Consider the following 72,089-nt stretch of genomic DNA (forward strand, 5'->3'; position numbering starts at 1 on the left):
TTCACACTTCGGAATTTGTGAAGCGGAATTTGTGAACGGAAAATCTGCTTGAAAATTTCCACCTGAAGAATGACGTTGCTCAAATACTCGTGGAACACATTTCTATTGGAGACTGCAATGTCCATTCGGTCCTAGCGCCGACTGATTCAGTTGATGCTGGCCACACTCGGAATCTCCTGGCGGAAATTTTCTGCCCGGAGATTCCGTAGTGTGAACCTAGCCTTAAGGAGGTCACTTTCAACAGCCAATTTCAGCCTGTACTGTCGTCCAGTATCTGGCGCAAGCAGGTCTGTATTTACCATTAGGCACTGGTGATCCGGTGTCTAGCGTGGTTTCAAAATCTTCTTCCTGCCTGTAAGAAAGAAGAAAAAAATACAGCAATGTGTCCTGTGGCTCTGCAGCTGATGCAAAACTAGAACTCCCATCATGCCAGTAAACTAAGTGCATGATGGGGGGTTCTAGTCATTTAGCAGCTGCAGAGCCACAGGTTGGAGACCCAGTGGTCAGCCTGTAACTCTGCAAAACGACATTTTCAAAAAGCTGTCTGAGCCAAAAACCTTGTGACCAAAACGTCATCGACTTGGAACGGCTGCTGCTTATGGGAACTGCTACTGCTATTGCAATCACAGCTGGTGTTCGATAAAATGGTAGCCAGCTCCCCCACTTCCTCCTGTAGGCTTTGTTCTGCTTATGACAGAGTGCATACATAGTACACAGCCTATAAGTCAGTGTTAGTTTTGCAACAGCTGGAGGCACCCTGGTTGGGAAACATTGCTATAAGTGAATGAGCCATCTTCATTCTCTTATGCCGGTATATGCTCTATAACATCTATGTGAAGTGACACACTACACAGATACTATACTAATGGCAGCCCCCTATACAAGTGATACTAATTAAAGGGGTAGTCCAGTGGTGAAAAACGTATCCCCTACCCTAAGGATAGGGGATAAGTTTGAGATCGCGGGGGGTATGACCGCTGGGGCCCCCTGAGATCTCTCTGTACGAGGGCCAGGCTCTCCGGCCAGATAGCGGGTGTCGACCTCCGCATGAAGCGGCGACCGACACGCCCCCTCAATACATCTCTATGGCAGAGCCGGAGATTGCCGAAGGCAGTGCTTCGGCTCTGCCATAGAGTTGTATTGAGGGGGCGTGTCGGCCGCCGCTTCTTGCGGAGGTCAACACGCCCCCTTCCCACGGGCTGTCGGGGCTCCGTACAGGAGATCGTAGGGGGCCCCAGCGGTCGGACCCCCCGCGATCTGCAACTTATCCCCTATCCTTAGGATAGGGGATAAGTTGTTCACCGCTGGGTTCACCACTGGACTACTCCTTTAAAAAAGAAAATAAAGTGAACAAAAATTAGTTACAGAAATTTGTCTACCCTTGTTACACAATTTTAACGAATAACAAAAAAAAAATGGTGACACATTCCCTTTTAAAAATATCCTAAGAATGACAAACAGGAGGAGATTTATCAAAACCTGTGTAGAGGAAAACTTGCCAAGTTGCCAATAGCAACCAATCAGATCACTACTTTCATTTTGCAGAGGCCTTGTGAAAAATGAAAGAAGTGATCTGATTGGTTGCTATGGGCAACTGGTCAACTTTTCCTCTGCACAGGTTTTGATAAATCTCCCCCTCTGTGTAGGTAGAAATTGTCAAAGCTTCGTTTAACATAAAACCCATTACCAGTGACCATCATAAAACAACGACACGGTGATGGCTTGGATATTTACGCTAGTTTACTGTGGGAATTATATTTAGTGTAGCAGAATAGCTTGGTTTGAAACTCAAAGCGAATCTTAGATGCTATCAGTTTACACTTCTATTTCTCAAGGTTTCTTTCTCATTGGATGCAGTTCACTTACATGTACTACAGCAAAGATTCTGTATATACCTTAGAAAATAGGGGGTGACCGTAAATATCATTACCTGCTTGCATTTGCATATACTGGAGACTCAGGGGACCACTTTACCAGATTTTGAACATTTTAAACCATTTTTTACCATCAATGACGTTTTGTGACATGAACAAACATGACAAATGACAACTGAAGGCAGGTACTTGTTGAAAAGTTGACCCGCCCCGCTGTATTTTTTCAGTAACTGTAGTTGGAAATGTATTCATATAAGTAATAATATAGTTATTATTATTATTATTCTTTTCCTCTGCAGGGCCAGCATATTCCACAGCACTTAGTAATTCCATATGACAGCTCTGCATGCTAGCAGTGAGATGCCTGACTAAGCCATGCATCAGCAAAGATCAACCAGTGGTCTGTTTTATCTTCAACAACAGCTTTTACGAAACAATTTAAAGGGGTACTCAGGTGGAAAACGTTTTTTTTTTTTTTTTTAAATCAACTGGTGCCAGAAAGTTAAACAGATTTGTAAATGAAATACATAAAGAAGCACGTACGTGCACTCACCACATAGCAGAGACAGTCAGGTGCGAAGATACGGTGACGGGGTGAAGGATCTCGGCATCGGCGCTGGCGTGTGGCGCTCGGAGGCTACAATGGCAGTTTCGCACGTAAGTGCGTGCTTTTATATATATATATATATATATATATATATATATATATAAGTTTTTTCCTGGATAACCCCTTTAAGCCCAGTTTCAAAGAATGAGTCACAAACATGAGTCCAAATGCCGATATAAGTCTCTTAGAAGCCAAACAAAATCTTGAATTTCTGTAGGCTTCCCTGTTGGTTGCAATATTGCCAGATCCCAGAAAAGTTACAGTGGACTTGAACTTATTGCACTCCTATGAAATAGAGAATAATACAAAGCATGATGGAAATCCCCATCAACCCAATTCTAAATCTGTATATTCATTTATTTACTATGTGGAAAAAAATATTGCGAGATCCACTCATTATTCTTACAGGAGCTTTGAGAACATCCCATTCTACATCCATTGGCATATTTGTGTATACCTGTGGCACTGGGACTAAATGAAACATCTGAATTTAATGATTAACCCCTTCCCACAAATGGACGTAAATGTACGTCCTGCACCGCTCCCGCTGTATGTAACTGGTGGGTCTACCAGCCAATCAGGTCGATGTCCAGCATTAACCTTTAGACACAGCAATCAAAGTTGGTTGTGGCATATAAATGTAGTAATTTTGGTTCCTGGCTAGCACAGCAGGCTGATTGGGACCACCATGACCACCAAATCAAGTGGACAGCGGGAGGGCCCTTACATCCCTTCATGCTGTTCAATTGGTGCTCCTATGCTTCAGGAAGCCATGGCAGCCGGGAGCAATGGAGCACCGATAACACTGATCAATCCTGTGCTATGGCACAGCATTGTTCAATTTGTGCAATCTAAAGAATGCATGTAATAGTCCCTTATGGGGACTAATATAAAGTGTAAATAATGTAAAAAAAAAACATGTTAATAAACGTGAATTAACCCTTCCATAATAAAAGTTTGGATCACCCTCCTTTTCCCACTTTTTTAAAGAAAGTAATATTAACAAAAATAAACATAAGTGGTGTCGTCGCCTTTGTAAATGTAAAATATAATGTTCATTAATCCACACGTTCAATACCTACACGTAAAAAAATACCAGTGTGTATTTTTGGTCACTTCATATACTAGAAAGAAATTAGTAAAATATGATCAAAAGTTCCCAGACCACATGGGCCTTTTTTGTTAAGAAATATTTTTTAAAAAAGTGTTGCAGCAGCACTCTTGGTCAAAAATTGGAGGCTCTTAATGCATTTTTTTATCCAAACGTGTCCCCCATCCACCACGCAGAGGTGGCCTCACTTCGGATGGGACCCTAACATGCTCATTCCACTCACCTCTGCTGGGCATATGGCCTCTGACTGGGCGACATGCTGGATCCACTATCTCCTGTAAACAGGGAGGGGTTTCCACAAAAAAATCTCCTGTAAACAGGGAGGGGTGCATGGCTTTATGCAGGGCAATTTTAGTTTGTTTTTTTTTTTGCTATTTAAATGGGCACTCTCATTCAAAAAATTTTTGTTATTGCACTCCTTATGGTAAATAAAATATCTTTCTAATGTTCTTTGTTTAAAAAAAAAAAAAAGACGTTTTCTATGTTTTATTTGTGTTTAAAAAAAATGCCACTAAGTGTCTCCCTACTTGTCCAGAGCAGATTTTTCCCCATTTTTTGCACAGACTTTGGACTCCTGCTTGCCTGGCAGAAGTCCAAAAGCAGGAAATGCTGATGGTGGTGTGTGAAGCCTTATCCAATCAGAGCTCATCTCACACACTGAACTGCTCTGGGCTGTGTGTAGCAGAGTGAGGGAGGAAGTTCTCTCCTATATGGCTTCAGATGATGTCACGCCTGCTGGGTAACACCCCTTCCCAGTATGTGAGACTGAGCAGAAAATACAGAGCAATATCCGAGGAGAAAACCAACAAGTAAAAATAAATATAGGGGATGGTTTATCATGATGGGGGCAATGAACTGGGAGAATTATAAATTACAAGATAATGAGAGGTACTCTTTAAGTTTGGAGGAGTGGCACCCTCTTTAGCCATGCACCCCTCCCTGTTCATAGGAGATTTTTTTAATTGACAGTGGATCCTGCATGTCATCCAGTCAGAAGCCATATGCCCAGCAGAGGTGAGTGGAATGAGCGTTTTAGGGTCCAATCCAAAGTGAGGCCACCTCTGCGTGGTGGATGGGGGACAGACGTTTTGATCAAAAAGTTCGCTAAGAGCCTCCATTTTTTACCAAGAGTGCTGCTGTATATTTCTTAATAAAAATGTCTCCAACCTAGTCATTAAGGACCACCAATATTCCAGGTTTTTCAGTTACTTCATTGGTTTAGAACTAGGAAAAAGTCCTGGACTAATTGTGGGCCTTAATGACTGAGTTGGGGGACCTCTTTATTAAGGAATAGTTGTTTTTTTCAATTTCTTATATATTATTGTCGGCCCTTGTACAGTGAAACTGCTGTGTATCATCGTCAGCCGTAATGAAAGACTGGGTAGGAAATATGATGGAAGATTTGAAAATACTGCTACACATGTATCTTGTAAAAAAGGAAGAAAGATGTTCGCAGACACAGATAACAGGATATATAAAGCTGTGACAGAAATGTCAAGGATCTTCTTGATTATTGCACTTTGTCATCATTCATGATAGTGTTCCTTCATTGTTGTATGAAACTTCTTCTTTAAACCATAATCTGTAATATTGGATACCTACATTACATGCTTATAGAAAAAATAACTTTTCAGTTGTACCATGCACACTCTTATTCTAATCTAAACAAATAAGTGTTACTTTTTAACCCCTTCCCAGCCCCAAAATCTTAATTTTCCACTTACATTTTCTACCTTCTCACTTTTGAGACTCATGGCATTTATATTTTCCCACCAACGGAGTCTTTTTGAGGCTTGTCTTTGCCAGAAAAAGTTGTACTTTTTAGTGGCACCCTTCAATGTATTTCAAAGCCAAAGTTATCTGTGCAGGAAAAAAATACAATTACCCAATGTTGTGGAAGCAGAATAAAGCAGGTGTTCTTTCTAGATAACCTTGTACTTGGTTTGATTCATGTGTCCTTCAAAAAGACTGGAATCTGAATCAAACCTAAAAAAGGTCAAGGCCTCTCAAAGTCATCACTTATTTTGATAATGGGGTACTTATAAAAGAACCCCATAAAATATCTGTGGCATAGATAAGAATTAGCATGGAAGGTACAGACATGGTTGTTGCCCTCAGCCGGCTGTTTCCACCACTGCCCATAGATGTAAATCGAGAATGCCACGTACGTGTCTACCATAGGTGGTATTGTTCTCTTCTTACTTTTACATGACTTCAGAACAGTAACAGGGCACATTTAACCCCATTCTGCCAATTGGTAGACAACAGCAGTAGGACCCCTACAGATCAAATAATTATGGCTTATCTTATTTATAGGTAACATAAGAATCAAAGAAAACTCACCACTGCTGCACAACGGACTTGACTTTAATCCAAGACATAAGTCATAACACACATCATGGCTGGGGGAGGAAAGGATGGAGGCAGGGGGTACTTGTGGAACGGCGCAGTTTCATGCCTTCTTGGCACTTCTTCAAGCCACGCAGACGTGTCTGCGTGGCTTGAAAAAGGGCCAAGAAGGCATGAAACTGTGCTGTTCATGGAGTCTCTTTGCTCTGAGGACCGCAAGGCTGTCAGTCTAAGACCCGGATTGCATGCTTCCTGGACTCATATGACAGTATACGAGGGTCAGTTGTGCCACTCTAGACTCAATTCTCCACTAGCTTATCTTATTTATAATGTTTCTAGCAGGAATACCACTTTACTATCTATAAATGCTTATTTAAATTTATTTTGAGACCAATCAAGCAAAAGCAGAAATAAACAAATAAAGAAAGAAATATAAATATACCACCCATGTATGTCTACTAATGGAAACTAGTTGTATGTTAGCTTTTATGCATTCCCTCATTAAAGTTGTCACACGTAACTACAAGTCTAGTTAGGTTCAGAGTTCTAAATGATCATAAATCCCTTTCAACTGGAAAGGATAACGGTTTTGTTACGGCTTACGAGAAACTCTCAAGGCCACAAGTTGAAAGCTATTCTTAACCTTTGTTACCTTAGCAAGGTAATCATTTTATAGACTCGTTCTCGTAAGATAAATTGGACAAAGCTGAAACGTTGAACTATAGTTACAATAGGAAAGTAATAGAATAAGTAATTTATATATATGTATATATATATATATATATATATATATATATATATATATATATATATTTATAACATGCTGACCATCCAAGTGAAAAGCCAACCATGTAATGCATAGAGAGATGGGTCTGCCAAGGTGAGCCTGGGCTACAATACCAGTAAAGGACAAGAGTTGTGCTGTTTTTTGTTCTTTTTTCCTAAACTCCTACAATTCATATTTAATGATAAAGTTCTGGTTGTTCTTGAACTCAATGAAAGCTATAAAAGATCTGTATGCAGTGAACTTCTCGTTGGCAGACGTTTGTCATTGATAATTATGATAGTTAAGCCATGTTCACGCATCTGGAATTTCCGTGTGGAATTCATTCTTTCTGCGGACTCTGCACGGAATGCATAGCTGTCTATAATATGTCGCATTTCCGTGCGGTCCTAGTGCTGGCATGTTATGCCAACTCCTGCAGTCTCTGGAATGCCCGCACAGAAATTTACCATGCGGACATTCCGCAAGTGCGAACATAGCCTTAGAAAGGGAATTGGGTCTCTGTACATGACCCCTTTAGATGTTGTATATGTTGTTTTATGCAGTTTGTGGAACTCACATAGATATTTGTGGGAGTTGTGGAAATTGTGGACACATTACAGCACCATTGAGCTATATTTTTTCTGTAACTTCTACTTACAACTTTTACTTACACAGACATGGGATCTGCAGCTAAAGCATTTATGGTATATCCTATGAAAATAACTCTTTAGGGTAGGGTCACATGTACCATAATTTGCTGCTGCATATTTTGCTACTATTGAAGTCAATGGGCAGCAAAATCAGCTACACATTTTGCTACCCATTGACTTTAATGAGGAGGAAAATATGCAGCAGCAAATATGCAGCATAACGCAGCACGTGTGACTCTACCCTTTGACATAATAGATCAACTCGATTTTTTACTGCTTAGTTCTTAGTTTTTGCACATTTTTTATTGGGACAACCACACAGTGAAAGCTTCAGTTGTGCTCTGTTAACAGCATTTAGAAAAATGCTTTACAGCTACATGGACATGATAACAATACTCTAACTCTATGGTAATGTTTTCTAGACAAGCTCTGTAATCTGCGCAGAAGTCAGTGTGCAGGGAAGGGACTTTAATCCTGTCTGTAAAGCTGCTGAAAAGTGATCTGTACAGAAGATTATTTTATAATATATATATATCTGAAAATGAAAATTTTGGAAAAAAAAACATAACCCAAAATATGCTTAACGTAAATGTAAAAAAACTTAATTTAAACAATAGGCCATTTTCTTTTGGATCTCTTGGAATACATTGCACACAGGATTATAGAATATAATTACCGGTAAACTTATTGGGTGAGTAACAGGTTTGCATTAAAAAAGTGGCAAACCAATGACAAAGATAAAAACCAACTTTACTAACTTTAAAAAACCTCCCGCTCAAGTATACCTGGGTATTGAATATAATGGAAGGATATAAGTAACATGTCAAAGTAAGTGGAACTAGTGTCACAGTTCTTGGATCAGTTATTGAGCAACAGTGTTATTACTATGTAGAATTGGTCTTGGTTTTAGCACTGAGACCCCCTCCAATCTCTGGATATAGTTGGGTATGCAAATGGCGGTACACCTCACTCCCTGGCACAATGCTCAGGCCATGTGATTCCAGCAGATGGGCTTCATTATTACTTATAGTGTTACTGTCATTAAAAACATTGATCAGACATGTCAAAAGTTGCTGAGATCCGTTCACTTCAGAGAAGTCTATGCAGAGAAATTTACGAATCTCTTGGCTGGCAAGGGAGTGGAGGGCAATGCTGTCTGCTACAGGGCCCCATGTGGCATTTATAATAATGGTCTCTTATGGGTCAGGTGTGCCCCCTTAGTCATCAGGGCCCGGTGCAACTGCTACGTCTGCACCCCTGATGCCTGATGTCTTTTCTATGCTTCCATTGCCCCATTCTAATTTTTTGCACAAATTGCAAATACAATAGTAAATCTATGTTCTGTATAGGTGTAGTTTAACCCTGCATTAATAAATGAATGTTTTTTGTTTTTTTCTTTCAGAATGTGTATCCATACATCCCACTTAAATATACTGCGCAAAGATATAATACTCTGAAGCAGCCAATTGTGAGTCACTGTTTGAACACAGATGTATTGGTGGATCTACACTTTAACAGATAAGCAATTATTATTAATATGTGTTACGCTATGCACTCCGGCCACACACGCTGGCCGTGAGCGCATGGTCCTTGTCACGATGCCGGCTGGCAGGAGGTGGATCCTCTGTGCCAGAGAGGGATTGGCGTGGACCGTGCTAGTGGACCGGTTCTAAGTCACTACTGGTGTTCACCAGAGCCCGCCGCAAAGCGGGATGGTCTTGCTGCGGCGGTAGTGACCAGGTCGTATCCACTAGCAACGGCTCAACCTCTCTGACTGCTGAAGATAGGCGCGGTACAAGGGAGTAGACAAAGCAAGGTCGGACGTAGCAGAAGGTCGGGGCAGGCAGCAAGAATCGTAGTCAATAAGGAAAAGCAGGAGGTCAAATACACAGTATGGATAAACACAGTAACGCTTTCACTAGGCTCTAAGGCAACAAGATCCGGCAGGGGAGTGCAGGGACAGAGAACAGATATAGTCTGGGAGCAGGTGGAAGCCAATTAAGCTAATTGGGCCAGGCACCAATCATTGGTGCACTGGCCCTTTAACCCCTTAAGGACCGGAGGTTTTTCCGTTTTTGCATTTTCGTTTTTTGCTCCTTGCCTTTAAAAAATCATAACTCTTTCAAATTTACACCTAAAAATCCATATGATGGCTTATTTTTTGCGCCACCAATTCTACTTTGTAATGACGTCAGTCATTTTGCCCAAAAATCTATGGTGAAGCGGGAAAAAAAATCATTGTGCGACAAAATTGAAAAAAAAACGCTGTTTTGTAACTTTTGGGGGCTTCCGTTTCTACGTAGTACATTTTTCGGTAAAAATGACACCTGATATGTATTCTGTAGGTCCATACGATTAAAATGATACCCTACTTATATAGGTTTGATTTTGTCGGACTTCTGGAAAAAATCATAACTACATGCAGGAAAATTAATACGTTTAAAATTGTCATCTTCTGACCCCTATAACTTTTTTATTTTTCCGTGTATGGGGTGGTATGAGGGCTCATTTTTTGCCCCGTGATCTGAAGTACCATTTTTGCATTGATAGGACTTATTGATCACTTTTTATTCATTTTTAAATGATATAAAAAGTGACCAAAAATGCACTATTTTGGACTTTGGAATTTTTTTGCGCGCACGCCATTGACCGAGCGGTTTAATTAATGATATATTTTTATAATTCGGACATTTCCGCACGCGGTGATACCACATATGTTTATTTTTATTTTTATTTACACTGTGTTTTTTTTTTTATTGGAAAAGGGGGGTGATTCAAACTTTTAATAGGGGAGGAGTTAAATGATCTTTATTCACTTTTTTTTTTCACTTTTTTTTTGCAGTGTTATAGGTCCCATAGGGACCTATAACACTGCACACACTGATCTTCTATGTTGATCACTGGTTTCTCATAAGAAACCAGTGATCAACGATTCTGCCGGATGACTGCTCATGCCTGGATCTCAGGCACTGAGCAGTCATTCGGCGATCGGACAGCGAGGAGGCAGGAAGGGGCCCTCCCGCTGTCCTGTCAGCTGTTCGGGATGCCGCGATTAGCCGCGGCTATCCCGAACAGCTCGACTGAGCTAGCCGGGAACTTTCACTTTCACTTTTAGCCGCGCGGCTCAGCTTTGAGCGCGCGGCTAAAGGGTTAATAGCGCGCGGCGCCGCGATCGGCGCTGCGCGCTATTAGAGGCGGGTCCCGGCTTCACTATGACGCCGGGCCCGCCATGATATGACGCGGGGTTACTGTGTAACCCCGCGTTATATCGGAAGAGCAGGACCAAGGACGTACCGGTACGTCCTTGGTCCTTAAGGGGTTAAGTCTCAGGGAGCTGGCGCGCGCGCGCCCTAGAGAGCGGAGCCGCGCGCGCCAGCACATGACAGCAGGGGACCGGGACGGGTAAGTGACCTGGGATGCGATTCGCGAGCGGGCGCGTCCCGCTGTGCGAATCGCATCCCCGACGGCCATGACAGTGCAGCGCTCCCGGTCAGCGGGACCGACCGGGGCGCTGCGGAGAGAGAGACGCCGTAAGCGCTCCGGGGAGGAGCGGGGACCCGGAGCGCTAGGCGTAACAGTCCTCTTACCTTCTGCTGCCGACGGGGCTGGGACTCGTATTACGGGACGCGCCCGCATGCGAGCCCCAGTCCGTCACTCTCCGGGTGTTTCTCCTGCCTCTGCCTCCGCCTCTTTGCTCCGACACGCGTGTCCCCATCCCTTAGAGGACGCACCGGAGCTTTAAGATTTAAAGGGCTAGTATGCTCTTTAGTATAATCCACCTGTGGCTTGTTTACAAATTCCTCCACCCTCCTCAGTTCTCTGCCGGATGTTTGTTGCCTTGTGCCCTAGAGAAAGCATTCCTCTGTATTGCCTTGCCGTGTACCAAATCTCCTGCTTTTGTGACGTGACCTTACTCCTCCGTCACCTGCCAACTGAACTCCTGCTATGTCCTGACTACGATACTGTGCCACCTGCCCTGACCTTCTGCTATCCAGACTACAAGTTGCCTCATCCATCCTGTGCCTTGCATTTACTCCGCCGCCTGTGTGGTCGAGCCGTGCCGTGGGTAGCGACTTGGGTGTCGTCTGCGGCTGCAAGCCCATCCCGCTTGTGGTGAAAACCAGTGGCACCTTAGACTCCCCTCCCTGGTACGGTCCGAGTCATCTGCCACACAGGTCCAGCGGACCCAGATACACCGGAGTTCCTGTCTTCAGAAACGTGAGTGTTACAATAAGTCTGGTACGGTATTGCCCTCGCTATTGGTTTTGCCCTAAAACCCCCTGGCTGTAATGATTCCTAGACATACTTTGATACTGTTGTATTACTATGATATTTATTTTATAAAAAAAAAAAAAAAAAAAAAATGAAAATCATCTCTGCTTATACCGATGCCATTCATAAAGACTTTTTGCATTTGTTTTGTAAATACTTAACTCTAATAAAAGCTATTAAATATTTGATGTTGTGGTCTACTGAAAATGGTAAACACTGGTAGGCATATGTCATACATCAATGATGAGATCATTTTTCTGTTGTACAGTACAATGCCATGATATATGAAATATTACTGGTCTCGTATCAAAGTAATTTGGGCGTGGGCCTTTAACCTGTACAAAACCATCCATTGCTATGAATGAAGGTGATTTATAGCTACATCGCCATACCTTACAAAAAAAAAGAATGTTTTGTGTACCAAATTTCTAATTATACATTGCTTATTGGGTTGTAGCATTTTTTTTTACCTCTGCCTTGACAGACAATAGGCAGCACATTAACTTAATAATAAACGTAAATGTGTTAATATTGTATCTGACAACCTTTGAGGGGTTACCCCCTCGCGGGGATTAAACCCTTCACTAGAACCCCCCTTAAAAACAATCTTTATTCTTAGCTTGTTAAAATATTACCCCTTCACACTATTGTTAAAATTGTCAGTGGAGAGTATGGTGTTAGGGAGCTATAATTACTCCTCTCTTTGTATATGGAGCTTGTAATATATAATTCTCCGTGCCAATCTTCTATGGCTTTGGCGCAGAGTATACCTATGCTCTAAACTATTATTATCCCTCCACTGTTTAAAACTTACTACCAGCCCACCCGACGTTTCGGTGATAAAATGTGAAGTACGATGAATTCACACACATTTGGGCCTGTGAAAGTATTTGCCCCCTTCCAGGGGTCTCATAATATTGCATATTTTTCACTCTGTAACAGTGTTTGGATTATTACTGCATATGCCAAGGTGGTATACAGTGTCAGACTGGAGTGACAAGGGCCCATCAGTGGATTTGATTCTATGATGTAAAAGTAAGTTGTTACGCCTAGCGCTCCGGGTCCCCGCTCCTCCCCGGAGCGCTCACGGCGTCTTTCTCCCTGCAGCGCCCCGGTCAGTCCCGCTGACCGGGAGCGCTGCACTGTCTTGGCCGTTGGGGATGCGATTCGCACAGCGGGACGCGCCCGCTCGCGAGTCGCATCCCAGGTCACTTACCCGTCCCGGTCCCCTGCTGTCATGTGCTGGCGCGCGCGGCTCCGCTCTCTAGGGCGCGCGCACGCCAGCTCTCTGAGACTTAAAGGGCCAGTGCACCAATGATTGGTGCCTGGCCCAATTAGCTTAATTGGTTCCCACCTGTTCCCTGGCTATATCTAGTCTCCTCCCTTGCACTCCCTTGCCGGATCTTGTTGCCTTGTGCCAGTGAAAGCGTTTAGTATTGTCCAAAGCCTGTGTACCTGAACTTCTGCTACCCTTCCTGACTACGAACCTTGCCGCCTGCCCCCGACCTTCTGCTACGTCTGACCTTGCCTCTGCCTAGTCCTTCTGTCCCACGCCTTCTCAGCAGTCAGCGAGGTAGAGCCGTTGCTAGTGGATACGACCTGGTTGCTACTGCCGCAGCAAGACCATCCCGCTTTGCGGCGGGCTCTGGTGAAAACCAGTAGCCTCTTAGAACCGGTCCACTAGCACGGTCCACGCCAATCCCTCGCTGACACAGAGGATCCACTACCTGGAAGCCGAATCGTGACAGTAGATCCGGCCATGGATCCCGCTGAGGTGCCGCTGCCAAGTCTCGCTGACCTTACCACGGTGGTCGCTCAGCAATCGCAGCAGATTGCCCAACAAGGACAGCAGCTGTCGCAGTTGACCGCCACGTTACAGCAACTTCTGCCTCTGCTACAGCAGCAACCATCTCCTCCGCCAGCTCCTGCACCTCCTCCGCAGCGAGTGGCCGCTCCTAGCCTCCGCTTGTCCCTGCCGGACAAATTTGATGGGGACTCCAGACTCTGCCGTGGATTTTTGTCTCAGTGTTCCCTGCATATGGAGATGATGTCGGACTTGTTTCCTTCAGAACGGTCTAAGGTGGCGTTCGTAGTAAGCCTTCTCTCAGGAAAGGCCTTGTCTTGGGCCACACCGCTCTGGGACCGCAATGATCCTGCCACAGCCACAGTCCAGGCCTTCTTCACTGAACTCCGGAGTGTCTTCGAGGAGCCAGCCCGAGCTTCTTCTGCCGAGACTGCCCTGTTGAACCTGGTCCAGGGTAATTCTTCCGTTGGCGAGTATGCCGTACAATTCCGTACTCTTGCTTCAGAATTATCCTGGAATAACGAGGCTCTCTGCGCGACCTTTAAAAAAGGCCTATCCAGTCGCATCAAGGATGTGCTGGCCGCACGAGAGATTCCTGCCAATCTGCAAGAACTCATCCATCTAGCTACCCGCATTGACATGCGTTTTTCTGAGCGACACCAAGAGCTCCGCCAGGAAAAAGACTTAGATCTCTGGGCACCTCTCCCACAGTATCCGTTGCAATCTACGCCTGGGCCTCCCGCCGAGGAGGCCATGCAAGTGGATAAGTCTCGCCTGACCCAGGAAGAGAGGAATCGCCGTAGGGAAGAAAATCTCTGTCTTTACTGTGCCAGTACCGAGCATTTCTTGGTGGATTGCCCTATCCGTCCTCCACGCCTGGGAAACGCACGCACGCACCCAGCTCACGTGGGTGTGGCGTCTCTTGGTTCCAAGTCTGCTCATCCACGTCTCACGGTACCCGTGCGGATTTCTTCTTCAGCCAACTCCTCCCTCTCAGCCGTGGCCTGCTTGGACTCCGGTGCCTCTGGAAATTTTATTTTGGAGTCGTTTGTTAATAAATTCAGCATCCCGGTGACCCGTCTCGTCAAGCCGCTCTACATTTCCGCGGTCAATGGAGCCAGATTGGACTGCACCGTGCGTTACCGCACAGAGCCCCTCCTCATGTCTGTTGGACCCCACCTTGAGAGGATTGAGTTCTTCATTCTCCCCAACTGTACCTCTGAGGTCCTCCTCGGTCTGCCTTGGCTCCGGCTTCATTCCCCCACCATTGATTGGACCACCGGGGAGATCAGGAACTGGGACTCTGCCTGCCACAGGAAGTGCCTCTCCCCCCCTCCCAGTCCCGTCAGGCAAGCCTCTGTGCCTCCCCATGGTCCCCGTCCTGGTGTCACACTGCTCCGTGCCAGGCCTCGCCCTCTGCCCTCCCTCCCCATTCCCACTCCTGCTGTACTGCCTGCCGTTGAGGAAACCCTCCATTCTTTCCAGGTGTCCTCATCCCAGGGGAGGCAGTTACCGGACAAAGAGAAGGGGAGACCTAAGGGGGGGGGTACTGTTACGCCTAGCGCTCCGGGTCCCCGCTCCTCCCCGGAGCGCTCACGGCGTCTTTCTCCCTGCAGCGCCCCGGTCAGTCCCGCTGACCGGGAGCGCTGCACTGTCTTGGCCGTTGGGGATGCGATTCGCACAGCGGGACGCGCCCGCTCGCGAGTCGCATCCCAGGTCACTTACCCGTCCCGGTCCCCTGCTGTCATGTGCTGGCGCGCGCGGCTCCGCTCTCTAGGGCGCGCGCGCGCCAGCTCTCTGAGACTTAAAGGGCCAGTGCACCAATGATTGGTGCCTGGCCCAATTAGCTTAATTGGTTCCCACCTGTTCCCTGGCTATATCTAGTCTCCTCCCTTGCACTCCCTTGCCGGATCTTGTTGCCTTGTGCCAGTGAAAGCGTTTAGTATTGTCCAAAGCCTGTGTACCTGAACTTCTGCTACCCTTCCTGACTACGAACCTTGCCGCCTGCCCCCGACCTTCTGCTACGTCTGACCTTGCCTCTGCCTAGTCCTTCTGTCCCACGCCTTCTCAGCAGTCAGCGAGGTAGAGCCGTTGCTAGTGGATACGACCTGGTTGCTACTGCCGCAGCAAGACCATCCCGCTTTGCGGCGGGCTCTGGTGAAAACCAGTAGCCTCTTAGAACCGGTCCACTAGCACGGTCCACGCCAATCCCTCGCTGACACAGAGGATCCACTACCTGGAAGCCGAATCGTGACATAAGTCATGTTGTGCTTACTATCTAAGGCCCTTATGGTAATGTTATGTCAAGGTATAGTAAAGGACTAACCCCTCATTTGCAGCCAATATTATTTTATCCGAATGAGGGTAAGTATAAAGAACCAAGCACTGCCTACTGGAAGCGTGATATCCCCTATTGCATTGAGTCCGATAGCTGTACTATAAGTAGCCTTGGTGCAAGATACTGCAGGGTACCCTCATTCTCTTGATGCAATGCCTCGGTAATTGGTATCACTGCTACAAATAGTATAGCGTTTGCTACTACAAACAAACTGGCATTAGAGGTAAACATTAAAATGGTTGCAGCACTTGCATAAATACCATGGCCCCTTTAAATAGTTGATTGGCAGACGTGCCAAGTCTGACCCCCACCAATCTAATTTTATGGCCTTCACTGAGGATAGGCCATAATTTTTTTAAGTCCAGATAACTTAAATACTAAATAATTTAAAAACTGTTACATGTGTGCTCTGGCTCTCATTGTCTAATATTAGATTTACTGATTTACTTGATGGTGAATTTACACACTGTACTTTCTAGATAGCATTCCCTGATTCCAGGCTGAAAATACCCACAGACTTCCGCTCCCATTCTGGGTCAGCTAGAAGTTGTCTATCAACATTTCCTGACACACAAAATTCATTGTAAATCTCTCTGTGTGACATTTTTTATTCCATCTTAAAATAATGCAACTTTGTAACAAGCATTGGTGTAAAATTTCCTATTGCAAATAATTCCTGTAGTTTAGTATCTACTGTTTCTATGCAGACCTTTGTGTTTTCAAAGTAACAGACAAGAAAACCTATGCAGTCTGATCCTGCAGCGATACCTACTTGCACGGGTATCTTTTTGCCAATCTACTACTGCCCAGTGGAGTGCCAATGGCCTTTGAAGCTCCACACACCAGTAATGGTGATCTCCTCAAGGAGAACTCTTTACCTAGTCGACAGACCTCTCACCTACCAAGCAAGAACACCCTACTCTGTACTAAGGAGGGATAACAAACCCAGAAACAGTGCTGTCTGCAGATGGGTACTCTCTAGCTTGGCATTGAATCCTGCAGTTGGAGTGAAAAAACTGATGTTTAGAGAAAACTAACTGAAAGGTGGTGTCGTGAGCTGCTGTACATATTCTCTCTACTAGCTAGTAGGAGAAAGATAGAATTAAAAAGGACTTCAAGATCAGACAACACAGAGTTTGTATGTTGTCTGTTACCTTGGAAACATACTGGTCTGTACATGAACTGTAGACACAAAACAATAGGAATAATTAGCAAAGTTGTGTTATTTTTAATTTTATATGCACCTGAGAAATAAATATAGAATAGCAACATCAGCAACAGAGTACACTCGGCACTGCTAAAGTATGGCCATGTATGGCTGAGAACTGGATGATCCACACATGTACTCCCAATCCTGGATAAGGCAGCCTAGGGTGCACAACTGATACAGCCAATTCAGAAATATCTATAGATACAGTTCATAAGAAAGAACGATCAGGGCACTCACCACTGCTGCAGAAGTATATTTTATTCACGATCCAGGTGACACAAAAATAGGAGCGGGACAAACGAACAAGCAGGGGTGCTTCTGGGGCGATAGTGCCGTTTCACACAATCTTGCGATTCGACTGGCCCACACCTCATCACGTCTTACAGGTAGGTATAAATAACCCCTGACCCAGTTGCCAAGGTAACAGTTAACAATCAAGCTCCAAAACAAAGCAACTGAAGAACACATTAAAACATACCTTAAAAACATTAGAGCAGTTCTTGCTGTATTGTATCTACGTTTCGTGGATGATTTCTTTGTCATTTGGGACATACCGAGGCTGAGTTTGGCAAGTTCTTAAATAATGACAATCAGGTGAACATGCGGTTTACGTCCCAGTGGAAGGAGATCATCTAGAATTTCTTGATGTCCAGATTGATGTATTTGACAATAAGATTATTACATCAGGCTTTAGAAAAAAATATAACAAAGAATGATCTCTGTCATTGAGTCGTCCCATCCTGCACAAGTTAAACAAAGTATTCCCTATAGTCAATTGTTAAGAATAAAAAGAATCAACAATGATGTCCTAAGGTATGAGACATGATGACGTGTGGGCCAGTCAAAGCGCAGGATTGCGGGAAACGGCACTGTTGCCCCAGAAGCACCCCTGCATGTACGTTTGTCTGTCCCGCTCCTGTTTTTTGTGTCACCTGGATCGTGAATAAAATATACTTCTGCAGCAGTGGTGAGTGCCCTGATCGTTCTTTCTTATGAACTGTATCTATAAATAAGGAATAACATTTCAAACTTTAAAGGGTACCTCTCATCAAAAAAACTTTTGATATATTATAGATTAATGTATGCAGAATAACTTTACAATTGCATGTTATTAAAAAAATATGCTTCTTTCTATTTAATTTTCCACTTTGAAGAAATGACCACTAGGGGTCTCCCTACCAGTCCTGGCAGCAAGCATTTCAGACTCATGCTGGAGTCCTAAACACTACAAGCTGCCAGTCTGCTTTGTTCACAAAGGAGAACACTCAGAGCTGCCAGCCTGCTTTGTTCACAGCCTGTTTGGCTGTGAACAAAGCAGACTGGCAGCTCTGAGTGTTTAGGACTCCATCATGAGTCAGAAATGCTTGCTGACAGGACTGATCGGGAAAAATACAATAGAAAGAAGCATATTTTTCATTAACATGCTATTGGAAAGTTATTCAACATTCATTAATCTAAAATATATCAAAAGTTTATTTGATGAGAGGTACCCTTTAAAACCACTATGGGGACGTGAAAAAGAGGGAAGTGAAAAATATTCTTCACAGTGTAAAAGTCATTTGCGGTCCAAAGACAACAATGAAGGCTTTATAAAACTCTAGATAAACCCTAGAAAAAAATATATGTAACAAAATATAGATTTATAGTGTAAATAAACATTTATTACATCAAACATTTTGACAAAATACATATTTACATATACACAGCTGCTTTATTTACAAAGCTACATGGTCTTCAGTGGTAGACTCTCCTACTTTGCTTAGCATAAGGAAATAAAGGAGCATATCCACCCATGATAAATTCATACTGGTAACATTACCAAAAGTGTTGAATATAATCCAAGAATAAATTCTAGAACATTAACATTGCCTTTTTGGAATAAAACAATTTTTAGTCAATAGATAATATATACAGAATAAAACAATCCACTTTACATAAACAAACAGCCGAGTTTCGGCACAACTGTTTCCTGTTCACTACTACATGGGAAATGTCCAGAATTCACTGACACAGAGATCCTATTTTATAGGACCTGCACATTAGGGCACAACACTTTAAATAATAATTCTTAATCATTTTTTTATGAATTTAAAAAAAATGCCTGTCTCTAATTCTAAACTGAATTTCCCCATTTTCTTTAGCAGCATGTGACAATGTCGGCTCAATGGTTTCACAGCATTTATAAGTAATGCATAGGCCAGCATGCTTTCAATGTCAACTCAATGGGAATCCTGGAACTAGATGTGTACACAGTGTGGCTTTAGTTTATCTCTATACAGTGTATTCATAAATTGTGATATTATAATAAACTTTTTACGTTATATTTCAGCTTATGATTTAGGAAGTCTTACTACGTAACTTCTATCTAGCAGAAATAATGCTGTTTAGCTATGATTGTACTGTGTAACAGAGTTCCGCCTATAGGAATCCCCTCAATCATAATCCATTCTTTCATCTTCACCGGATTCTGTACATTTCCCCCTGAGAGACAATAACACAAGGAATCCTTTGCCTACTACATGGCTAAGTGCTGGAAAGTGAGCAATCCCTCTCAGGACAAGTTGTGACTACAATCTTTGATGGCAGATATGAATTTAGATACATAGCAGTTTTCATGCTGGCTATGAAGTGAACATTTCATTCATAAAATAGTGACATTGTAGTTGCTACTTCAGTTCACAGTATTGTCTACCGCAAAGACACAAAGCCAGGACAAATGTAGTGAAATGCTGCTTTCTAGCAATGAATATTTGAGTCAAGTGCAACTTCAATTCCATTCTTGACGACATTCTCCAAACAAAAGTCTGCGTCCATTGGCACTTCTAGGCTTCTGCAGCCGCAGTTGTGGCTCGTATTCCGCCCTGATTCAATCTTCCTGATGACAGAACGATGTCTAATGTTCATTTGTGTAGGCAAAATACACCTAAACATCTGGATTGCATTGCAGTTTCTGTTGGCGCCTTATAATGCTCATGATCAGCAAGTGATGGCCGACGTCAATTCATGTAAACTAAAATCACATCTAGGCTTCATTTCTGTAGTGACCCGGACACTGTTGGTGACAATCTCTAAAAAAAAATTGGAAAAGAGAAAGAAATAATGTTACGCTCATAAAAACTAAAATGAACACATTTTTATATTGCTAGTCCAATCCTTCATGCATGCCTCCTCGCTCCCCCACACCTCTTAGCCCTAAATAATTGATGTATAGGGTTTGGCTTCTAGCAATAAGCCTTGTACGTAAGTCATGCATTTAGGCTTAGAAGGAAAACATGATTTAATAACTATGCAAACAGCCATCAGCTAAACGACAGAAATTTCTGCTATATATCTGTCATAGTCAAATATAGCAATTGTCTGATTTGGTCATTCCTTCTCTTGTTGCAGGCTACCTAAGGGACAATTTGATTTTAGGAGTGCACACCCATATACAATAAAGCTATAAAATAGTGAGACATCTTCAAAACATGTGGTCTAGGTACTCTAAGGGGCTATTCACACGGCAGAATTTCCGCTTGCGAAATTCTGCCTCAAATTAAAGCCCATAGACTTCTATGGGATTCCGCACTCCCATTCATACTTCTAAATTTCTGCTAGCGCATCACTCTGTATGTTTTCTACAGTATGCAGCAGGATGCATATCCTGTTGCATCATGCTGCCATTGACTTCTATGTTACAAGAAAAAAAAAAAAAAAAAACATTTTTAGTACTCTTGTTCAAAAAAACAAACAAGAAAGCACTTTGAATGCAGTAATACATAATATAATAAGGAGAACATACCTGACAATCTATAGCTGTCATATAATGAGCACTCTTGTAGTAAAGAATTCTGCGTTCCGAATTCATTGGTGTAATATCCTTTGCCATCTACGTTTGTCTGTTGCCAAACTATAGGTTCTAAAAGCTGTCAGAAAACAGTAACACATAAATCAATGGCAGGGAATATAAAAACATTAAAAACAAAAACGTTCTGACATTTGCAGCGTGTGAACTGCCTGTATAATAAACATCTCTTACCTTGTAAAGCTCTTCAGCGGTGGTTTCTTCATCATCAGCTGCAGAAAAAAAAGCAAAAGCCACCATATTAATACTTCAGAATACTACTTTACTGCTGTTCTAACTCATAAGCAGGTAAAATATAGATATAAATTGGGTTTAAACTTTAAAGGGGTACTCCGCCCCCAGTCATCTTATCCCCTATCCAAAAGATAGGGGATAAGATGTCTGATGGCTAGGGTCCCGCAACTGGGGACCCCTGCGATCTCAGCTGCGGCACCCCAGACATCCGGTGCACAGAGCGAGCTTTGCTTTGTGCCAGATGACTGGTGATGCCGGCGGAGGCTTGTGACGTCACATTCACGCCTCGCTTGTGACGTCATGGTCACACCCCCTCAATGCAAGTCTATGGGAGGGGGCGTGACGGCCGTCACGCCCCCTCCCATAGACTTGCATTGAGGGGGCGTGGCTGTGACTTTAAAAGTGGGATGTGGCTTCACAAGCCTCCGGCGCTGCCCTCGATGCTGGGGTGCAGTAGGACCCCCGCTATCAGACATCTTATCCTCCATCCTTTGCCTAGGGGATAAGATGTCTAGGGCGGCGTACCCCTTTAAGAGCCACAATCAATCTAATCACTAGAGGAAAACTAGCTTATGAATTACCTTCAGAGCCCATGGGGGACACCTGCAGAGGGTACATATCATTTGTGCTGTCAGGCAAGGGAACATCGACTGGGTCTTCCCATTCAGACATACTACTTGACACTTCACATTCGTTCATGGCTGCACAAAACATCAAAATGAATTATATTGCATCTAGAAATGTACACAAATTATCTACAGATATAACAATTCTATTTACTATTCTATTCAGGCTTAATAATATCGGTTTCCAGGAAAGTTAGGCTACTACTATTACAAAATCCCACCCAGCTTTTCCAGGCTCTTTAATGGCAGACATTAAAATGGGCACTGTCACATAAAAAATTAAAACATTTGACATTGGGTTTAAAGGGGTACTTTGGTGAAAACATTTTTTTTTTTTTTATCAATTGGTGCCAGAAAGTTAAACAGATTTGTAAATTACTTCTATAAAAAAAAAAAATCTTAATCCTTCCAGTACATATCAGCTGCTGTATGCTCCACAGGAAGTTGAGTAGTTCTTTTGAGTCTGATCACAGTGCTCTCTGCTGACACCTCTGTCCAAGTCCGGAACTGTCCAGAGTAGGAACAAATCACCATAGCAAACCTCTCCTGCACTGGACAGTTCCTGACATGGACAGAGATGTCAGCAGAGAGCACTGTGGTCAGACAGAAAAGAACTTTACAATCTACAAATCTGTTTAACTTTCTGGAGCCAGTTGATTGTTTTCTACCGGAATACCCCTTTAAGATCACTGGATAAGTAGTACCTTTTATACATGCTTTAATAGACTGTTATGAATGTACATTAAACTGTATTAATGAATGCTGGTGGTATGTATTTATCATAGGTAAGAACAAACAAGTGACTTCAAAGCTACCTAAGATTTCTGTGTTTGTGATGTCGATTTCCGGTGCTGAATAATAATTTGCCGTGTAGCTGTTGTGGTCGTCTGGGAGTTGACAGTTCTTCACAGCTTCTTCCAACTCTGAATCTATAGATGAGCTGTCCGTCTGCAAAAGAACAAGTAAGTCTATTTTACTTACAAGTTTTTTTTTGTTTTGTTTTTTTGTGTATTGTGCAAGCATTTATGCAGGCTGCAGGTTTTTTTTTTTTTTTTCAATTGATTTTTATTGAAAATTTAACAGGTTAGGGTGCTTTCACACTACGATTGTAGTGTATGGTTGCTGGATCCGGTTGGGAGGGGCGAAAACCGTCCGCTCCCGTATCCCAGCCGGAACCAACCCGAACCCCATTCATTTCAACGAGCAACGAGCCGACCGGCGTCAAACGCTGACTCCGGTTGTCTCATTTTTCCCTGTATACAGTTTCTGACCGGACCTAAAACAGTGGTATACCACGGTTCTAGGTCAGGTCAGAAAACCGTATTCGGGGAAAAATGAGACAACCGGAGTCAGCGTTTGACTCCGGTCGGCTCATTGAAATGAATGGGGTTCGGGCCGGATGCGGCTGGGATACGGGAGCGGACGGTCTTCGCTCCTCCCAACCGGATCCAGCAACCGTACACTACAATGGTAGTGTGAAAGCACCCTAAGTCAGGCTATCTTTTAGCATAATGTAGGGTTTGTACCTGTTTCTTTGGTCTGTTCTTGGAATCCTTCAAGGACTTTGTTTTGCGTTCTGCAAAGAAAACACAACGCGTATAGTTCCCAAAGATAGAGTAGAAGACATCGTATAAAATACCAGTGCTGGCAAAAAGTGGAGCAGTTGCCCATAGCAACCAACCAAATAACTTCCATCATTTTCTAAACTGTGCTACTATGAAAGCAGGTTACTTTAGATATTGGTTGTTATGGGAAAACCATATAAACTACATAATAAACAAATTTATGAAAATAACTAATTACCCTCCCCAAATTGCATTACTTTTTTTTTGCATAAGACTAATATTTAGAAAAACAACTCATAACGGTAGGTACACTATAACATTTTCTATTTGACAGTATTACCTTTTTTATCTGTCTTTACTTGAGCGGGCAGCATCCTGTAGACTCTAATGGCACTTGAGCCTTTATGTATACTTTTATCCTTCACTTCTTTTATATCAGGAAGAGAATTCATGGCACAGCGGAAGTTTGCTTTCCAAGTTTTTGGATCGGGTTCCTTCTCGCCAACTTTGAACTTTCCTGCAGGAATGAATAACAAATACTTCAAATGGCTGAATAAATACTTTTAAAGCAAGTATAGTCTACTTTTACATATTTTTTTGACTTGGCAATGGGCATGCCCACTGCATTGATAATTGTGTCTATTGGGCACCGGGGGGGGGCACTAAATGTCCCAATAAGTCGCTGTCTTCATACTTTTCCAGATGGTAATTTATAACATGCCTCGGTGACACCTTAGACTATATGTAAGTAGAAGTATCCGTCCACAAGGTAGTGACACCAGTCCAAATGCTAGATTTAAAGGAGTTATCCCAATATCCAAAGAATAGGGGATAAGATGTCTGATCGCGGAGGACCCCAGCGATCTCCGTGCCGGCAGCGCCTGGAACATAGAAGCTTGGAGCTTTCCTGTTCGTGACGCCACACCACGCCCCCTCCATTCATGTCTATGGGAGGAGGCGTGACGGCTACTACGTAGCCGTCATGTCTCCTCCCATAGACATGAATGGAGGGGCCTTGGCGGCTGTAGTTGCCAGTCATCCGCCACGGAGTGGAGTTCGCTCTGTGCACGGATGACCGGGGTACCGCACCGGAGATCAGCGGCGGGACCCCCCACGATCAGACATCTTATCCCCTGTCCTTTGGATAAGATGTTTTTTGCCAGAGTACCCCTTTAATTTGGATAAGGGAAGCAAGCACTGCATTCATTCTCTACGGAGCCTCCAAAGACAGTGGCTCTATAAGTTTGGATGACAACTTATCACTGGTATTGGGATCAATAGGAGTCCTAGCCGTTGGCCACTATCCTCTGGATAGGGGATAACTTTGGATCTTGAGATAACTCCTTTGTCATCTGGTCACTGATAGCCAGCTCTCACCACATGAAAGAACAAATATACGACTGACCAAATAAGATAACATCAAAGATGATCATAATCCTACGCAACGCTGAAAGAATTACTTATTAGAACCCTGGGGTACTCCAGTGGAAAAAACTATTTTTTTTTTTTTCACTTCAACTGGCTCCAGAAAGTTAAACAGATTTGTAAATTACTTCTATTAAAAAAATCTCAATCCTTCCAGTACTTATCATCTGTTGTATACTACAGAGGAAGCTGAGTTGTTCTTTTCTGTCTGACCATAGTGGCACTCTGCTGACACCTCTGTCCATGTCAGGAACTGTCCAGAGTAGGAGCAAATCCCCATAGCAAATCTCTCCTGCTCTGGACAGCTCCTGACATGTACAGAGGAACTGTGGTCAGACTGGAAAGAAATTCAAACAGAAAAGAACTTCCTATGTAGTTTACAGCAGCTGATAAGTAGTGGAAGGATTAAGATTTTTTAACAGAAGTAATTTACAAATCTGTATAATTTAATGGCAACAGTTCATTTAAAAAAAAAAAAATAGTTTTCCACTGGAGTACCCCTTTAAGAAGCTTTCCTAAAATAATATCCAATCCATCTAGTCATATAAGATGTTAAAAAGTCATTGCGATCTGAATGGATTTTTTTCACTGTTTAAGACCAAGTATCGAGCCTTGTTTCTGTAACTTAACATGACCTCTGTTCTACTGCCAGATCAATCATCTAACAAAATAGTGAGTCTAGTCTGTTTACATAGAGATTCAAAGTATTGCGTAACAGCAATAAAATCGGGACTTCATCCAGGCGCTTCCCCTCAGATGTAAAGATCACGGAACCACCGGTTGGTTATAACGTGGTTCATTTATTGGGTGCAACATAAAAAGTTTCGAGTCCTTAGATGAACTCTTCATCAGGCATCATGCCTGATGAAGAGTTCATCCAAGGACTCGAAACTTTTTATGTTGCACCCAATAAATAAACCATGTTATAACCAACCGGTGGTTCCGTGATCTTTACATCTGAGGGGAAGCGCCTGGATGAAGTCCCGATTTTATTGCTGTTACGCAATACTTTAAATCTCTACTACTATTTTTGGGTCCGACATCTGTCACCCAAAAGGGACTCTGGAGCAGCTGACCTCTTCGACTAAGCGAGTCTACATGCCTGCAGAGGTGTTGTGCTCTTAGCACAACCCTTTCTGGTAAGCCTGAATTTACCTTTTTGGGGCCAATTTAAGGTTAACAATACTGCACTAGGAGCGCACCTGTCTTTTTTCTTTCTCCTCTCTAGTCTGTTTACATGACCTTATACTACTAGAGCAATGTACGTCTGTAATCCCAGACCTACCAGTATGCATAGCCCAACTGCGGAAAAGGCAGGCATCTTTTTCAATATCCCAGCCATGACGGGCAGCGTGCTTCCAGGGGATCTGGAAAACCCCCTCTTTCTGCAAGAATCAGAAGTCAGATTAAGATTGTAGCCAAAGCAAATTGCAAAGAAACATACTGTAAAGAACATAAGTGCACAAAAGCGCGTGCAGCGAATAGGTAGGCTACCTCGTCTATCCACGAAAGACCAGGGATTTTCTTGGACGCTATTTGCATTTCCAGCCAAGGTCTCATCCTTAAACGTGTCACAGGCATTTTACTGTGGAAACACAATGTCGGGGTCAGAACTATGTTTTCCAATATGATACGATTTCTACAATAATAACTGCTATATATGTCGCACCCACCCGCCACATGTATGTGGATCAACTGCATCAAATACCCCTTTAGGGTGCGGATTTGTTTTTAAACTCCCAGCGTGTTTCCCATAGAGAGTTTGAATGGAGGTAGGCTCACCATGGGCTGTCTGCAGCAGATTTTCGTCAGAGGAATTTTCACTGTGGAAAATCCGTCGCAGACCCTATTGACTTCAACCTACAATGGTCTTTTCTGGACCATTGTAACTTGAAACCAGACTCAACATACAATGCCACTGACAGTCCAGATCTGTGAAACGTGTCAATGGCTGGAAGAACTGACCAATCAGAATGGATATTCACTGGTAAAACCCCTGTATTACTGAAGTGCATGCACTGACTGGCTGTCTGGTAGCGCCCCCTACAGTACAGGGAGGTACTACATGTTCTGTGCTACTCTTTACCTGTACCAGGGGTAGCTGCTCCAGGTGGAGGTAGCTCCATTCTACTTTTTTTAGGATTGCGTGTACTGTACAGGACCCTGAAGAAGCTCCTGTCCTCTACATAGACAGTGATTACAGCTCCCAGCAGATCTTTATTACTTTTATATGTAAGGATTTGCTTTATCTGTATTAGTTATCTACTTATTTTTCTTTAATCCTCACTTTTTCCTATTTTTGGATGACATTTTGGTGGCTTCAGAACCAATTACCAGGTTTCCATAGAGTTATGGTCTCAACATACAATGGTCGTCCTGGAACCAATGAATATTGCAACTTGAGGGACCACTGTATATATATATATATATATATATATATATATATATATATATATATATATATATATATATATATATATACACACACACACACACACACTACAACGGACATGACTTTACATTCCAATTCTGATCCAATGTCCATGCTCTCCCGTACGAGCAGTTCCTGCTGTAAACTAGGACTGAAGCTTGAAGCTTGTTTGGTTATAACCCAAAGTTCAAGGCAGTGATGTGTCTATTTATAGAGTCCTATCCAATCCCCAGCTCTGTAATATGAGATTACTACAACTATAAAGCCCGGCCTGACAGATTTTATCCAGGAAACCAGATCAATTCTGCACGCGATGCTCTCAGCTCCGCCTAGTATCTGTTTCCTTAAAGGACTCCGACTTGTGAGTGTGACTTTTTTTTTTTTGCCGCCAGAAAGCACCTAACACCACTTCAGGGTCCTTACTGACTTCCTATTAGTTCACTGACACAATACAGCGGTGGTCTCCAAACCGTGGCCCTCCAGATGTTGCAAGACTGTACGGACAAACCTTTTAACAGATCTTAAATCTAAATTCTCCCACTCTGAAATAAAACACTGACACTCATGAACCTTTTAAGTGGGCTGGGTGGTGGTCACAGCTCGTTTATTTAAATATATGTAACTCTGTTAAATAAATATAACACTGCATAGCAGTAACCATGAAAAACCAACTTCTTATTGCCGAAGTACTGCTTCAGCCGAAGCAGTATGCCCCACTGTCTCCACAGCGTGCATGTGCTGCCTTCGGCACCTCAAATCTCCCCAAAATAAACCTCCTTTACGCCAGCTGTGACTTACAAAATCACACAAAGTATATTGAAATTGATCATCAAAAAGGAAATATATATACATTTTTTTTTTTTTTTTTTTTTTTTTATATATAAAAGGGGTAACAAAAAACTGAACGTCCCACAACAGGACGCCCAGTTGAACAAACAAAACAAACAGGAAAGCAAAAACCAGGGAGGGAGGGCGGGACCTTGGATGCTGGAACACAAGAGGGAGAGCTGCTTGCAGGACACCCAGTAAATACCCCTGGGCGTACCCCTTTGGAAAACCCCTCCCCAAGGTACTGGAGTGGGAGGGTTGCTATTTCTTCCTGCTTCTTAACCCTTTCGTCCCCACAGTCAGGGCTACCTATGCCTATTCGGCCAGGTAACCTACAGACTGTACGGACAAACCTTTTAACAGATCTTAAATCTAAATTCTCCCACTCTGAAATAAAACACTGACACTCATGAACCTTTTAAGTGGGCTGGGTGGTGGTCACAGCTCGTTTATTTAAATATATGTAACTCTGTTAAATAAATATAACACTGCATAGCAGTAACCATGAAAAACCAACTTCTTATTGCCGAAGTACTGCTTCAGCCGAAGCAGTATGCCCCACTGTCTCCACAGCGTGCATGTGCTGCCTTCGGCACCTCAAATCTCCCCAAAATAAACCTCCTTTACGCCACTGAAGGAGCCCGTGTACTCCTACACGGAGCTCCGACCCCCACTCAATACAAAAAGGGCTTGTTCAACGCCATCTTGAAGACCAGAAAGGAAGATGTCCAGCCCAATATCGTTGAGGTGGACACCATCGCTTATCATAAACCTCCTATTATCCCCTTCCAGCTCCCTGTGCCTGACCACCACACCGCCCTTGGACCGAACAAACCTCGCCATCCTGGAATTAACTAAACGGCGAGACCGCTCAATGGCCTCTGCATCCCTGGCACCCTGCCATTTTACCCGTGGAACAATCTCCGACCACACCAGAACCATCTCGGAGAAAAATCCACCGAGCCGTTCCACATCCGCTTTCATAATGGTTATCAACTCGGGGACCCTGGTGAAACACAGGTCGTTACCACCCGCGTGGACAACCAAAACAACTCCCGATCTCAGCCTACCGGACAGGTCCACCGTCTCCGAGAGCACTTGAGGCCATCTCATACCCGGAATCCCCCTCCATTGGGCATCGACTTGATGGAAACCCAACGATCTCCCTCCAGGCCGGCAGGCCGCTCGCTGTGCCGCCCGATGAACATAGGAGTGGCCCAAGAACACCACCGTAGCAACCGGAGGAACTAAAAGGAAAAACAGGTTAAAGCAACAATTCAGGGCGCACGTAACCAGCATAGCAATCCGAGCGCCAACGCCCAATACGCTGAATATCAGACACGGACAATCCTGCCCTGGACGCCTCCGTAGCCGCCCCAATCCGAAAGGAATGCGTTCCGAATTCGGAAGGGGGGGCCCCCGCGTATTGCAGACACCGCTTGAACAGCGACTGAAATTGAAAACGGGACAAAGCCGAACCATCAGCATGAGAGAAAAATTGTCTGCCAGAAACACGAATCAACAAATAGGCGGAAACCGCCCGCACCGGGCAGGCCGGGCCATCAACCGACTGAAGGCGAACCCAAGCTCCCGTTCCCGCCTGATCGGTTTTCGACCGCCGAATACGCAGCTGCAAAACACCGTTGGAGCAAACCACATCCTCAAAAAGCAAACCACCAGAACCCTGCTTAGAGGAAGGAACCAACTCCCCCACCCGCAGAGCACCAAAAAACGCAACACAAAAAGCAGCGGAGTATAAGGCAGATTCAAAAGGGGAACAACAGCAACTGACCGAGGCCTGTACTAGCGAGACAAGCAAAGTATAGGAAACAGGACGCCGCTGTTCCCTGCGGACATGAGTACGCTGCCATCCCTTCAGCGATTGCTGAATCAAAAAACGTTTTGTAACATCTTCCCACCCCAGTAAGCGAAAATAAAAACTGACCCCCGCCAGCCTGCGCCGCGCCACTAAAGCAGAAAAATGTGAAGCGCGCAATGACAATAAGTAGTCCACAGTTACCTCCAATCTCGAATCAGAACACCCAGACACATTTCGCCCATACACCAAAAGACACCACTCCTTCCACGCCTTACCATGTCCCGACCACGTAGAGGCCGCCATCGATGATTCCAGTAGTGGCATCAATCTCCTGTCACTAGGCCCCAGACCAAAGGCGGGCACGCTCGACCCTCCAGCTCTGCCGTCGGGCACAACCTCCTGAAGTCCTGGAACTGAAATCGAGACAAAGAATCAGCAATAACATTATCAACACCCGGGACATGCCGAGCCCGGAACCAAATATTGCATTCCAAACAACGGAGAACCAAGTGACGTAAAAGCGACAAGACAGGAAGAGAAGAGGAAGACAAGCCATTAATACAATGCACCACACTTGCGTTGTCCGTCCAAAAGCAAACCCTTTGATTACTGAAACGACCACTCCACAGCTCAACAGCCACAACGATAGGAAAAAGTTCCAATAACGCCAAGTTCCGGCACCAACCCCTCTCTTCCCAATCCGGCGGCCACGCCTCCGCGCACCACTCACCAGCAAAAAAGGCACCAAAACCAACCGATCCTGCAGCATCCGTGAAAAGCTGCAGTTCACCGCTGCAGACCTCCTCCGCCTGCCAACAGGTATGGCCATTATAACACCGCAGAAACTCCCGCCACACCAACAAATCAGATCTCAGACACCGAGAGATGCGGATCCGGTGACCAGGTAGGGCAACTCCCCTGGTCGCTAAAGATAAACGCCTAGAAAAAACCCTACCCATCGGCATTACCCGACAGGCAAAAACCAAATGCCCCAAGAGCACCTGCATCTGCCGAAGAGTGACTTTCTTCGCCTCACAAAAACACTCAACCCATTGTAACATAATCTCCAACTTAGTAGAAGGCAAACGAAAAACCATAGCCACCGAATCAATCTCAATACCCAAAAAAGACATTACTGTGGACGGACCTTCCGTCTTGTCTGCAGACAGCGGAACACCAAAACGCTGCATCAAAAAACGAAAAGTACTTAACAGGAAACCACATCTGGGGGAACCCGCAGGGGCAACGAACAAAAAGTCGTCCAGATAGTGAATCACCGATGAACAGCCCGTCTCAAAACGTACTACCCACTCCAAAAACGTACTAAACATTTCGAAGTAGTGACATGAGATAGAACAACCCATGGGCAAACAGACATCATAATAGAAATCACCATCCATACGACAACCCAACAAATGAAAACACTCCGGATGTACCGGGAGCAGGCGAAAAGCCGATTCAATATCGGACTTCGCCATTAAGGCTGCAGGCCCCGCTCCTCGCACTAGAGCCACTGCCCTGTCAAAAGACACGTAGGAAACCGAGGAATCCTCCTTCGGAATCCCATCATTTACAGATGTACCCTTCGGGTAGGACAAATGATGGATAAGTCGGAATTTTCCAGCCTCCTTCTTTGGCACCACACCCAACGGGGAAACTCTAAACATAGGCAGCGGAGGGTGGCGGTACGGGCCCATAAAGCGCCCTAGGGCCACCTCCTTTCCAATTTTTTCACTCAACACATCCGGGCGTTCCCTGGCAGATTTCAAATTGTCGGGGTACTCCCCAGCATCAGAACCCAAAACAAAGGGGATAAAAAACCCCTGGGAAAAACCATCCCTCAAAACTAGGGCGCACTCCTTATTGGGGTACCGCTCTAACCACGGGGACATCGCGGACACGTTCACCGGCGTCCTTCCCCTCACCGGCAGCTGCGGGACGCCCCGGGAGCTTCGGGGCCCGTGGACAACGCGTTGCAGCGTGGCCACCTCCGCAAGCGGAGCATTCGTGCTTGTATTTGCACAGGTTAAGGAACTTACAGTGTCCTTCGTTAAATAGCCAGCATGCGCCGGGACGCCGCACGGCCACTGACCCTGGTGTCCCCGCTGGGCCAGCGGCCCCAGACTGAAAGGGGGTTCCCTTCTGGGCCATCATCAAGCGCAACCAAACATCAGTTGCCTTAACTCCCCAACCAACCTCGGGCGTCAAGGCCAGGCGACGACGAAATTCTTCGTCATAACGCCACCAGGCCGAACCCCCATGAGACTTGTAGGCATTATACACCGAGTCCATATATATAAAAAGCTCCGAACAACGTTCAGGATGCTTTTCACCCATTATACAACCCAAAACAGCAAAAGCCTGAACCCAATTTCCCATAGTCTTAGCTACTTTTGGCCTAGCTGGAAAAGACTTTTCAGGCTGAGGCCTACGCTCCTTATCAATGGTGTGCTGGTCCACCGACACCAACGACCAGATATCAACATACTGGTTCCCCCAAATCTTTTCTTTCACAGCCAACTCAACATGCGATCCAAGGGGACTGACACCACAAAAGAATGACTCCTTATGTACCCCCGCCCGTACCGGGGAAACCTTCCTAACCACGGGAGCAGGACTAGCCTGTGAACCCTCCAACCTAGCCAAAACCGCTTTAAGAGTAGGCAAAAGATCAGAACCCGCATCACCCCAAACCCCAGCAAAGTTGAACTCACCCGTCTGCGCAGGAACAACAGTCGGAGAAGATGAAGGTCCACACTGAGGAACCGGAGCAGGGTCCACACGCTCCGCGGGTGCAGGTGTATCTACAGCCCCCTGTCGGTCAGCTCCATTTGAAGACCTCCGAGCAGGCTTGGACCTGTGTCGCCTGCCCGAACGCCTACGAGACCTCCTGTCCGGGCTAACGGAACTCCAGGAACTCTCCCCCGAGGAGGAGGGCGAACGCCAGCGGGATGAACGGGACCTGCGGGACCTGTCCCTGTTCCTGGACTCCCGGCGACAACGTCTCCTACACCCATGATGCGACACAGCAGTTCTGCTTCTGCGCGATCGGCCAGAACCCCGGGAGGACGATCGGGACCGACGCCCACGGGACCGACTCACAGACCCATAACCATCACGGTCACGCGGTGGCTGGCTGACTATAGGCGCCGGCAACTGTGCAGCAGCAACCACTGGGGGAGGGGGGGGGGGGAGGGAGGGGGTTATGCAAGGGGCTGGGGGCACTATGTGGCTGTGGAGCAGAGGTTAAAATTGTAGCCTGAGAGATAGGAGGCAGCAAACCCTGGCCCACTCCCACAACCTCTACAGCATCTTCAAATAAAGGCTCACTACCCACATCCATAGAATCTACTACAGCAGGCAGCAAAGGGGCATTTTCAGGGAGACTAGTATAGCTGCTGCCTGCAATTGGAACCACACTGGGACCCTGGAAAACAGGAGGGGTACCAGGCACCTCATCAGCTGAAGAGGATGCCTGCGAATTATGAGAGGCCTGTGCGCCCATTATCTGACCTGCCACTAAGGATCCGCGCTCAGCCCTAGCTGCAGCCGAGACAGCGCGCCGGGAAGTGCGGGGAGCCGAAACCGGAAGGGGCGGAGCTACCGCCCGACACTTCGCTGGGCCAATGCTGGCCGCGAAGGCCCTGGATCCCGGCGCCGTGCGCTCGGCCTCCCCAGCACGCCGGGCGCCGCTGGGAAGGTGAGGGGGACTGGGGCTAAGCCTGGAAGGGGGGCGCCTCTGTCTAAAAGTACGTCGGCCCCGCGGGGCCGCCGCCGGAGCCGGCAGTAAATCAACAGGGGCTGCAACAGGAACAGGGGAGCTAACAGGAGCCGGGGCACGCATCGCAGCAGCGTCCCCGAGCTCCGCTAAAATGCGGGGGATAAGTGAAGCATCAGCCAGCACCCGCTCCCGGAAACCACACCAAAACTGTTCGTCAGCCATCACAGGGGATGCTCTCACCTTGGATGCTGGAACACAAGAGGGAGAGCTGCTTGCAGGACACCCAGTAAATACCCCTGGGCGTACCCCTTTGGAAAACCCCTCCCCAAGGTACTGGAGTGGGAGGGTTGCTATTTCTTCCTGCTTCTTAACCCTTTCGTCCCCACAGTCAGGGCTACCTATGCCTATTCGGCCAGGTAACCTACAAACTACAACTCTCAGCATGCCCGGACAGCCAACGGCTGTCCGGGCATGCTGGGAGTTGTAGTTTTGCAACATCTGGAGGTCCGCGTTTTGGAGACTACTGTGCGTTTAATTCAAACAGATAACATTATTATACGTATACGTTCCCTAACCTGTGGCGCACTGGCTGTTGCACAACTACAACTCCCATCATGTACTGACGGTGGGATAATGGGAGTTGTAGTTTTGCAACAAGGTTGGGCGACTCTAGATGGTTGTCTGAATTTTATCTATATCTACATTATACTGTGCCATAATAATATATATTTTTTCTATTTGTTTCCGCAATATTTAGTATTACATAGTATTTAGTATTATCGTCATATATAGTAAGTATTTTACAGACCGAGCAGATCAGGACGTAACATCTACTTTCCGATAGTCTAGGCTGCACGTTCTGCCATAACAAGCATTTCCATGACCCAACCCCTATATGAACTTTACACTGTACAGCCCCTCATTAAACACTGTTAATGTTCCAGCAAGAGCACCACCGCCACCTGCAGGCTGCTCCCTCACATTGCAGCTCCACACCCCCCTTTATAATAGCTTTGTTTTTTTGACAGTGAACTTCCTTCTCATGCAGCGTGCATGGTATGCGGTCGCTGGCTGCACTATAGCATTTATATATATATATATATATATATATATATATATATATATACACACCTGCAGCGGATCTGACATGTATTTTAGACAGTCTGCACAAGTAAAGCATTTAATGCACTGAATATGGAGGAATTGCATTGCTCAGAATGAATGGGAATATCTAAATAGGGAGTCAAGCATGATACAATGATATGTATATATGCACATAATACTAAATATATATATATATATATATATATATATAAAAATATATATATATATACATATTTAAGATATATATATATATATGTTTATTTTTTTGTTTTTTCAAACACATATACATGTATATATATTTTTTTTATTATATATATATATATATGCATGTATATGTATGTTTGCAAAAACAAAAAAATAAACATTTATATATACATATATATTTATATATATATATATATAATATATAAAATATATGTGTACATAAATGTTTATTTTTTTTGTTTATATATATATATATATATATATATAAAATAAAATAAATATATATATATATATATATATATATATATATATACACACATATATATGTATATATAAATGTTTTTTTTTTGTTTTTTCATAGCTAAACTGTGCATGCACTTTAGAAAAGTTTCTCCAGCAGTCCTGATCCCATAGAAGTATATAGCAGTCAGCACATTACCTGATGAGAGGATTCCTCCTTGCACAGAACTGTACTGCAGAAGGGTGATCCGGGCAGAGCAGAGATCCAGCAGGTTTTCTTATATGGCCAACACTGGGATAAAGTCAGTGAAGAACTGTATGGGGAGAGCTGCGGGATCCCCAGGTATATTGTTGGGTGAGCCCGCCCTGAGATGACAGGGCGCCCCTATTGGCCGCCGGAGATGTCACAGCTCGGCATCATTTCGGGGAAATCAGGCTGTTTAGAAACTGAGCGACTACAGGGGAAGTCCCGAGCTTCCCGACCCCGCCCCGACAGCAGCGCGCGAGGCAATGGTGTTCAGGCTTCAGGCGCTAGGGGGAGCTGTGCACAATTCACTTAGACTCCAGCAAAGAGCAGATCACCTGCAGACTGAAATGCAATGTTTTCTTTTCTCTTTTTATACAGTACAGCCCTGTTTATATACTTGTGGGGTGTTGATCGCTATGAAGTTGTATGTTAAAGCGCTGCATCTGCACAGGAGCATAGAAATAATTATTTATTTATTTATTGTTACAGTTAGACTATACTATTGTTGCTCTGTGTCCACCTGCATTGTGCACGGTGTATTTTTACTGTGTTACAGGGGTATTCCAGGGAAAAACTTTTTTTTATATATATATATCAACTGGCTGCAGAAAGTTAAACAGATTTGTAAATGACTTCTATTAAAAAATCTTAATTCTTTCAGTACTTATGAGCTGCTGAAGTTGAGTTGTTCTTCTCTGTCTAAATCCTCTCTGATGACACGTGTCTCGGGAACCGCCCAGTTTAGAAGCAAATCCCCATAGCAAACCTCTTCTACTCTGTGCAGTTCCCGAGACAAGCAGAGATGTCAGCAGAGAGCACTGTTGCCAGACAGAAAACAACCACTCAACTTCAGCAGCTGATAATTTTTGAAAGGATTAAGATTTTTTAAAAGAAGTCGTTTACAAATCTGTTTAACTTTCTGGAGCCAGTTGATAGAAAAAAAAAAGTTTTTTCCTGGAATACCCCTTTAATTACTAATTAGACACGTTTGTTAGTAAATTTAAGCCTCTCCTCGAGTGTTACCATGCCTGTTTTTTTTGTGTGTGTGTAGCTTACGCCAAATATTGTGCCCGAAATGCGCCTTTTTCCATAGTAAAATAATCAAGGAGCGATACAATCCTCTAGCCACGCCCCCTTTTTTTAGGAGTAGAAGCTGAGTAGAAGAACATGTTTAAATAGTGTCTCACAAGTAGTGTACGGACGATACCAGTAAATGAAATTTACCTATCAGGCGTCAAACAGTGGGGACAAAAATGTGGCACATGCATAATAGTATACCCCTCACCACCCGCCCGCCGCACACATACACACAGTGTTTTGGACATTTTTTATTTATGTACTCAATGTAGAAGCGTCTGGTAATTTGTCATCAGTAGAATCTTACAGTCGTAATCTCATTGCTGTGAAAGTAAGTGCAAGGTCCTTTGTTCCTTTCAGGAATCAAATGGGATTGCAAACTGCATAGTAGAATTTGCTTAAAAAAAAAAAAAAAAGTGGGAAAAAAAGTGGGAAAAAATGTAAGGGTATGTTCACGCCACAGAAATTCTGCAGAAATGCGCTCAGGCATTCTGCTGTGTGAACCTTAACATTGGTGTGGATGAGTCTTTTGTGGACCAATTCACACTACGGAATTTCAGCGGCAGAAAACTCTGACTTTGAAAATAATCCCTGGAAAGAATGAACCTATTTATTCTTTCGGCTGAATTGCGCACACTGCGGCCACCAAAATCCTTCGGCAGTAGGACCGAGTGGACCTGCGCCGTCAATGATGACGGCGCAGGTCCACTCGGTCCTACTGCCGAAGGATTTTGGTGGCCGCCGCCAGATGGAATCTCAGAGCAGAATTCCTGATCAGAATTCCGTGAACAGAGATTCCTCAGTGTGAACATACTCTAAGGTTGAAAATAAAGACCAAAAAACTCAGTGGCCCTCATTTACTATTGGAAACCCGACATGTTTTGTCGGGTTGTGCGCCAGATTCTGTCGCAATGAGCCAGAAATTCTGTCTGCGCCAGATTTTGCGCCAGAATTGAAAAACCCCCGACTAACTCTCCATTTTGCTAAGAAAACCCGAAAAAGGGGCGTGGTCATCATGAAAAGGGGGCGTGATCTCTGAAAAGGGGCGTGTTGACGACATTTTCACAAAAACCCAACATATTTACTAAGGTTTCCACAGAAAATGCGATGGATTTGAGCTGAGGAAAACCCGACAGATCAGAACATGTGTAAAAAAAGGAAAATGTAGGGAAAGTGGAAAATGTAGGGAAACCTTAGTAAATACCGTGGAAAATAAATTGTAGGGAATTAAAACCCACAAAGAAACCTACACACCACTCTTAGTAAATCAGGGCCATTGTGTACATAGGCTTGAAGGGTCCCACCATACAATTGTTAACGCAGAGTTTAAAGGGTGCATTTAAAGACCTTTATAATTAAATACAATTCCGTACTCTTGCTTCTGAACTATCCTGGAATAATGAGGCCCTCTTTAAAAAAGGCCTATCCAGCAACATTAAAGATGTTCTGGCCGCACGAGAAATTCCTGCTAATCTACATGAACTCATTCATCTTGCCACTCGCATTGACATGCGTTTTTCCGAAAGGCGTCAGGAGCTCCGCCAGGATATGGACTTTGTTCGCACGAGGCGTTTTTTCTCCCCGCTCCTCTCTCCTCTGGTCCTCTGCAATCCGTTCCTGTGCCTCCCGCCGTGGAGGCTATGCAAGTTGACCGGTCTCGCCTGACACCTCAAGAGAGGAAACGACGCCGCATGGAGAATCTCTGCCTGTACTGTGCCGGTACCGAACACTTCCTGAAGGATTGTCCTATCCGTCCTCCCCGCCTGGAAAGACGCACGCTGACTCCGCACAAGGGTGAGACAGTCCTTGATGTCAACTCTGCTTCTCCACGTCTTACTGTGCCTGTGCGGATATCTGCATCTACCTTCTCCTTCTCTACTATGGCCTTCTTGGATTCCGGATCTGCAGGAAACTTTATTTTGGCCTCTCTCATCAACAGGTTCAACATCCCGGTAACCAGTCTCGCCAGACCCCTCTACATCAATTGTGTTAACAATGAAAGATTGGACTGTACCATACGTTACCGCACGGAGCCCCTCCTAATGTGCATCGGACCTCATCATGAAAAAATTGAGTTTTTGGTCCTCCCCAATTGCACTTCCGAAATTCTCCTTGGACTACCGTGGCTTCAACGCCATTCCCTAACCCTGGATTGGTCCACAGGGGAGATCAAGAGCTGGGGTACCTCTTGTTTCAAGGACTGCCTTAAACCGGTTCCCAGTACTCCCTGCCGTGACCCTGTGGTTCCCCCTGTAACCGGTCTCCCTAAGGCCTATATGGACTATGCTGACGTATTTTGCAAGAAACAAGCTGAGACTCTACCTCCTCACAGGCCTTATGACTGTCCTATTGACCTCCTCCCGGGCACTACTCCACCCCGGGGCAGAATTTATCCTCTGTCCGCCCCAGAGACTCTTGCTATGTCCGAGTACATCCAGGAAAATTTAAAAAAGGGGTTTATCCGCAAATCCTCCTCTCCTGCCGGAGCTGGATTTTTCTTTGTGTCCAAAAAAGATGGCTCCCTACGTCCTTGCATTGACTACCGCGGACTTAATAAAATCACGGTAAAGAACCGCTACCCTCTACCTCTTATCTCTGAACTCTTTGATCGCCTCCAAGGTGCCCACATCTTTACCAAACTGGACTTAAGAGGTGCTTATAATCTCATCCGCATCAGGGAGGGGGACGAATGGAAAACGGCATTTAACACTAGAGATGGACACTTTGAGTATCTGGTCATGCCCTTTGGCCTGTGCAACGCCCCTGCCGTCTTCCAAGACTTTGTTAATGAAATTTTTCGTGATCTCTTATATTCCTGTGTTGTTGTGTATCTGGACGATATTCTGATTTTTTCTGCCAACCTAGAAGAACACCGCCAGCATGTCCGCATGGTTCTTCAGAGACTTCGAGACAATCAACTCTATGCCAAAATGGAGAAATGTCTGTTTGAATGTCAATCTCTTCCTTTCCTAGGATACTTGGTCTCTGGCCAGGGACTACAAATGGACCCAGACAAACTCTCTGCCGTCTTAGATTGGCCACGCCCCTCCGGACTCCGTGCTATCCAACGTTTTTTGGGGTTCGCCAATTATTACAGACAATTTATTCCACATTTTTCCACCATTGTGGCTCCTATCGTGGCTTTAACCAAGAAGAATGCCAATCCTAAGTCATTATAAGAAATGGCTCCAGAACGTACCGTTTGGACAATTTAAGCGCATTCGCCGTAACTGCACCTTAAATACAGACTATGTCCAACAGAGCAAATTACTGGTTAGTAGATTTCAAGCAAAGAAATACCCGAAAAAAATCGTAATTTCTGCTAAAACCAGAGCAAACAAACTGACACAATCTGACTGTCTTACCAAAAAAATTCTGACAGCAGATACACCATTAGATAAACGATGTTGTAATTTTATTACCACCTTTTCTAATAATAATAAAGATATTAGATCTATACTTGCCAAACATTGGAACATTCTTCTAAATGATCCTTTTCTACAAAAAATTCTCCCTCCAAAACCACAAGTCACCTTTCGGCGAGCACGCTCCCTAAAAAACATACTCGCCCCCAGTAATTTAAAAACTCTACAAAAGAAACCTTCCAACTTTTTACAAAAGAATGGTTGTTTTAAGTGTAACCATGCGCGCTGCAAATGTTGTGTAAATTTAATGCATATGGCAAAAGAGTTTCACTCTGCGGTCACCAAAGAGATCTTTCCTATTAAATCACATATATCTTGCGACTCCCAATATGTTGTATACCTCTTACAGTGCCCGTGTGGCCTGCAATACGTAGGCCGCACCACACAGTGTTTGAGAAACCGGATCAACAAACACCGTAGCAATGTAACCCTCAAGTACCAGCTTCACAGTGTGTCACGCCATGCTTCGCTATATCATGAGGGCGATTTTTCGGCCTTCAAGATATCTGCCATAGAACAGATTAACAAAGACGTTCCCCAGCGTTTTAATACACTCAGGCAACGTGAAAATTTTTGGATATTTAAATTACGCACACTTCAGCCCCTTGGTTTAAATGAATTTATTGAGAGTAACTTGTGAATATGGCTATGTGGAAGTAGAGAGCTTTATATAAAGGCTCCCTCTGTTTTTCCGTACCCTATGTGATGTATGTACATATATATATATTTATATATATATATGTATAAATTTGTATATATATTTATTTTTTGGACCAATGTGCGGTTTTTATAGATCTTTATAGAATTTTATATATTTTTTTTTTTTTTTTTTTTTTTTTTTTTTTTTTTATAATTATTTTTTTTTTTTTTTTTATATTTTCTCATATTATCATATTATCATTGTTTTATACATTTTTACATGAAGTCCCCTATACCATTTAATTATTCCTATTCATCACTTTTTATACATATTTTTATACATATTTTTATATACTAAATATTTATTTATTTATTTATTTGCTTATATACTTCCAGCCCGTGATATCATATACTGATTCATCCTATTTTTTACTTACGCACCCTATTGATTCTTGTTGATACAAACCTATTCTATAATAATAATATTTTTGTTAAAAATGTATAAAATTTTCATGTAATACACTCATTTCTCTATATACTAAGCAAAACTGTGCCGTTAAAATCATGCTCCACATAGTTCCCTTTACCTGATTCACACAGATCAGCGCTAAACCATGCGCTTGCTCTGTAATATATCATCTCTCCAGGACACGCTCCCCAGCGACGCGTCCGTAGCAACCTACACGCCGCATCTCCGCTCTGTTTATAAACAGAGCGGGGACATGCGGCTGTTGTTTACATGCCGTGGAGCGCACGGCAACGTTCGCAATGAGTGCGCACCAAGCCTCTATCTAATACATGAACCGGATTAAGTATTACACCTTGCTTTACATTTTCTAATAAAGCACATTTCCTTTCTTTATTTTGAAGTTACTGTTATCCCCATATATAGGTATAAAGTACATGAGTCAATCTAAAGATAAAGTTCCCAGTTTTTTTGCGTTTCTATTGCTACTGTTGTACCTCCCACCCTGAACCTGTGACCTTGCCACCATTTTGTTTCTCAATCAATGTGTGTATAAAAAGCTCTCTGTTGCACTGTACTGTACAAATCTGTCAATCTGAAGAAGGGGTATGCTAACCCCGAAACGCGTTGTTGTATACTAATAAAGCTTGAATCCCTATCCACCTCCATGAACTGGTTGTGAGATCTCTTTGGATCCCCGAGCGCCTGATGCCAGGTCAATTTTTTCAATATTTAAGCTAATCCTAAGTCATGGCCTCCTCAAGCGGAAGACACCTTTAAACGGCTCAAGTCTGCCTTTTCTTCTGCTCCCGTGCTCTCCAGACCTGACCCATCTAAACCCTTCCTATTGGAGGTTGATGCCTCCTCAGTAGGAGCTGGAGCGGTTCTTCTACAAAAAAATTCTTCTGGGCATGCTGTTACTTGTGGTTTTTTTTCTAGGACCTTCTCTCCGGCGGAGAGGAACTACTCCATCGGGGATCGAGAGCTACTGGCCATTAAATTAGCACTTGAGGAATGGAGGCATCTGCTGGAGGGATCAAAATTTCCAGTTATTATTTACACAGATCACAAGAATCTCTCCTATCTCCAGTCTGCCCAACGGCTGAACCCCCGCCAGGCCAGGTGGTCTCTGTTCTTTGCCCGGTTTAATTTTGAAATTCACTTTCGCCCTGCCGATAAGAACATTAGGGCCGATGCTCTCTCTCGTTCCTCGGATGCCTCGGAAGTAGAGCTCTCTCCGCAACACATCATTCCTCCTGACTGCCTGATCTCCACTTCTCCAGCCTCCATCAGGCAAACTCCTCCAGGGAAGACCTTCGTCTCTCCACGCCAACGCCTCGGAATCCTCAAATGGGGTCACTCCTCCCATCTCGCAGGCCATGCGGGCATCAAGAAATCCTTGCAACTCATCTCTCGTTTCTATTGGTGGCCGACTCTGGAAACGGATGTTGTTGATTTTGTGCGGGCCTGCACTGTCTGTGCCCGGGATAAGACTCCTCGCCAGAAGCCTGCTGGTCTTCTTCATCCTCTGCCTGTCCCCGAACAGCCTTGGTCTCTGATTGGTATGGACTTTATTACAGACTTACCCCCATCCCGTGGCAACACTGTTGTTTGGGTGGTCGTTGATCGATTTTCCAAGATGGCACATTTTATTCCTCTTCCTGGTCTTCCTTCAGCGCCTCAGTTGGCAAAACAATTTTTTGTACACATTTTTCGTCTTCACGGTTTGCCCACGCAGATCGTCTCGGATAGAGGCGTTCAATTCGTGTCAAAATTCTGGAGGGCTCTCTGTAAACAACTCAAGATTAAATTAAACTTTTCTTCTGCTTATCATCCTCAATCCAATGGGCAAGTAGAAAGAATTAACCAGGTCCTGGGTGATTATTTACGGCATTTTGTTTCCTCCCGCCAGGATGACTGGGCAGATCTTCTTCCATGGGCCGAATTCTCGTACAACTTCAGAGTCTCTGAATCTTCTTCCAAATCCCCATTTTTCGTGGTGTACGGCCGTCACCCTCTTCCCCTCCTCCCTACTCCCTTGCCCTCTGGTTTGCCCGCTGTGGATGAAATAACTCGTGATCTTTCCACCATATGGAAAGAGACCCAAAATTCTCTCTTACAGGCTTCATCACGCATGAAGAAGTTTGCTGATAACAAAAGAAGAGCTCCCCCCTTTTTTTCTCCTGGAGACAAGGTATGACTCTCCGCTAAATATGTCCGCTTCCGTTTTCCCAGCTACAAATTGGGACCACGCTATCTTGGTCCTTTCAAAATCTTGTGCCAAATTAATCCTGTCTCTTACAAACTTCTTCTTCCTCCTTCTCTTCGTATTCCTAATGCCTTTCATGTCTCTCTTCTTAAACCACTCATCATCAACTGTTTCTCTCCCAAACTTATTTCTCCTACTCCTGTCTCCGGTTCTTCAGACATCTTCACCGTAAAGGAGATACTGGCCTCCAAAAAGGTCAGAGGAAAAACTTTTTTTTTAGTGGACTGGGAGGGCTGTGGTCCTGAAGAGAGATCCTGGGAACCTGAGGACAATATCCTAGATAAAAGTCTGGTCCTCAGGTTCTCAGGCTCTAAGAAGAGGGGGAGACCCAAGGGGGGGGGGGGGTACTGTTACGCCGAGCGCTCCGGGTCCCCGCTCCTCCCCGGAGCGCTCGCAACATCCTCGCTATGGCAGTGCCCCGGTCAGATCCACTGACCGGGTGCGCTGCGATACCGCCTCCAGCCGGGATGCGATTCGCGATGCGGGTGGCGCCCGCTCGCGATGCGCACCCCGGCTTCCGTACCTGACTCGCTCTCCCTCGGTCCTGTCCCGGCGCGCGCGGCCCCGCTCCCTAGGGCGCGCGCGCGCCGGGTCTCTATGATTTAAAGGGCCACTGCGCCACTGATTGGCCCAGTGGTTCCAATTAGTGTCTTCACCTGTGCACTCCCTATGTATACCTCACTTCCCCTGCACTCCCTCGCCGGATCTTGTTGCCCTTGTGCCTAGTGAAAGCGTTCCTTTGTGTGCTCCTAGCCTGTGTTCCAGACCTTCTGCCGTTGCCCCTGACTACGATCCTTGCTGCCTGCCCCGACCTTCTGCTACGTCCGACCTTGCTTTAGTCTACTCCCTTGTACCGCGCCTATCTTCAGCAGTCAGAGAGGTTGAGCCATTGCTAGTGGATACGACCTGGTTACTACCGCCGCAGCAAGACCATCCCGCTTTGCGGCGGGCTCTGGTGAACACCAGTAGTAACTTAGAACCGGTCCACTAGCACGGTCCACGCCAATCCCTCTCTGGCACAGAGGATCCACCTCCTGCCAGCCGGCATCGTGACAGTAGACATCTGAAAGTATAAGTTTCATAAACTATTTGGTCAGTATGTATAAATATATGCAACCTATTAGTGTTAAAATAGCAAAAAATCATAATTTTTTTAAAATTGATTTTAAAAACATGATTTTTTGCATTGTAAAAAAAAACTACAAATTATATCGGCTTACTTTTACTACGTACATGAAGGACAACTTGTGACAAAAAAACAATATCAGAATTATCGTGATTGGCAAAACATTACCAGAGTTATTCTCTAAGAAAGACAGACATCCCCGATTTGAAAAAACAGGCCTGGTCTTTCAGGGGTGTACAGGTTTATTTGGGCTGGTCCTTAAGGGGTTAAGGATATAACTTAGAAGTTGACTTTTTGCTTTTTGTCTGTTTCAGCATTGCTCCCTTTTCCACATTGAAACCATCAGTTGACAGCTGCTGCATGATCTTATTCATAATATGTTTTCCCCACTTCCAATAAGGAATTGAGGATATTAAAGAAGAAATAGCTGTTGTTGATTTTATATTTAGTATTTTCTACATTTTATGTACACTTTTAGAATAATTATAGTGTCAGTTTTAGGGTATTGTTGCCTCGTTCTTTCCTCTGCTGGTATGTTTTATTTCTTGACTTTTTTTTTTCTTCGTTTCTATCTGGTGCCTCTAACATGACCTTTCGTGAAATCATCTCCACCCTTGTGTTTCCTTCACTACTGCTCTTCCCTCCCCCTCACAACAGTACAGAGAATGAGGAAGGAGAAACATACTTGGCTCAGCAGAATATATACAAATTATATTCTACACATAAGTCTTAAAGGAACACTGCAAACATGCCTTGTATTGATTTATAGCCTATGTCTCAAAATTGTGGCCTTCCAGATGTTGCAAAACTACAACTCCCAGCATGAATGGACTGCCATTGGGTGTCCGGGCATGCTAGGAGTTGTAGTTTTGCAACATCTGTAGGTCCACAGTTTGGAGACCACTGACCTATAAAATAGATACTTTAGGTATGTTCATACCTAAAACTACACTTTTGCAGAACAGTATGCCGATGCATACTGGCACTGGTCCCTTTGGAGTCTAATAATGGCCTTGTTAAAGGGGTACTCCCGAGGAAAACTTTTTTTTTTAAATCAACTGGTGCCACAAAGTTAAACAGATTTGTAAATCACTTCTATTAAAAAATCTTAATCCTTCCAGTACCTTTTAGGGTCTGTATACTAAAGAGCAATCCAAAAAAAGAAATGCATTTTCTCTGATGTCATGACCACAGTGCTCTCTGCTGACCTCTGCTTCCCATTTTAGGAACTGTCCAAAGCAGCATAATGTCACGAACCGGCAGGACTGGTAGTGGATCCTCTAGACCAGAGAGGTGATGGCACGGGCCGTACCAGGGGAACGGAGTCTAAGGGACTACTGGTCTTCACCAGGGCACGCCGCATAGCGGGATGGACTTGCTGCGGCAGGTAGCCCCCAGGTTGTTCCCCCAATAGCAGCTCGACCCCTCTGGCAGCTGATATGATGAAGTACACAGGGAACAGGCAAAGGCATAGTCGGACGTAGCAAAGGTCAGGGCAGGCGGCAAGGGTTCACAGGTGAGTAGATGGTAGCAACGGGTTCGGCAATAGGCAAGGAGATACAGGCTACTAGGAACGCTTTCTCAGAGGCACAAGGCACAAAGATCCGGCAAGGCAGGAAGGGGCAGGGAACTTTTATTAGGAAGGAGCAGGGGTAATTAGCCAGCGCACCAATCAATGGTGCGCTGGCCCTTTAAATTTACTGAAGGTGGCGTGCGCGTGCACCCTAGAGAGCGGGGCCGCGCGTGCCGGGAAGCAGGAAGTGTCAGCGCAGGGAAGGAGGTGCCGGGTAAGACAGACTGGGATGCGGCGCGTGAGTGGGGACCAGCCGCCACGGCAGCCGCGTCCCCGACTCAAGGGATCCCGTGCCCCCGGTCAGTGTGTCTGAGTGGGCGGCACGGGATCCCGAGGAGAGGGGACGAGGAAGCTGGTGCTCCGGTCCGGAGGTGGGGACCGGAGCGCTCGCTGTGACAGTACCCCACCCCCCCTTAGGTCTCCCCCTCTTTTTGGTACCCAGAAAACTAAGGATGAGGCTGCGGTCCAAGATATTTTTCTCAGGCTCCCAGGATCTTTCCTCAGGACCGCAAACCTCCCAATCAACCAAAAAGAATCTCTTCCCCCCGAGAGACCTTGGTCGCCAAGATCTCCTTGACCGAGAATATATCAGAGGTGCCGGCGACCGGGGTGGGAGAAAAAAGTTTGGGAGAAAAGTGGTTAAAGACAGCAGGTTTAAGAAGGGAAACATGGAAAGAGTTATGGATTCGGAGGGAGGGAGGAAGATGAAGTTGATAAGAGACTTGATTGATACGACTCTTGATTTTATAGGGCCCCAAGTAACGAGGACCCAATTTGTAACTTGGGACCCTAAATCGGATGTATTTAGAGGAAAGCCATACTTTGTCACCCGGGCAAAAATCCGGAGGAGCCCTGTATCTCTTGTCAGCTTGAAGTTTCGTACGGGAGGAAGCCTTAAGGAGTGCAGCGTGAGTCTCTCGCCAGATGGTGGAAAAATCCTGTACCAGAGAGTCAACAGCAGGCACGGAAGAAGGAGTGGGATACCGTGGCAGAGGTGGAAGAGGATGACGGCCAAAAACCACAAAGAAAGGAGACTTGTTGGAAGCAGAAGATTGTTTGTAATTATAGGAGAACTCTGCCCAGGGAAGTAGATCCGCCCAATCGTCATGGCGTGAGGATACAAAGTGACGCAGATAGTTCCCCAAAATTTGGTTCACTCGTTCCACTTGGCCGTTCGACTGCGGATGGTAAGAAGAGGAAAAGTCCAACTTGATCCCGAGCTGACCCCATAGGGCTCTCCAGAATTTGGAGACAAACTGCACCCCACGATCTGAAACAATATGTTTGGGTAGGCCATGGAGGCGGAAGATGTGTTGAAAAAACTGTTTGGCCAACTCGGGTGCAGAGGGAAGACCGGGCAGGGGCACAAAGTGAGCCATCTACGGTGACCCAAATAACGGAGTTGCCACGGGAGGAGGGAAGATCTGTAACAAAGTCCATGGCAATGTGAGACCAGGGAATTTCTGGAACAGGTAGAGGTAAGAGGAGGCCTCCAGGTCTCAGGCGAGGCAATTTATCTCAGGTGCAAACCATACAGGCCTGGATGAAATCCGAGACATCTTTTTCAAGAGAAGGCCACCAGTACCTTTGGGAGATTAATTGGAAAGTTTTCTGCACCCCAGGATGACCAGCAAAATGAGAAGAGTGGCCCCAGTTGAGAATTTGCACCCGGTGACGTGGAGATACGTAGGATTTGCCAGGAAGAAGATGGCTCAGGTCCACAGGAGCGATGGCAATAAGACGTTCTGGAGGGATGATATGTTGAGGTGTTAACTGGTCGCCCACCACATCAGAAGAGCGAGACAGAGCGTCTGCCCTAATGTTCTTAGAAGCCGGACAGAAATTAATCTCAAAATTGAAACGGGCGAAGAACAAGGACCAGCAAGCCTGACGAGGATTTAGTCTCTGGGCAGACTGGAGGTAAGCCAGGTTCTTGTGGTCCGTAAAGATATTCACAGGATGAGTGGCTCCCTCGAGAAGATGTCTCCATACCTCCAGAGCTAGTTTAATAGCCAGCAGTTCTCTGTCCCCTATGGAATAATTTCTCTCCACGGGAGAGAATGTTTTCGAAAAGAAGCCACAAGTTAAGGTCTTGCCCGTAGGAGATTTCTGTGTGAGTACAGCCCCGGCTCCCACTGAGAAGGCATCCACTTCGAGAGAGAAGGGCTTGGTGGAATCAGGTCTAGAGAGAACCGGTGCTGAGGCAAAGGCGACCTTCAGAGACTGGAAGGCTTCTTCAGCTTGGGAAGGCCAGGATTTAGGATTGGCACCCTTTTTAGTCAGAGCCACAATAGGGGACACCAGAGTGGAGTAGTGAGGGATGAATTGCCTGTAGTAATTGGTGAAGCCCAAAAACCTTTGTATGGCTTGGAGTCCAGAGGGGCGTGGCCAATCCAGAACCGCCGAGAGCTTGGCGGGGTCCATTTGAAGTCCTTGAGCAGAGATAATGTAACCCAGGAAAGGCAAGGAGCACTGCTCAAAAATAAATTTTTCGATCTTGGCATATAGACGATTACTCCTCAGACGAGAGAGTACTTGTCGCACATGGACCCGATGTTGGTCCAAATTGGAGGAGAAGACAAGGATGTCATCCAAGTATACGACCACACAGGAGTAGAGTTAGTCCCTGAAAATATCATTAACGAATTCCTGGAAGACGGCTTGTGCGTTACAGAGGCCGAAAGGCATCACCAGGTACTCAAAATGGCCGTCTCTTGTGTTAAAGGCGGTCTTCCACTCGTCGCCACTCGGACCAAATTATAGGCCCCTCGAAGATCCAATTTGGTGAAAATCTTTGCCCCTCGGAGACGATCAAATAACTCAGGGATTAGAGGTAGAGGATAACGGTTCTTGATGGTAATCTTATTGAGTCCTCTGTAGTCTATGCAGGGGCGGAGGGAGGCGTCCTTCTTGGTCATGAAGAAGAAACCTGCCGCAGCAGGAGAAGAAGATGTCCTTATAAATCCTCTCTGTAGGTTCTCAAGTATATAATCGGACATGGCAAGCGTCTCAGGAGGTGAGAGAGGATAAATTCTACCCTGGGGTGGAGTAGAACTAGGCATTAGGTCGATCGGACAATCATAGAATCTGTGAGGAGGAAGGACCTCGGCTTGTTTTTTGCAGAAGACATCCGCAAAGGAATGGTATGGCTTAGGCAGTCCAGGAGGCGGAGCAACTTGTGGGACCTGCTTGACAGGAGGAGGCTTGAGACACCCGTCCGAACAGGAGGGACCCCAAGGCAGGATCTCACCGGTGGACCAGTTCAAGACAGGACTATGATGTTGTAGCCACGGCAGACCCAGGAGGAGTTCGGAGGAGCAGAAGGGAAGGACAAGGAACTCTAGAGTCTCTGTATGAAAAATTCCGATATCCATCTGCAGTGGCAGGGTACGGAACTGCACAGTGGCAGAGAGTCTTTCACCGTTAACCGTAGAAATGAAGAGCGGTTTAGTTAGACGGGTAACAGGAATGCGGTACTTGTCGACCAAGGAGGCGTGAATGAAGTTGCCAGCAGAACCGGAATCCAAAAAGGCTGCAGCGGAGAAGAAAGACTTGGAAGGGAGGAACAGCTGTACGGATATGATGAGACGTGGAGAGGAGGAATCCACAGCTAGCAACGCCTCTCCCACGTTTACTAGGTGCGAGCATTTCTCGAACGCGGTGGACAGAGAGGACAGTCTCGTAGGAAGTGCTCAGTACTGGCACAGTACAGACACAAGTTCTCGTCTCTGCGACGGCTTCGTTCTTGCGGAGTAAGGCGTGACCGATCCACCTGCATGGCTTCCACGGCGGGAGGCCCAGAAAGAGGTTGAGGTGGACGCTGAAAAACGGGAGCCAGACGAGGGTAGTGTCTAGGTTGAGCCTTTCCCTTTTCAAGAAGGAGCTCCTCTTGTCTCTCGGTGAAACGCTTGTCGATTCTAGTGGCCAGCAAGATGAGGTCACTAAAGGTGGAAGGTAGCTCACGTGCAGCCAGAACATCCTTTATTTCACTGTTAAGTCCCTTATTGAATGTGGCACAAAGGGCTTCATTGTTCCAGTTCAGTTCAGAGGCTAAGGTGCGAAACTGAATGGCATAGTCACCCACGGTAGAGCGTCCTTGGGTCAAGTTTAGTAAGGCAGTCTCTGCGGAGGTAACCCTGGCGGGTTCCTCGAAAACGTTCCGGATTTCTTGGCAGAAGCTCTTGACGGAAGAGGTGGCTGGATCAGGGCGGTCCCCTAGCGGTGTAGCCCAGGCCAGGGCCTTCCCCGAGAGCAGACTGAGGATAAAGGCTACCTTGGCTCGCTCAGAAGGAAATTGGTCAGACAGTAGCTCGAGGTGGAGAGAGCACTGTGACAGGAACCCTCGGCACAACTTAGGATCTCCGTCATACTTGTCTGGCAGAGACAGACGGATTCTGGATCCGGTGGGAACTGCAGGCGGAGGAGATGCAGCAGATGCAGACGGAGTAGCTGTCTGTTGCTGAGAAGGCAGGAGTTGCTGTAACATGGCGGTTAGCTGGGCCAGCTGCTGACCTTGCTGGGCCACAATGGAGGTGAGGTCCACTAGGCTTGGCAAAGGAACATCAGCGGGATCCATGGCCGGATCTTACTTTCATGACCTGGCAGGACTGGTAGTGGATCCTCTAGACCAGAGAGGCGATGGCACGGGCCGTACCAGGGGAACGGACTCTAAGGGACTACCGGTCTTCACCAGGGCCCGCCGCAAAACGGGATGGACTTGCTGCGGCAGGTAGCCCCCAGGTCGTTCCCCCAATAGCGGCTTGACCTCTCTGGCAGCTGATATGATGAAGTACACAGGGAACAGGCAAAGGCGTAGTCGGACGTAGCAAAGGTCAGGGCAGGCGGCAAGGGTTCACAGGCGAGTAGACAGTAGCAACGGGTTCGGCAATAGGCAAGGAGATACAGGCTACTAAGAAGGCTTTCTCAGAGGCACAAGGCACAAAGATCCGGCAAGGCAGGAAGGGGCAGGGAACTTTCATTAGGAAGGAGCAGGGGTAATTAGCCAGCGCACCAATCAATGGTGCGCTGGCCCTTTAAATTTACTGAAGGTGGCGCACGCGCGCCCTAGAGAGCGGCGCCACGCGCGCCGGGAAGCAGGAAGTGTCGGCACAGGGAAGGAGGCGCCGGGTAAGACAGACTGGGACGTGGCGCGTGAGCAGGGACCAGCCGCCACGGCAGCCGCGTCCCCGACACAAGGGATCCCGTGCCCCCGGTCAGTGTGTCTGAGCGGGCGGCACCGGGATCCCGAGGAGAAGGGACGAGGAAGCAGGCGCTCCGGTCCGGAGGCGGGGACCGTAGCGCTCGCTGTGACACTTATGTTTGCTATGGGGATTTTCACCTGCTCTGGACAGTTCCTAAAATGGACAGCAGAGGTCAGCAGAGAGCACTGTGGTCATAACATTTCTTTTTTGGATTTCTCTTTAGTATACAGCCCCTAAAAAGTACTGGAAGGATTAAGATTTTTTAATAGAAGTGATTTACAAATCTGTTTAACTGGTTGTTTAAAAAAAAAAAAGTTTTCCACGGGAGTACCCCTTTAAGCCCAATTCTAGTTGTGTATGCTTTTTCAGCAGGACTCAAAAGAGCTCAGTCCATTGAACATCCAGTGTGGGTATGTCAAGACCGAGGACTATGATATCACATATTCCACATAAGATGCTCATTCCAAAAATGTAAAAAAAAAAAAAAAAGTTCTACAAAAATTTTTTTAACACATTTTGTGCACGTTTATTTATAGGTGTGTAGGTGTTTCTTTGATTTTATTATTTTATTTTATTGCTTGACCACTAAGATCTCTAATGCGTCTGCAGTGATACAAATTGCAGGCAGAAATTCCGCTTACTAAAATGTATAGTATAGTGAACAGATGGGTTTCCGTTCACAAATTCACACTTCGGAATTTGTGAAGCGGAATTTGTGAACGGAAAATCTGCTTGAAAATTTCCACCTGAAGAATGACGTTGCTCAAATACTCGTGGAACACATTTCTATTGGAGACTGCAATGTCCATTCGGTCCTAGCGCCGACTGATTCAGTTGATGCTGGCCACACTCGGAATCTCCTGGCGGAAATTTTCTGCCCGGAGATTCCGTAGTGTGAACCTAGCCTTAAGGAGGTCACTTTCAACAGCCAATTTCAGCCTGTACTGTCGTCCAGTATCTGGCGCAAGCAGGTCTGTATTTACCATTAGGCACTGGTGATCCGGTGTCTAGCGTGGTTTCAAAATCTTCTTCCTGCCTGTAAGAAAGAAGAAAAAAATACAGCAATGTGTCCTGTGGCTCTGCAGCTGATGCAAAACTAGAACTCCCATCATGCCAGTAAACTAAGTGCATGATGGGGGGTTCTAGTCATTTAGCAGCTGCAGAGCCACAGGTTGGAGACCCAGTGGTCAGCCTGTAACTCTGCAAAACGACATTTTCAAAAAGCTGTCTGAGCCAAAAACCTTGTGACCAAAACGTCATCGACTTGGAACGGCTGCTGCTTATGGGAACTGCTACTGCTATTGCAATCACAGCTGGTGTTCGATAAAATGGTAGCCAGCTCCCCCACTTCCTCCTGTAGGCTTTGTTCTGCTTATGACAGAGTGCATACATAGTACACAGCCTATAAGTCAGTGTTAGTTTTGCAACAGCTGGAGGCACCCTGGTTGGGAAACATTGCTATAAGTGAATGAGCCATCTTCATTCTCTTATGCCGGTATATGCTCTATAACATCTATGTGAAGTGACACACTACACAGATACTATACTAATGGCAGCCCCCTATACAAGTGATACTAATTAAAGGGGTAGTCCAGTGGTGAAAAACGTATCCCCTACCCTAAGGATAGGGGATAAGTTTGAGATCGCGGGGGGTATGACCGCTGGGGCCCCCTGAGATCTCTCTGTACGAGGGCCAGGCTCTCCGGCCAGATAGCGGGTGTCGACCTCCGCATGAAGCGGCGACCGACACGCCCCCTCAATACATCTCTATGGCAGAGCCGGAGATTGCCGAAGGCAGTGCTTCGGCTCTGCCATAGAGTTGTATTGAGGGGGCGTGTCGGCCGCCGCTTCTTGCGGAGGTCAACACGCCCCCTTCCCACGGGCTGTCGGGGCTCCGTACAGGAGATCGTAGGGGGCCCCAGCGGTCGGACCCCCCGCGATCTGCAACTTATCCCCTATCCTTAGGATAGGGGATAAGTTGTTCACCGCTGGGTTCACCACTGGACTACTCCTTTAAAAAAGAAAATAAAGTGAACAAAAATTAGTTACAGAAATTTGTCTACCCTTGTTACACAATTTTAACGAATAACAAAAAAAAAATGGTGACACATTCCCTTTTAAAAATATCCTAAGAATGACAAACAGGAGGAGATTTATCAAAACCTGTGTAGAGGAAAACTTGCCAAGTTGCCAATAGCAACCAATCAGATCACTACTTTCATTTTGCAGAGGCCTTGTGAAAAATGAAAGAAGTGATCTGATTGGTTGCTATGGGCAACTGGTCAACTTTTCCTCTGCACAGGTTTTGATAAATCTCCCCCTCTGTGTAGGTAGAAATTGTCAAAGCTTCGTTTAACATAAAACCCATTACCAGTGACCATCATAAAACAACGACACGGTGATGGCTTGGATATTTACGCTAGTTTACTGTGGGAATTATATTTAGTGTAGCAGAATAGCTTGGTTTGAAACTCAAAGCGAATCTTAGATGCTATCAGTTTACACTTCTATTTCTCAAGGTTTCTTTCTCATTGGATGCAGTTCACTTACATGTACTACAGCAAAGATTCTGTATATACCTTAGAAAATAGGGGGTGACCGTAAATATCATTACCTGCTTGCATTTGCATATACTGGAGACTCAGGGGACCACTTTACCAGATTTTGAACATTTTAAACCATTTTTTACCATCAATGACGTTTTGTGACATGAACAAACATGACAAATGACAACTGAAGGCAGGTACTTGTTGAAAAGTTGACCCGCCCCGCTGTATTTTTTCAGTAACTGTAGTTGGAAATGTATTCATATAAGTAATAATATAGTTATTATTATTATTATTCTTTTCCTCTGCAGGGCCAGCATATTCCACAGCACTTAGTAATTCCATATGACAGCTCTGCATGCTAGCAGTGAGATGCCTGACTAAGCCATGCATCAGCAAAGATCAACCAGTGGTCTGTTTTATCTTCAACAACAGCTTTTACGAAACAATTTAAAGGGGTACTCAGGTGGAAAACGTTTTTTTTTTTTTTTTTAAATCAACTGGTGCCAGAAAGTTAAACAGATTTGTAAATGAAATACATAAAGAAGCACGTACGTGCACTCACCACATAGCAGAGACAGTCAGGTGCGAAGATACGGTGACGGGGTGAAGGATCTCGGCATCGGCGCTGGCGTGTGGCGCTCGGAGGCTACAATGGCAGTTTCGCACGTAAGTGCGTGCTTTTATATATATATATATATATATATATATATATATATATAAGTTTTTTCCTGGATAACCCCTTTAAGCCCAGTTTCAAAGAATGAGTCACAAACATGAGTCCAAATGCCGATATAAGTCTCTTAGAAGCCAAACAAAATCTTGAATTTCTGTAGGCTTCCCTGTTGGTTGCAATATTGCCAGATCCCAGAAAAGTTACAGTGGACTTGAACTTATTGCACTCCTATGAAATAGAGAATAATACAAAGCATGATGGAAATCCCCATCAACCCAATTCTAAATCTGTATATTCATTTATTTACTATGTGGAAAAAAATATTGCGAGATCCACTCATTATTCTTACAGGAGCTTTGAGAACATCCCATTCTACATCCATTGGCATATTTGTGTATACCTGTGGCACTGGGACTAAATGAAACATCTGAATTTAATGATTAACCCCTTCCCACAAATGGACGTAAATGTACGTCCTGCACCGCTCCCGCTGTATGTAACTGGTGGGTCTACCAGCCAATCAGGTCGATGTCCAGCATTAACCTTTAGACACAGCAATCAAAGTTGGTTGTGGCATATAAATGTAGTAATTTTGGTTCCTGGCTAGCACAGCAGGCTGATTGGGACCACCATGACCACCAAATCAAGTGGACAGCGGGAGGGCCCTTACATCCCTTCATGCTGTTCAATTGGTGCTCCTATGCTTCAGGAAGCCATGGCAGCCGGGAGCAATGGAGCACCGATAACACTGATCAATCCTGTGCTATGGCACAGCATTGTTCAATTTGTGCAATCTAAAGAATGCATGTAATAGTCCCTTATGGGGACTAATATAAAGTGTAAATAATGTAAAAAAAAAACATGTTAATAAACGTGAATTAACCCTTCCATAATAAAAGTTTGGATCACCCTCCTTTTCCCACTTTTTTAAAGAAAGTAATATTAACAAAAATAAACATAAGTGGTGTCGTCGCCTTTGTAAATGTAAAATATAATGTTCATTAATCCACACGTTCAATACCTACACGTAAAAAAATACCAGTGTGTATTTTTGGTCACTTCATATACTAGAAAGAAATTAGTAAAATATGATCAAAAGTTCCCAGACCACATGGGCCTTTTTTGTTAAGAAATATTTTTTAAAAAAGTGTTGCAGCAGCACTCTTGGTCAAAAATTGGAGGCTCTTAATGCATTTTTTTATCCAAACGTGTCCCCCATCCACCACGCAGAGGTGGCCTCACTTCGGATGGGACCCTAACATGCTCATTCCACTCACCTCTGCTGGGCATATGGCCTCTGACTGGGCGACATGCTGGATCCACTATCTCCTGTAAACAGGGAGGGGTTTCCACAAAAAAATCTCCTGTAAACAGGGAGGGGTGCATGGCTTTATGCAGGGCAATTTTAGTTTGTTTTTTTTTTTGCTATTTAAATGGGCACTCTCATTCAAAAAATTTTTGTTATTGCACTCCTTATGGTAAATAAAATATCTTTCTAATGTTCTTTGTTTAAAAAAAAAAAAAAGACGTTTTCTATGTTTTATTTGTGTTTAAAAAAAATGCCACTAAGTGTCTCCCTACTTGTCCAGAGCAGATTTTTCCCCATTTTTTGCACAGACTTTGGACTCCTGCTTGCCTGGCAGAAGTCCAAAAGCAGGAAATGCTGATGGTGGTGTGTGAAGCCTTATCCAATCAGAGCTCATCTCACACACTGAACTGCTCTGGGCTGTGTGTAGCAGAGTGAGGGAGGAAGTTCTCTCCTATATGGCTTCAGATGATGTCACGCCTGCTGGGTAACACCCCTTCCCAGTATGTGAGACTGAGCAGAAAATACAGAGCAATATCCGAGGAGAAAACCAACAAGTAAAAATAAATATAGGGGATGGTTTATCATGATGGGGGCAATGAACTGGGAGAATTATAAATTACAAGATAATGAGAGGTACTCTTTAAGTTTGGAGGAGTGGCACCCTCTTTAGCCATGCACCCCTCCCTGTTCATAGGAGATTTTTTTAATTGACAGTGGATCCTGCATGTCATCCAGTCAGAAGCCATATGCCCAGCAGAGGTGAGTGGAATGAGCGTTTTAGGGTCCAATCCAAAGTGAGGCCACCTCTGCGTGGTGGATGGGGGACAGACGTTTTGATCAAAAAGTTCGCTAAGAGCCTCCATTTTTTACCAAGAGTGCTGCTGTATATTTCTTAATAAAAATGTCTCCAACCTAGTCATTAAGGACCACCAATATTCCAGGTTTTTCAGTTACTTCATTGGTTTAGAACTAGGAAAAAGTCCTGGACTAATTGTGGGCCTTAATGACTGAGTTGGGGGACCTCTTTATTAAGGAATAGTTGTTTTTTTCAATTTCTTATATATTATTGTCGGCCCTTGTACAGTGAAACTGCTGTGTATCATCGTCAGCCGTAATGAAAGACTGGGTAGGAAATATGATGGAAGATTTGAAAATACTGCTACACATGTATCTTGTAAAAAAGGAAGAAAGATGTTCGCAGACACAGATAACAGGATATATAAAGCTGTGACAGAAATGTCAAGGATCTTCTTGATTATTGCACTTTGTCATCATTCATGATAGTGTTCCTTCATTGTTGTATGAAACTTCTTCTTTAAACCATAATCTGTAATATTGGATACCTACATTACATGCTTATAGAAAAAATAACTTTTCAGTTGTACCATGCACACTCTTATTCTAATCTAAACAAATAAGTGTTACTTTTTAACCCCTTCCCAGCCCCAAAATCTTAATTTTCCACTTACATTTTCTACCTTCTCACTTTTGAGACTCATGGCATTTATATTTTCCCACCAACGGAGTCTTTTTGAGGCTTGTCTTTGCCAGAAAAAGTTGTACTTTTTAGTGGCACCCTTCAATGTATTTCAAAGCCAAAGTTATCTGTGCAGGAAAAAAATACAATTACCCAATGTTGTGGAAGCAGAATAAAGCAGGTGTTCTTTCTAGATAACCTTGTACTTGGTTTGATTCATGTGTCCTTCAAAAAGACTGGAATCTGAATCAAACCTAAAAAAGGTCAAGGCCTCTCAAAGTCATCACTTATTTTGATAATGGGGTACTTATAAAAGAACCCCATAAAATATCTGTGGCATAGATAAGAATTAGCATGGAAGGTACAGACATGGTTGTTGCCCTCAGCCGGCTGTTTCCACCACTGCCCATAGATGTAAATCGAGAATGCCACGTACGTGTCTACCATAGGTGGTATTGTTCTCTTCTTACTTTTACATGACTTCAGAACAGTAACAGGGCACATTTAACCCCATTCTGCCAATTGGTAGACAACAGCAGTAGGACCCCTACAGATCAAATAATTATGGCTTATCTTATTTATAGGTAACATAAGAATCAAAGAAAACTCACCACTGCTGCACAACGGACTTGACTTTAATCCAAGACATAAGTCATAACACACATCATGGCTGGGGGAGGAAAGGATGGAGGCAGGGGGTACTTGTGGAACGGCGCAGTTTCATGCCTTCTTGGCACTTCTTCAAGCCACGCAGACGTGTCTGCGTGGCTTGAAAAAGGGCCAAGAAGGCATGAAACTGTGCTGTTCATGGAGTCTCTTTGCTCTGAGGACCGCAAGGCTGTCAGTCTAAGACCCGGATTGCATGCTTCCTGGACTCATATGACAGTATACGAGGGTCAGTTGTGCCACTCTAGACTCAATTCTCCACTAGCTTATCTTATTTATAATGTTTCTAGCAGGAATACCACTTTACTATCTATAAATGCTTATTTAAATTTATTTTGAGACCAATCAAGCAAAAGCAGAAATAAACAAATAAAGAAAGAAATATAAATATACCACCCATGTATGTCTACTAATGGAAACTAGTTGTATGTTAGCTTTTATGCATTCCCTCATTAAAGTTGTCACACGTAACTACAAGTCTAGTTAGGTTCAGAGTTCTAAATGATCATAAATCCCTTTCAACTGGAAAGGATAACGGTTTTGTTACGGCTTACGAGAAACTCTCAAGGCCACAAGTTGAAAGCTATTCTTAACCTTTGTTACCTTAGCAAGGTAATCATTTTATAGACTCGTTCTCGTAAGATAAATTGGACAAAGCTGAAACGTTGAACTATAGTTACAATAGGAAAGTAATAGAATAAGTAATTTATATATATGTATATATATATATATATATATATATATATATATATATATATATATATTTATAACATGCTGACCATCCAAGTGAAAAGCCAACCATGTAATGCATAGAGAGATGGGTCTGCCAAGGTGAGCCTGGGCTACAATACCAGTAAAGGACAAGAGTTGTGCTGTTTTTTGTTCTTTTTTCCTAAACTCCTACAATTCATATTTAATGATAAAGTTCTGGTTGTTCTTGAACTCAATGAAAGCTATAAAAGATCTGTATGCAGTGAACTTCTCGTTGGCAGACGTTTGTCATTGATAATTATGATAGTTAAGCCATGTTCACGCATCTGGAATTTCCGTGTGGAATTCATTCTTTCTGCGGACTCTGCACGGAATGCATAGCTGTCTATAATATGTCGCATTTCCGTGCGGTCCTAGTGCTGGCATGTTATGCCAACTCCTGCAGTCTCTGGAATGCCCGCACAGAAATTTACCATGCGGACATTCCGCAAGTGCGAACATAGCCTTAGAAAGGGAATTGGGTCTCTGTACATGACCCCTTTAGATGTTGTATATGTTGTTTTATGCAGTTTGTGGAACTCACATAGATATTTGTGGGAGTTGTGGAAATTGTGGACACATTACAGCACCATTGAGCTATATTTTTTCTGTAACTTCTACTTACAACTTTTACTTACACAGACATGGGATCTGCAGCTAAAGCATTTATGGTATATCCTATGAAAATAACTCTTTAGGGTAGGGTCACATGTACCATAATTTGCTGCTGCATATTTTGCTACTATTGAAGTCAATGGGCAGCAAAATCAGCTACACATTTTGCTACCCATTGACTTTAATGAGGAGGAAAATATGCAGCAGCAAATATGCAGCATAACGCAGCACGTGTGACTCTACCCTTTGACATAATAGATCAACTCGATTTTTTACTGCTTAGTTCTTAGTTTTTGCACATTTTTTATTGGGACAACCACACAGTGAAAGCTTCAGTTGTGCTCTGTTAACAGCATTTAGAAAAATGCTTTACAGCTACATGGACATGATAACAATACTCTAACTCTATGGTAATGTTTTCTAGACAAGCTCTGTAATCTGCGCAGAAGTCAGTGTGCAGGGAAGGGACTTTAATCCTGTCTGTAAAGCTGCTGAAAAGTGATCTGTACAGAAGATTATTTTATAATATATATATATCTGAAAATGAAAATTTTGGAAAAAAAAACATAACCCAAAATATGCTTAACGTAAATGTAAAAAAACTTAATTTAAACAATAGGCCATTTTCTTTTGGATCTCTTGGAATACATTGCACACAGGATTATAGAATATAATTACCGGTAAACTTATTGGGTGAGTAACAGGTTTGCATTAAAAAAGTGGCAAACCAATGACAAAGATAAAAACCAACTTTACTAACTTTAAAAAACCTCCCGCTCAAGTATACCTGGGTATTGAATATAATGGAAGGATATAAGTAACATGTCAAAGTAAGTGGAACTAGTGTCACAGTTCTTGGATCAGTTATTGAGCAACAGTGTTATTACTATGTAGAATTGGTCTTGGTTTTAGCACTGAGACCCCCTCCAATCTCTGGATATAGTTGGGTATGCAAATGGCGGTACACCTCACTCCCTGGCACAATGCTCAGGCCATGTGATTCCAGCAGATGGGCTTCATTATTACTTATAGTGTTACTGTCATTAAAAACATTGATCAGACATGTCAAAAGTTGCTGAGATCCGTTCACTTCAGAGAAGTCTATGCAGAGAAATTTACGAATCTCTTGGCTGGCAAGGGAGTGGAGGGCAATGCTGTCTGCTACAGGGCCCCATGTGGCATTTATAATAATGGTCTCTTATGGGTCAGGTGTGCCCCCTTAGTCATCAGGGCCCGGTGCAACTGCTACGTCTGCACCCCTGATGCCTGATGTCTTTTCTATGCTTCCATTGCCCCATTCTAATTTTTTGCACAAATTGCAAATACAATAGTAAATCTATGTTCTGTATAGGTGTAGTTTAACCCTGCATTAATAAATGAATGTTTTTTGTTTTTTTCTTTCAGAATGTGTATCCATACATCCCACTTAAATATACTGCGCAAAGATATAATACTCTGAAGCAGCCAATTGTGAGTCACTGTTTGAACACAGATGTATTGGTGGATCTACACTTTAACAGATAAGCAATTATTATTAATATGTGTTACGCTATGCACTCCGGCCACACACGCTGGCCGTGAGCGCATGGTCCTTGTCACGATGCCGGCTGGCAGGAGGTGGATCCTCTGTGCCAGAGAGGGATTGGCGTGGACCGTGCTAGTGGACCGGTTCTAAGTCACTACTGGTGTTCACCAGAGCCCGCCGCAAAGCGGGATGGTCTTGCTGCGGCGGTAGTGACCAGGTCGTATCCACTAGCAACGGCTCAACCTCTCTGACTGCTGAAGATAGGCGCGGTACAAGGGAGTAGACAAAGCAAGGTCGGACGTAGCAGAAGGTCGGGGCAGGCAGCAAGAATCGTAGTCAATAAGGAAAAGCAGGAGGTCAAATACACAGTATGGATAAACACAGTAACGCTTTCACTAGGCTCTAAGGCAACAAGATCCGGCAGGGGAGTGCAGGGACAGAGAACAGATATAGTCTGGGAGCAGGTGGAAGCCAATTAAGCTAATTGGGCCAGGCACCAATCATTGGTGCACTGGCCCTTTAACCCCTTAAGGACCGGAGGTTTTTCCGTTTTTGCATTTTCGTTTTTTGCTCCTTGCCTTTAAAAAATCATAACTCTTTCAAATTTACACCTAAAAATCCATATGATGGCTTATTTTTTGCGCCACCAATTCTACTTTGTAATGACGTCAGTCATTTTGCCCAAAAATCTATGGTGAAGCGGGAAAAAAAATCATTGTGCGACAAAATTGAAAAAAAAACGCTGTTTTGTAACTTTTGGGGGCTTCCGTTTCTACGTAGTACATTTTTCGGTAAAAATGACACCTGATATGTATTCTGTAGGTCCATACGATTAAAATGATACCCTACTTATATAGGTTTGATTTTGTCGGACTTCTGGAAAAAATCATAACTACATGCAGGAAAATTAATACGTTTAAAATTGTCATCTTCTGACCCCTATAACTTTTTTATTTTTCCGTGTATGGGGTGGTATGAGGGCTCATTTTTTGCCCCGTGATCTGAAGTACCATTTTTGCATTGATAGGACTTATTGATCACTTTTTATTCATTTTTAAATGATATAAAAAGTGACCAAAAATGCACTATTTTGGACTTTGGAATTTTTTTGCGCGCACGCCATTGACCGAGCGGTTTAATTAATGATATATTTTTATAATTCGGACATTTCCGCACGCGGTGATACCACATATGTTTATTTTTATTTTTATTTACACTGTGTTTTTTTTTTTATTGGAAAAGGGGGGTGATTCAAACTTTTAATAGGGGAGGAGTTAAATGATCTTTATTCACTTTTTTTTTTCACTTTTTTTTTGCAGTGTTATAGGTCCCATAGGGACCTATAACACTGCACACACTGATCTTCTATGTTGATCACTGGTTTCTCATAAGAAACCAGTGATCAACGATTCTGCCGGATGACTGCTCATGCCTGGATCTCAGGCACTGAGCAGTCATTCGGCGATCGGACAGCGAGGAGGCAGGAAGGGGCCCTCCCGCTGTCCTGTCAGCTGTTCGGGATGCCGCGATTAGCCGCGGCTATCCCGAACAGCTCGACTGAGCTAGCCGGGAACTTTCACTTTCACTTTTAGCCGCGCGGCTCAGCTTTGAGCGCGCGGCTAAAGGGTTAATAGCGCGCGGCGCCGCGATCGGCGCTGCGCGCTATTAGAGGCGGGTCCCGGCTTCACTATGACGCCGGGCCCGCCATGATATGACGCGGGGTTACTGTGTAACCCCGCGTTATATCGGAAGAGCAGGACCAAGGACGTACCGGTACGTCCTTGGTCCTTAAGGGGTTAAGTCTCAGGGAGCTGGCGCGCGCGCGCCCTAGAGAGCGGAGCCGCGCGCGCCAGCACATGACAGCAGGGGACCGGGACGGGTAAGTGACCTGGGATGCGATTCGCGAGCGGGCGCGTCCCGCTGTGCGAATCGCATCCCCGACGGCCATGACAGTGCAGCGCTCCCGGTCAGCGGGACCGACCGGGGCGCTGCGGAGAGAGAGACGCCGTAAGCGCTCCGGGGAGGAGCGGGGACCCGGAGCGCTAGGCGTAACAGTCCTCTTACCTTCTGCTGCCGACGGGGCTGGGACTCGTATTACGGGACGCGCCCGCATGCGAGCCCCAGTCCGTCACTCTCCGGGTGTTTCTCCTGCCTCTGCCTCCGCCTCTTTGCTCCGACACGCGTGTCCCCATCCCTTAGAGGACGCACCGGAGCTTTAAGATTTAAAGGGCTAGTATGCTCTTTAGTATAATCCACCTGTGGCTTGTTTACAAATTCCTCCACCCTCCTCAGTTCTCTGCCGGATGTTTGTTGCCTTGTGCCCTAGAGAAAGCATTCCTCTGTATTGCCTTGCCGTGTACCAAATCTCCTGCTTTTGTGACGTGACCTTACTCCTCCGTCACCTGCCAACTGAACTCCTGCTATGTCCTGACTACGATACTGTGCCACCTGCCCTGACCTTCTGCTATCCAGACTACAAGTTGCCTCATCCATCCTGTGCCTTGCATTTACTCCGCCGCCTGTGTGGTCGAGCCGTGCCGTGGGTAGCGACTTGGGTGTCGTCTGCGGCTGCAAGCCCATCCCGCTTGTGGTGAAAACCAGTGGCACCTTAGACTCCCCTCCCTGGTACGGTCCGAGTCATCTGCCACACAGGTCCAGCGGACCCAGATACACCGGAGTTCCTGTCTTCAGAAACGTGAGTGTTACAATAAGTCTGGTACGGTATTGCCCTCGCTATTGGTTTTGCCCTAAAACCCCCTGGCTGTAATGATTCCTAGACATACTTTGATACTGTTGTATTACTATGATATTTATTTTATAAAAAAAAAAAAAAAAAAAAAATGAAAATCATCTCTGCTTATACCGATGCCATTCATAAAGACTTTTTGCATTTGTTTTGTAAATACTTAACTCTAATAAAAGCTATTAAATATTTGATGTTGTGGTCTACTGAAAATGGTAAACACTGGTAGGCATATGTCATACATCAATGATGAGATCATTTTTCTGTTGTACAGTACAATGCCATGATATATGAAATATTACTGGTCTCGTATCAAAGTAATTTGGGCGTGGGCCTTTAACCTGTACAAAACCATCCATTGCTATGAATGAAGGTGATTTATAGCTACATCGCCATACCTTACAAAAAAAAAGAATGTTTTGTGTACCAAATTTCTAATTATACATTGCTTATTGGGTTGTAGCATTTTTTTTTACCTCTGCCTTGACAGACAATAGGCAGCACATTAACTTAATAATAAACGTAAATGTGTTAATATTGTATCTGACAACCTTTGAGGGGTTACCCCCTCGCGGGGATTAAACCCTTCACTAGAACCCCCCTTAAAAACAATCTTTATTCTTAGCTTGTTAAAATATTACCCCTTCACACTATTGTTAAAATTGTCAGTGGAGAGTATGGTGTTAGGGAGCTATAATTACTCCTCTCTTTGTATATGGAGCTTGTAATATATAATTCTCCGTGCCAATCTTCTATGGCTTTGGCGCAGAGTATACCTATGCTCTAAACTATTATTATCCCTCCACTGTTTAAAACTTACTACCAGCCCACCCGACGTTTCGGTGATAAAATGTGAAGTACGATGAATTCACACACATTTGGGCCTGTGAAAGTATTTGCCCCCTTCCAGGGGTCTCATAATATTGCATATTTTTCACTCTGTAACAGTGTTTGGATTATTACTGCATATGCCAAGGTGGTATACAGTGTCAGACTGGAGTGACAAGGGCCCATCAGTGGATTTGATTCTATGATGTAAAAGTAAGTTGTTACGCCTAGCGCTCCGGGTCCCCGCTCCTCCCCGGAGCGCTCACGGCGTCTTTCTCCCTGCAGCGCCCCGGTCAGTCCCGCTGACCGGGAGCGCTGCACTGTCTTGGCCGTTGGGGATGCGATTCGCACAGCGGGACGCGCCCGCTCGCGAGTCGCATCCCAGGTCACTTACCCGTCCCGGTCCCCTGCTGTCATGTGCTGGCGCGCGCGGCTCCGCTCTCTAGGGCGCGCGCACGCCAGCTCTCTGAGACTTAAAGGGCCAGTGCACCAATGATTGGTGCCTGGCCCAATTAGCTTAATTGGTTCCCACCTGTTCCCTGGCTATATCTAGTCTCCTCCCTTGCACTCCCTTGCCGGATCTTGTTGCCTTGTGCCAGTGAAAGCGTTTAGTATTGTCCAAAGCCTGTGTACCTGAACTTCTGCTACCCTTCCTGACTACGAACCTTGCCGCCTGCCCCCGACCTTCTGCTACGTCTGACCTTGCCTCTGCCTAGTCCTTCTGTCCCACGCCTTCTCAGCAGTCAGCGAGGTAGAGCCGTTGCTAGTGGATACGACCTGGTTGCTACTGCCGCAGCAAGACCATCCCGCTTTGCGGCGGGCTCTGGTGAAAACCAGTAGCCTCTTAGAACCGGTCCACTAGCACGGTCCACGCCAATCCCTCGCTGACACAGAGGATCCACTACCTGGAAGCCGAATCGTGACAGTAGATCCGGCCATGGATCCCGCTGAGGTGCCGCTGCCAAGTCTCGCTGACCTTACCACGGTGGTCGCTCAGCAATCGCAGCAGATTGCCCAACAAGGACAGCAGCTGTCGCAGTTGACCGCCACGTTACAGCAACTTCTGCCTCTGCTACAGCAGCAACCATCTCCTCCGCCAGCTCCTGCACCTCCTCCGCAGCGAGTGGCCGCTCCTAGCCTCCGCTTGTCCCTGCCGGACAAATTTGATGGGGACTCCAGACTCTGCCGTGGATTTTTGTCTCAGTGTTCCCTGCATATGGAGATGATGTCGGACTTGTTTCCTTCAGAACGGTCTAAGGTGGCGTTCGTAGTAAGCCTTCTCTCAGGAAAGGCCTTGTCTTGGGCCACACCGCTCTGGGACCGCAATGATCCTGCCACAGCCACAGTCCAGGCCTTCTTCACTGAACTCCGGAGTGTCTTCGAGGAGCCAGCCCGAGCTTCTTCTGCCGAGACTGCCCTGTTGAACCTGGTCCAGGGTAATTCTTCCGTTGGCGAGTATGCCGTACAATTCCGTACTCTTGCTTCAGAATTATCCTGGAATAACGAGGCTCTCTGCGCGACCTTTAAAAAAGGCCTATCCAGTCGCATCAAGGATGTGCTGGCCGCACGAGAGATTCCTGCCAATCTGCAAGAACTCATCCATCTAGCTACCCGCATTGACATGCGTTTTTCTGAGCGACACCAAGAGCTCCGCCAGGAAAAAGACTTAGATCTCTGGGCACCTCTCCCACAGTATCCGTTGCAATCTACGCCTGGGCCTCCCGCCGAGGAGGCCATGCAAGTGGATAAGTCTCGCCTGACCCAGGAAGAGAGGAATCGCCGTAGGGAAGAAAATCTCTGTCTTTACTGTGCCAGTACCGAGCATTTCTTGGTGGATTGCCCTATCCGTCCTCCACGCCTGGGAAACGCACGCACGCACCCAGCTCACGTGGGTGTGGCGTCTCTTGGTTCCAAGTCTGCTCATCCACGTCTCACGGTACCCGTGCGGATTTCTTCTTCAGCCAACTCCTCCCTCTCAGCCGTGGCCTGCTTGGACTCCGGTGCCTCTGGAAATTTTATTTTGGAGTCGTTTGTTAATAAATTCAGCATCCCGGTGACCCGTCTCGTCAAGCCGCTCTACATTTCCGCGGTCAATGGAGCCAGATTGGACTGCACCGTGCGTTACCGCACAGAGCCCCTCCTCATGTCTGTTGGACCCCACCTTGAGAGGATTGAGTTCTTCATTCTCCCCAACTGTACCTCTGAGGTCCTCCTCGGTCTGCCTTGGCTCCGGCTTCATTCCCCCACCATTGATTGGACCACCGGGGAGATCAGGAACTGGGACTCTGCCTGCCACAGGAAGTGCCTCTCCCCCCCTCCCAGTCCCGTCAGGCAAGCCTCTGTGCCTCCCCATGGTCCCCGTCCTGGTGTCACACTGCTCCGTGCCAGGCCTCGCCCTCTGCCCTCCCTCCCCATTCCCACTCCTGCTGTACTGCCTGCCGTTGAGGAAACCCTCCATTCTTTCCAGGTGTCCTCATCCCAGGGGAGGCAGTTACCGGACAAAGAGAAGGGGAGACCTAAGGGGGGGGGTACTGTTACGCCTAGCGCTCCGGGTCCCCGCTCCTCCCCGGAGCGCTCACGGCGTCTTTCTCCCTGCAGCGCCCCGGTCAGTCCCGCTGACCGGGAGCGCTGCACTGTCTTGGCCGTTGGGGATGCGATTCGCACAGCGGGACGCGCCCGCTCGCGAGTCGCATCCCAGGTCACTTACCCGTCCCGGTCCCCTGCTGTCATGTGCTGGCGCGCGCGGCTCCGCTCTCTAGGGCGCGCGCGCGCCAGCTCTCTGAGACTTAAAGGGCCAGTGCACCAATGATTGGTGCCTGGCCCAATTAGCTTAATTGGTTCCCACCTGTTCCCTGGCTATATCTAGTCTCCTCCCTTGCACTCCCTTGCCGGATCTTGTTGCCTTGTGCCAGTGAAAGCGTTTAGTATTGTCCAAAGCCTGTGTACCTGAACTTCTGCTACCCTTCCTGACTACGAACCTTGCCGCCTGCCCCCGACCTTCTGCTACGTCTGACCTTGCCTCTGCCTAGTCCTTCTGTCCCACGCCTTCTCAGCAGTCAGCGAGGTAGAGCCGTTGCTAGTGGATACGACCTGGTTGCTACTGCCGCAGCAAGACCATCCCGCTTTGCGGCGGGCTCTGGTGAAAACCAGTAGCCTCTTAGAACCGGTCCACTAGCACGGTCCACGCCAATCCCTCGCTGACACAGAGGATCCACTACCTGGAAGCCGAATCGTGACATAAGTCATGTTGTGCTTACTATCTAAGGCCCTTATGGTAATGTTATGTCAAGGTATAGTAAAGGACTAACCCCTCATTTGCAGCCAATATTATTTTATCCGAATGAGGGTAAGTATAAAGAACCAAGCACTGCCTACTGGAAGCGTGATATCCCCTATTGCATTGAGTCCGATAGCTGTACTATAAGTAGCCTTGGTGCAAGATACTGCAGGGTACCCTCATTCTCTTGATGCAATGCCTCGGTAATTGGTATCACTGCTACAAATAGTATAGCGTTTGCTACTACAAACAAACTGGCATTAGAGGTAAACATTAAAATGGTTGCAGCACTTGCATAAATACCATGGCCCCTTTAAATAGTTGATTGGCAGACGTGCCAAGTCTGACCCCCACCAATCTAATTTTATGGCCTTCACTGAGGATAGGCCATAATTTTTTTAAGTCCAGATAACTTAAATACTAAATAATTTAAAAACTGTTACATGTGTGCTCTGGCTCTCATTGTCTAATATTAGATTTACTGATTTACTTGATGGTGAATTTACACACTGTACTTTCTAGATAGCATTCCCTGATTCCAGGCTGAAAATACCCACAGACTTCCGCTCCCATTCTGGGTCAGCTAGAAGTTGTCTATCAACATTTCCTGACACACAAAATTCATTGTAAATCTCTCTGTGTGACATTTTTTATTCCATCTTAAAATAATGCAACTTTGTAACAAGCATTGGTGTAAAATTTCCTATTGCAAATAATTCCTGTAGTTTAGTATCTACTGTTTCTATGCAGACCTTTGTGTTTTCAAAGTAACAGACAAGAAAACCTATGCAGTCTGATCCTGCAGCGATACCTACTTGCACGGGTATCTTTTTGCCAATCTACTACTGCCCAGTGGAGTGCCAATGGCCTTTGAAGCTCCACACACCAGTAATGGTGATCTCCTCAAGGAGAACTCTTTACCTAGTCGACAGACCTCTCACCTACCAAGCAAGAACACCCTACTCTGTACTAAGGAGGGATAACAAACCCAGAAACAGTGCTGTCTGCAGATGGGTACTCTCTAGCTTGGCATTGAATCCTGCAGTTGGAGTGAAAAAACTGATGTTTAGAGAAAACTAACTGAAAGGTGGTGTCGTGAGCTGCTGTACATATTCTCTCTACTAGCTAGTAGGAGAAAGATAGAATTAAAAAGGACTTCAAGATCAGACAACACAGAGTTTGTATGTTGTCTGTTACCTTGGAAACATACTGGTCTGTACATGAACTGTAGACACAAAACAATAGGAATAATTAGCAAAGTTGTGTTATTTTTAATTTTATATGCACCTGAGAAATAAATATAGAATAGCAACATCAGCAACAGAGTACACTCGGCACTGCTAAAGTATGGCCATGTATGGCTGAGAACTGGATGATCCACACATGTACTCCCAATCCTGGATAAGGCAGCCTAGGGTGCACAACTGATACAGCCAATTCAGAAATATCTATAGATACAGTTCATAAGAAAGAACGATCAGGGCACTCACCACTGCTGCAGAAGTATATTTTATTCACGATCCAGGTGACACAAAAATAGGAGCGGGACAAACGAACAAGCAGGGGTGCTTCTGGGGCGATAGTGCCGTTTCACACAATCTTGCGATTCGACTGGCCCACACCTCATCACGTCTTACAGGTAGGTATAAATAACCCCTGACCCAGTTGCCAAGGTAACAGTTAACAATCAAGCTCCAAAACAAAGCAACTGAAGAACACATTAAAACATACCTTAAAAACATTAGAGCAGTTCTTGCTGTATTGTATCTACGTTTCGTGGATGATTTCTTTGTCATTTGGGACATACCGAGGCTGAGTTTGGCAAGTTCTTAAATAATGACAATCAGGTGAACATGCGGTTTACGTCCCAGTGGAAGGAGATCATCTAGAATTTCTTGATGTCCAGATTGATGTATTTGACAATAAGATTATTACATCAGGCTTTAGAAAAAAATATAACAAAGAATGATCTCTGTCATTGAGTCGTCCCATCCTGCACAAGTTAAACAAAGTATTCCCTATAGTCAATTGTTAAGAATAAAAAGAATCAACAATGATGTCCTAAGGTATGAGACATGATGACGTGTGGGCCAGTCAAAGCGCAGGATTGCGGGAAACGGCACTGTTGCCCCAGAAGCACCCCTGCATGTACGTTTGTCTGTCCCGCTCCTGTTTTTTGTGTCACCTGGATCGTGAATAAAATATACTTCTGCAGCAGTGGTGAGTGCCCTGATCGTTCTTTCTTATGAACTGTATCTATAAATAAGGAATAACATTTCAAACTTTAAAGGGTACCTCTCATCAAAAAAACTTTTGATATATTATAGATTAATGTATGCAGAATAACTTTACAATTGCATGTTATTAAAAAAATATGCTTCTTTCTATTTAATTTTCCACTTTGAAGAAATGACCACTAGGGGTCTCCCTACCAGTCCTGGCAGCAAGCATTTCAGACTCATGCTGGAGTCCTAAACACTACAAGCTGCCAGTCTGCTTTGTTCACAAAGGAGAACACTCAGAGCTGCCAGCCTGCTTTGTTCACAGCCTGTTTGGCTGTGAACAAAGCAGACTGGCAGCTCTGAGTGTTTAGGACTCCATCATGAGTCAGAAATGCTTGCTGACAGGACTGATCGGGAAAAATACAATAGAAAGAAGCATATTTTTCATTAACATGCTATTGGAAAGTTATTCAACATTCATTAATCTAAAATATATCAAAAGTTTATTTGATGAGAGGTACCCTTTAAAACCACTATGGGGACGTGAAAAAGAGGGAAGTGAAAAATATTCTTCACAGTGTAAAAGTCATTTGCGGTCCAAAGACAACAATGAAGGCTTTATAAAACTCTAGATAAACCCTAGAAAAAAATATATGTAACAAAATATAGATTTATAGTGTAAATAAACATTTATTACATCAAACATTTTGACAAAATACATATTTACATATACACAGCTGCTTTATTTACAAAGCTACATGGTCTTCAGTGGTAGACTCTCCTACTTTGCTTAGCATAAGGAAATAAAGGAGCATATCCACCCATGATAAATTCATACTGGTAACATTACCAAAAGTGTTGAATATAATCCAAGAATAAATTCTAGAACATTAACATTGCCTTTTTGGAATAAAACAATTTTTAGTCAATAGATAATATATACAGAATAAAACAATCCACTTTACATAAACAAACAGCCGAGTTTCGGCACAACTGTTTCCTGTTCACTACTACATGGGAAATGTCCAGAATTCACTGACACAGAGATCCTATTTTATAGGACCTGCACATTAGGGCACAACACTTTAAATAATAATTCTTAATCATTTTTTTATGAATTTAAAAAAATGCCTGTCTCTAATTCTAAACTGAATTTCCCCATTTTCTTTAGCAGCATGTGACAATGTCGGCTCAATGGTTTCACAGCATTTATAAGTAATGCATAGGATCCTGGAACTAGATGTGTACACAGTGTGGCTTTAGTTTATCTCTATACAGTGTATTCATAAATTGTGATATTATAATAAACTTTTTACGTTATATTTCAGCTTATGATTTAGGAAGTCTTACTACGTAACTTCTATCTAGCAGAAATAATGCTGTTTAGCTATGATCGTACTGTGTAACAGAGTTCCGCCTATAGGAATCCCCTCAATCATAATCCATTCTTTCATCTTCACCGGATTCTGTACATTTCCCCCTGAGAGACAATAACACAAGGAATCCTTTGCCTACTACATGGCTAAGTGCTGGAAAGTGAGCAATCCCTCTCAGGACAAGTTGTGACTACAATCTTTGATGGCAGATATGAATTTAGATACATAGCAGTTTTCATGCTGGCTATGAAGTGAACATTTCATTCATAAAATAGTGACATTGTAGTTGCTACTTCAGTTCACAGTATTGTCTACCGCAAAGACACAAAGCCAGGACAAATGTAGTGAAATGCTGCTTTCTAGCAATGAATATTTGAGTCAAGTGCAACTTCAATTCCATTCTTGCCGACATTCTCCAAACAAAAGTCTGCGTCCATTGGCACTTCTAGGCTTCTGCAGCCGCAGTTGTGGCTCGTATTCCGCCCTGATTCAATCTTCCTGATGACAGAACGATGTCTAATGTTCATTTGTGTAGGCAAAATACACCTAAACATCTGGATTGCATTGCAGTTTCTGTTGGCGCCTTATAATGCTCATGATCAGCAAGTGATGGCCGACGTCAATTCATGTAAACTAAAATCACATCTTGGCTTCATTTCTGTAGTGACCCGGACACTGTTGGTGACAATCTCTAAAAAAAATTGGAAAAGAGAAAGAAATAATGTTACGCTCATAAAAACTAAAATGAACACATTTTTATATTGCTAGTCCAATCCTTCATGCATGCCTCCTCGCTCCCCCACACCTCTTAGCCCTAAATAATTGATGTATAGGGTTTGGCTTCTAGCAATAAGCCTTGTACGTAAGTCATGCATTTAGGCTTAGAAGGAAAACATGATTTAATAACTATGCAAACAGCCATCAGCTAAACAACAGAAATTTCTGCTATATATCTGTCATAGTCAAATATAGCAATTGTCTGATTTGGTCATTCCTTCTCTTGTTGCAGGCTACCTAAGGGACTAGTTGATTTT

General features: G+C 44.8%; 2 protein-coding genes and 2 long non-coding RNA genes across 5 annotated transcripts in view; 2 read left to right on the top strand and 2 right to left on the bottom strand.

Annotated features, from left to right (window-relative positions):
* The first annotated feature begins 2,352 nt into the window (after positions 1-2,352).
* LOC130369617 (uncharacterized) lies at positions 2,353-23,813 on the top strand. The gene is made up of 4 exons (XR_008892840.1): positions 2,353-2,531; positions 8,760-8,825; positions 22,471-22,647; positions 23,690-23,813. It is a non-coding gene; the product is annotated as an uncharacterized LOC130369617 (long non-coding RNA).
* On the bottom strand, positions 18,621-35,401 carry LOC130369616 (interferon regulatory factor 1-like). The gene is made up of 10 exons (XM_056575055.1): positions 35,222-35,401; positions 26,170-26,260; positions 25,961-26,060; positions 23,591-23,767; positions 23,212-23,261; positions 22,501-22,633; positions 21,641-21,760; positions 21,000-21,037; positions 20,763-20,886; positions 18,621-20,049 (listed from the first exon to the last, which is right to left on the bottom strand). The coding sequence occupies exons 2-10, from the start codon at positions 26,254-26,256 to the stop codon at positions 19,958-19,960; spliced, it is 921 nt and encodes a 306-aa protein (XP_056431030.1). The 5' UTR covers positions 26,257-26,260; positions 35,222-35,401; the 3' UTR covers positions 18,621-19,957.
* Positions 35,402-53,308: 17,907 nt separating this feature from the next.
* Positions 53,309-72,089, top strand: part of LOC130369619 (uncharacterized) — a 107,991-nt gene continuing 89,210 nt past the window's right edge. Inside the window, exons 1-3 of the long non-coding RNA XR_008892841.1 lie at positions 53,309-53,371; positions 53,903-54,260; positions 60,489-60,554. This is a non-coding gene — a long non-coding RNA (uncharacterized LOC130369619). The remainder of the gene's footprint in view (positions 53,372-53,902; positions 54,261-60,488; positions 60,555-72,089) is intronic.
* The window catches only part of LOC130369618 (interferon regulatory factor 1-like), a 68,692-nt gene continuing 66,952 nt past the window's right edge, over positions 70,350-72,089 (bottom strand). For both annotated transcript variants that reach the window (XM_056575057.1, XM_056575056.1), the window contains exon 10: positions 70,350-71,746. In XM_056575057.1, coding sequence (XP_056431032.1) covers positions 71,655-71,746 — 92 coding nt within the window. In that variant the 3' untranslated portion in view covers positions 70,350-71,654. The remainder of the gene's footprint in view (positions 71,747-72,089) is intronic.

The sequence above is a fragment of the Hyla sarda genome, chromosome 4, assembly GCF_029499605.1.
Source record: "Hyla sarda isolate aHylSar1 chromosome 4, aHylSar1.hap1, whole genome shotgun sequence".
Lineage (NCBI taxonomy): Eukaryota > Metazoa > Chordata > Amphibia > Anura > Hylidae > Hyla > Hyla sarda.

Bases quoted from the DNA above. Each gene is read 5' to 3' on its own strand.
- LOC130369616 (XM_056575055.1), bottom strand. From the start codon at position 26,256: ATGCCTGTGACACGTTTAAGGATGAGACCTTGGCTGGAAATGCAAATA. The intron at 23,262-23,590 runs GTAATACTGTCA...TTTTCTTTGCAG, and splicing joins AGTAAAGACAGATAAAAAAG to AACGCAAAACAAAGTCCTTG. The intron at 21,761-22,500 runs GTAGCTTTGAAG...TGTTTTGTGCAG, and splicing joins CACAAACACAGAAATCTTAG to CCATGAACGAATGTGAAGTG.